Below are 71,676 nucleotides of genomic sequence, written 5' to 3'. Positions count from 1 at the left end.
AAATATATATATAATATAAATTAAATTAAATGTAAATTAAAATTTAATTTTAATTAAATTTAAACTAATAAAATATAAATTTATTTTATTTTTAATTAAATTTAATTAAAAATATATAAATTATTTATTTTTTAATTTTTTGCGGGTAACAGGTACCCGCGGGGCGGGTAGTATACTACCCGTACCCGACCCGTTAAGAAGCGGGTATTAAAATACCCACTACCCGTTACCCGCGGGTAGTAAATATCCGCGGATAGTTACTACCCGCCGCGAATTTTACCCGCGGGTACCCGTGCCCGCGGGTAAAATTGCCATCCCTAGTTCGGTTAGCTGTATAGTTTAGTTAGTATAGTGTGTTGTCTTCGTACGACCACTTTTCCTTTTGTCAGATATGACCATTCGGTATTTCTGCTTTGTAAACCGTTCGGTCAAGTTTGCTCATTGTACATCTCGAATTTTTGTAACTCGCTTTTGTAAGGCCGTTCGGCCATGAGCGTACGCTCGACTCTAGTATAAGACTGATCTAGATTGTTATTAATGTGATTATTCTAATATATAGTTTATTACTGTATTTTTGAGATGTTACATTTTTCTACTACCTCTGTTATAAAATTACGGTAATTTAATGTTCTTCTTCACAAATTAAAAATAAAAATAAATATATCACTTATTAAAACATTTTTAATAAAATAACCACATTCTCTGGAAAAAACAAAAACAGAACTATTAAGGTGGCCTTTGGTTTAAAGCATGTGGTCCTTGCAAAAGACTCAAATTCTAACTTATCGCAAACATCTGTCTTTGAACCGGATTCAGACATTTAAACCTTAGTCGTGCTTATTCAAATTTGATCGAAATAAGTCCTTGTTTGGGGGGCTACCATTCTTTTGTCCATATATATGCGCATTTATACTCTTTGAGCTGAAACATCATTTCCTTCTTAAGTTCAGGCATTTATACTCACGTGGGTGCCTCTGTCTCCTTAAGTTCATTTATAATGTCTTGCTTCTTTTTCTCCAGAACACAAGAAGCTCTATAAACAATGTTTTATATTCCACTACTGTCAAAGTAGTTTCTTTACTAAACCATTTGTTTGATTTAATTATATTTTATTATATAGAACCAAATTATAATTTCAAAGTTTTAAGTCATGATATTTTGACATCTATTACAATATCGTATTAATAATTTAAAATAATGATACTTTTGTTCTTACCTAGATATAGCGAAGAGTCTTTGAGGAGAGTCCCTGATAGGTTGGACTACCGTTATTAAGTAATATGGACCGAGCTTTAAAGGAGATCAGCGAAGCGGAGATCCACTTGCAGAATGTTGAGAGGGAGAATTCTTTCAAGGATTAGTAAAATGTGTTTTTATGATGTATTGGATTAATGTTCTTTATTAGGTGTTTTGAACTGAATTGATGTTCTTTGTTAGATGTTTAAATTGTTAGATTAGATTAAAGTCATGTATGATATATGTTACATAAAATATCAAAACTGCACAGAATTGATATGTGTTTTTGTATTAATCGATTAAGAATAGTTAGTAATAAGTTAAAGCGAGTCAGGGTGTTTTCTATTTTAATTGGTTAAAGAATTAACTAATCAATTAAAATATTGAGTTAAGCCTAATTGATTATGAAATTAATATAATTGATTAAGTGCATAAGTTTTGCATCTTGTGTAATATATGTGTTCTAACTTGCTGTCAGACACGAAGAACATTTTATTTTCTGACAAAAGTGAAGCAAAAAGACATCAAGAGTTGTCTTGAAAATATCTTGGAGCAATCAATCATAGTTTTGATAAAGTTCAAGGTCTCCATGGTCTTAAGTAGGGATGGCAAAAAAATTTGTATATGTAGATATCCACGACGGATAGTTGGTACCCGCAGATATTTACTATCCGCGGGTTACGAGTAGCGAGTTTTTTAATACCCGTTTATAAACGGGTCGGGTGTGGGTATTATACTATTCGTACCCGCGGATATCCGCTATCCACAAAAAATAAAAATAAAAATTTAATTTACATTTTATTAAGTTAAATTTAATTAAAATTAACATTAATTTATATTTTATAAGGTTAAATGTAATTAAAATTAAATTTTAATTTATATTTAATTTAATATATATTCTATTTTATATATTTTTTGTAATTTTATTTAAGTTTTATTATAAATATTTGGAGGTATCCGCGGATATCCACGGATATTTGCGGGTTTAAAAATATCCGCGGGTATTTTTTAAGCGGATATCCGTGTGGATAGCGGGTCGGATAGCGAATGAATTTTTTTTGTTGGGTCGGGTTGCGGGTAGGCACTATCCGTGCCCGACCCAACCCGTTGTCATCCCTAGTCTCAAGCAAGGAAGAGTAATCAATCAAGAGAGTATTTGTGTTTTTATCTATGAGATCTGCACATATTAGTGCACCCAAATTTTGTAATTTCTATATAAACTTTGTGATTGTCTTTGCTAAGTAGGCAAGGTTGTAAAAGAATGTATGTTTAGCCTATCTGGATTTGTATTTTTGTGTGTTAGAGTGTGTGAAAGGATACATTGAAAGATTTATTGTATTCTTGAACATTATTAAATAGTGAAATTTCTTCAACTCAGGTTGTTAGAGAATGATTAGATGTAGACGCGGTTGAGAGTCAAATCAATATAAAATTGTTGTATTCTTTTGTTTGGTTTATGCATTTTCCAATGTTGGTTAGAAAATTCTTTGAAAACAGATTCCAAGAACTTAATGTTTTTAAAGATTTTCAAAAACTATTTCAATCCATCTCATCCAGCTCTTGGGATTGAGATATAGAGACTTCAATTTTAACACAGAAAACTCTTTAATACTTAAGTTAACAGAGAGTATGAATTGCATGACTGTATAGAGTATTTAGTATTGAATGATAGTGTTTACTTCCTATTATAGAGTACATATATTTAAGATTTAATAGACTCTTGAGTTATGTTAATAACTGATATAAGATAATAACAATATAATAAAAAAAATAATTGCATCTGTGATAACTTTTTGGCAAGTATACCAAATCGTTACAAGTAATACAGTGATAAGTAAAATATCGTTCTCCTCAGGGAATTTGTGTTACGTTATTCAATTAAAATTTATTTATCAAAATCAATTGAACAACAAAATATAAGTGAATTAATAGTATCAAACTAGATGACAAATTTAAATTGAAATTAAAATTTAAAGAAAGTTTCATTGGAATTGACTTCATGACCACATTACAGTAACTATTCTGAGCAATATAACTTGCGTTCAAACATCAACATCACAGTATCTTGGTTTAATTCCTTAAAACAAGTTCTAAAGAATTATGTTCAATTATTAATTCCTTAAGTAATTAAACATAAACTTTGCATTAAGAACGATGTTATTGATGACCAGGAGAATTGAAACTATTCCTAGCATCTTTCCTTCTGGTTGCTTTTCTTGCGTTAATACTCAAATTTACTTCCCAGTACAATTTGAATATAAAAACAAGTATATTTTACTTCCGTAAAATAAAATAAAAAGTAAACAAGAAAAGCATACGAACATAATTTATATTGAACAGGAAATATTACATCAAATGTCAGCCATTACAGTCAATTCCAACGAATGAAAGTTTAGCCTATCCTAGACATCACAAACATACTCATTTCTACAATTCCTTGCATGATGTGCAGTCTTGATGTCTTCAGAGAGGTCTCCTGATGGTCTCCTTGTTCTCCAGAGCAGTTCTCCAAGTTTTTCTTTCCAGTCCCCTCCCCTTCTCTCCTTCAAATCACGTCTTTTAAGAGACAGTTGAATTCTCATAACTGCTCCATTCGCTCCGCGCACAGAAGCAGATTCGCTGTGCGAATTAAAATTAATTCAGCACTCAACTGCACAAATTCGCTAAGCGCACAACCTCTGGTGCGCTGTGCGAATTTTGCAATTTTCATTCTTCTCTGATGTTATTCGCTCAGCGAACCAATGGTGGTGCGCTGTGCGAATGTATTCTCCTGGCTCTGCGAATTTTGCTTCTGCTATGCGAGAATTGACTGGTAGATTCTCTTTTGTACAACTTTTCCTGAACAATAATTTACAACACAATCTTCTTCCTATTACGACTTTTCACTGAGTAATAACATGAATAATTACAAAATTGAGATCCTTTATAAGTGTTAAAACATCTGTTTTTCACACATATCAATCTGAATATATTAATGAACATGGATTGAGCCAATGCAATCTAGGCTTCATGTCTAAGAGTTGAATCTCTTTATTTAAAATGATTTTGGGTCTTGAGTAACCTTGGACCAAGTACGAGTCCTTCAAACCTAAACTCTCTAATGTCGGTGGATTAAGATGGTGATTGATGTGATTGTTTTGATTTGATGTTGATCGAGTTGAGATCGAAACCAATACTATTGGATTTTGGTACAAAGTTAGTTAGTTGTAAGGTCAAGCTTAAGTCAAAACTTATCTGCCCGTTGTGAGTTCAATAAATGAAATTATTGATTAATGTGTATGTCTTCTCTTCCATCTTATTAATCTCCTATAGTTGTAATTGAAAAATTGTCTAGTGAATCTTTGTCCCTATATCCTTAAAAGTGATGGAGTCTTCTCTGTCTTTGTTGATGATGGTTCCTACCGTCCCAACACAGCCTTCCTTGCAAAAGCAAAAGGTTGTGCCAGAGGGAACATTCCATCCAAAGTAGAAAAAGATCTTGAGGCAAGATTAATTTCCCAATATTTCTTACCCAAGTAAAGATAGGGTATATATGAAATCAACATTTGGAGAAGCCGACTTCAACTTTGTATAGGAGTGTTCTTTTCAAGAATTGTGTGTTGTGTACTATGTGTGTATCGAACAACATTGACCGACTTATATGAACCGACCACCCTTTGCTGACCATTCTAGGTCGACCACCCTTGGCCGAATATTATGGGCCGACCACCTTTGACCGACCATCCTTTGACTAATCATCCTTTGACAACCACTCTAGGTCAACCACCTTTGGCCGAGCATCCTTTGGTCGAACTCTAAGCAGATCATTTGTGGCTGAGCACCCTCTCGCGACCACCTTGACCAAACGGCATGGTCGACACATTACAAAATAAAGGTTAGATTAACATGAATGATAATCACGAATCAACCTACTATGATTGCTAATTAAGGTATAATTAGGCTGTGATTATACCGATAGAAAGGTAAAAGCCTATAACAACTAATATAAATAAAAGTCTAAGGTATAACTTTCATATACATGCACAACACATGCATCATGCAACTAATGCTTTTCTGCTTAGTCATCTATTGACTTTAGCATTAGAGTACCTTTTGTAGATACCATCCGAGTAGTTTGGATGCATGGGAGGCTCCTCAAACCAAATAGCATTTACATTTGTAAGCGACTAGTTGAAGACCAACCAATTGACGTGAAGATCGCTTAGAGTTTGGCTAGTTGACGTGAAGACTTGCCAAGCCCTCCTTAAAACATGTTGTATCCTCTGACTGATTTTGAGTGTGATGTGTTGTGGGCTTTGAATATAGTCTCCAGTCAACTTCATCCTAATAGTCAGGCTTTTTAAAAATCTTTCAAAGTCTTATGTCATCAACTCGATATCACCTTCATGAATAACATTTTTATATATTTCTACCAATTGAAGCATGGTCCCAAGGTTGTATATGATTCCTAGAACAGAGCTCAGTATGGTTCCCTTTTGACCATGTACACCTAGTCTCTCGAGTACTTTAAAACTAGGTTCTTTGATTTGAAACACATCCAAAGTTGTTGACTAAGTCTTGTTGTTTAAAAGTGATTGTTCTCCTAAGTTTCTGTTGCACTGGCGTTACTCTTATAAATTCAAATCCATAGGTGAAAATCAATTGATTGTCGACGAGAAAACCAAGTATGTCCAGTGTTTTAATCGCCTACCTCGAGTTGATCATGTTTCCACCAAATTGACTAGAAGCAACTCTCTATGGCACGTGAGAATGAGGGGACACCATGCTTAAACTGGCGGGAGCGGGTTTCCCATCCCTTTTTATGTTGAGTTGTTAAATGTAACCATTCATGATATTAGTTTGGATGTTGTTGAGATAATGATGGTGCACTACCTGACCATCCTTCATTATTGGCGAGGATATGTGACTTCTCATACCCAAGCAGTTCTGGAAGTAGAGTAGTTGAAAGAGTTCCTCTTGAAGCTTGTCTAAGTTGCTTAAGTGTTGAAGGTGGAGAAGACTCGTCTGCAAAAGCTAAATCATGGTCTTGAAGTGCAAGCTAGATTAAAAATCTTGAAGTTAAGTTAGAGTTGTTGAAATTTCAAGTGGAGGATAGGGTTGCAATTAAGACAAGAGTGTTAGTTGTTGAACCAATGACAAATGCACTGGTTGCAACGTAGCAAGTGATAAATATTGTTATCTCTCAAGGAAATTGTACAACACTCGACAACTTTTGCATTCTAACTCAATTAGATCACAAAGTTCACAAAAATTAAAGAAACTCTTTTTTGTATTTTCATAAAACAGTTGGCGTGCAATGAAATATAACACAAAGTATTTGTAAATTTGTTAAGATTAGAGTTCAATCACTTCATTCTCATGCATTAATAATCATTTCAATTCCCTACTCAAACCTTATCCATAGTGACTTTGAGTTTATGATAACTTATGAAGTTTCAATTCCTTGAATCTTCAAACAAGCAACCAAACATTAAATTCAAGAGCATAAGATTAGTAATCAATTAAGTTTTATTTCCATATACAAGCATCCATTAGGCATTCAATTTCAAGTTTAGATTCTAAATCTCAACATCTCAAGAAATACAAATCAAACAAATATATGTCATAAAATTAGGATTCTACAAATTAAGAAAATAAAGAAGAAATGGAAAAAAATGCAAGCTTTCTCCCAAATTTTTGACAATTGCTTCATCGTCCCCAAAGTTGACAAGATGGAACACACTATACACTTTCCAAATACTACATTATTTTTTTTAATAAAATAAATATTGAATTGGAAAAAAAAATTAAGAGCACATTAAATAAACTTATAAATATTAAAAAAACTATTAAACCAAATTATTTTTAAAGATGCGCAATACCCGTCCAAGGTGAAAGCATATTCACCACTGATCTCAAATACTTAAGAAACACGCAATAATATAATAAAAACGAGTGAATCTTCCTACACCTCCCTCACCTCATCCTGCACCCCCAAATTTACCTATTTACCCTTCATTTAATAAAAAGTCAAAACGGTAATTAATAAATTAAATTTTTTTAACCCCCAACCATTTTTCTAACTCCCAACCACAAGCACAAAAATATTCCTTCTTTATAAACCCTGAGGTCCCTTAGGTGCACTGTTCTTGGTTTTGCACTGTGCCAGCAAGTAATTTTTGGTTTACTACATTGTAATTGGATTGAATTGTAAGATTTGGAGATACATCGTCACGGCAGGAGGAAGAGGAACAACGCCGGCGAAGGTACGCAACCGCACTTCGAGGTGCGGAAAGACTCAGCCGCACTTCGAAGTGCGTTTTTTATTATGGGGCCGCACTTTGAAGTGCGGTTTGTGATATCTTTTTTTTTTTATTTTGCATGCTTTTGTTTAATTTTTTCTTGTTTTGTTTGTTTGATGCAATTTTTTTATTTAATGTTTTTTTAATTATATTAGTACAATGCTGGGGTGGTGGTCATAGTGCTGGGTTTTGGGAGATTTATATGCTGTGAGCGAGAGAGGAAGAAAACAGTGTGAGGTTTGGGTAGTGGAATCTGGTAACCGCACTTGGAGGTGCGGAAAGCAGTGGCCGCACTTCGAAGTGCGTTTTTCATTTTGTAGCCGCACTTTGAAGTGCGGTTAATGATATGTAATTTTAATTTTTTTTTATGCATGGTTTTTTTTTTGTTTAATTTTTTTTTCTTTATTTTATTTCATGCATGTTTTTTTATTTAATGATTTTGTAGTTAAATTCCTGCAATCCTTTTTTTTACATGTTTTTTTATCTCTTTTTTTTATGTTTTTTTTATTATGTTATTATTTTTAATTTAAATTAATTGTTTTATGTTATGATTATTTATTTTAAATTTTTTTTTCATGGATTATGGTTAGTCATTACGGAGTGATTAGGGAGTGTATTTAGGTTATATGAATTTTTAATAATATTTAGGTTATATGAATTTTTTATTAGGGAGTGTTTTTGAATTTTTTATTTGTAATTTAATAAATCTTTAAATTTTAATATTTATTGTAGGTCATATTTAATTATATGAGATGGATAACTATCCATATTTGGATTCTGAAATAAATTCTGATTTTATATCGGAGTTTTCTTATTCTTTAAAAGAAGTGGGTGAGGGTGATTATTCAGATCAATTTTTCACTGATAAAATATTCCCAACACTCGCCGATTTAATTCAATGGGTTCGAAAGATTGCATTTGATCTTGGATTTGTTGTCGTCACTATAAGATCTGACACAACAACTGGTGAAGCTGGTAGAAAGACATTTATTTTGTTAGGCTGTGAAAGAAGCGGGAAGTATAGGAAGTATAAGGCAGATGTTCAACCTAGTTTCTCTGGCACAAGAAAATGTGAGTGTCCATTTAGGTTGAGGGGTAAACCTAAAGGAGATGGTTGGGTGTTGAAGGTTATGTGCGGCTATCACAACCATGAATTAGCAGAGACTTTGGTCGGTCATCCTTTCGCGGGTAGGTTAAATGCGGCTGAACAATCAATTCTTGTGGACATGACTAATAGTCAAGTAAAGCCGTCAAATATTCTTTTGACTCTGAAAGAACATAATGAAGATAACGTGACAACGATAAAGCAAATATATAATGCGAGGTACACGTACAAACGATCTTTGAGAGGGTCTAGAACGGAAATGCAGCAGTTGATGATGTTGTTAGATAGAGACAAATACATCCAGAGAAGTAGATGTTTGGACGATTCTGACGTGGTAAGTGACTTGTTTTGGACACATCCCGATTCAGTGCACTTAGTCAATTCTTATAATATTGTTTTCTTAATGGATACGACGTACAAGACGAACAAATATCGACTTCCGTTGCTCGAGATTGTGGGAGTCACATCAACTTGTTTGACATTCACAGCCGCCTTTGCATTACTTTCAAGTGAACGCCAAAGTAATTTCACTTGGGCATTGGAAAGGTTCAAAGGATTATTATTGACATCAGAGGGCGGTCCACGCGTTATTATCACTGACAAAGACCTTGCTTTGATAAATGCAATTAATAATGTCTTTCCAGAGACTTATCAGATGTTATGTACATTCCACATTGCGAAAAATGTTAGAGCCAAATGCAAGATGTTAGTGGATAAGGTTGAGTCAGTGGATGTGTTGATGGAAGTGTGGCAGAATGTCATGGATTGTGACGACCAGTCTATGTTTAGTGCTTATGTTCATCGTCTTGAGTATGCCTCTTCTGCATGGCCTCTATTTTTTTATTATGTCAACCGCACTTGGATAATTCCGTACAAGACATACTTTGTCAAGGCGTGGACGAACAAAGTTATGCATCTAGGCAACACTACAACAAACAGGTAATTTTTATTTTCATCGGCTTTTGTACTTATGTATTTCACATTTGTGTGTAATGTATTAATGTGATATGTGACAGGGTTGAGTCTGCGCACTGGAACCTGAAGAGATTATTGGGATCTAGTATGGGAGACCTATGCTCGTGTTGGGATGCCATGCATAACGTCATAGTCCTACAACATAACAAGATCAAGGCGTCCTTTGAAAAAAGTTTGAACGTAATAAGTGATGCTTACAAAGGTTTAATATATAGAAGACTTGTTGGGCGTGTTTCACGATACGCTTTAGGACTTATTGCTGATGAAATTGAGCGAGTCAATAAAATAGGTATGGACAGTGGTCGTTGTGGATGCATTTTGAGCTCAACATACGGCCTACCATGTGCTTGTGTATTAGCACGATATCAACCTGGAATAATTCCACTTGGTGAAATTCATGTTATGTGGACCCGTTTAAGCATTTCAGGTATTGTTTCTAATGAATCGCTTCTAGAGTTTAGCATTGACCGTGAAGTTCAATTGGTACAAGAAAGATTCAACAAGGTTGACATCGGTGAAAAGGTCAACATAAAGCAGAAGATGATCGAAATTGCTTGCCCAGAGATGACGTCTATGGTTGCTCCTACGCATAAAGTGAAAACAAAGGGTGCACAAAAGTCTAAAGATGCACGGCATGAGAGGTCTACGAAACATGACCCATCATATTTTGAGCACGTCGACACTTTACATTCGATGACAGAGTCTTCATCACGAAAAACCAAAGTGAAATCGAAGGCCAAAGAAGAAACGCGAAGGACAATACCAATGTTAAATCAATTTCATCCGATTTGTCATCCATTCATTGTAGATGTTGTTGATGTTGTTGCTGATGGTCATTGTGGTTATCGATGTATTGCTGCTATGTTGGGCCTAGGTGAAGAGGCATGGCCCATTATCCGACATGACCTCTACCAAGAATTAACTCAATGGCGTGATGAATACGCACAATTAGTAGGAAGCTACGATCGATTGGAAGAACTACGACAATCATTGATTGTTCATGATCGATCACAGGTATTGCTTATTTACCTTATAAACATGTAATATATTTATATTTTTGTAATTCTTTTCATAAATATTTCTTAATGACCTACATGTATTAAGGTTAATGCTAAGAAGTGGATGACCATTCCTGACATTGGTTATGCAATTGCAAATCGATACAATGTCATCTTAGTATGTTTGTCATATGTTCAGAGTTTTACCATATTTCCACTACGAACTTCACCGCCTACAGATGTCACACAACATCGGATGTTAAGCATTGGATTTGTTAATGGATGTCATTTCGTACAGGTAAACCTCCATATCACAAGTGAAGCATTACCCATTGGATGTTATGATTTACTTACGAATATTAATTTTTCAGGTTCAATTACAACAGGATTGTCCCTTACCCATGGTGGACATAATTTCGTCAAACTATTGTTACCCACAAGCACGAGCATGGTCTACATTTTATACACACAGGATGCAATCATTTGTGAATTTAATGACAGTTAATACGACTTATGTAGATCTTACAGAAGACTGAAATTAAGTTTGTTATGTAGACTTCTTTTGCAGTTCTAAAGACTTTTGTTATGTAGACTTGTCGTTATATAATTTCATTAAACAAACACGATTCATAGAAGATGTTAAATATATTAAAATTAGTCAAACTATTAAATAACCGGTACATAAATAACCATTAAAAAAACAATCATATATAACAATGTTCTTTCAAGAAAATGATGCACGTCCACGCACATGACGACCACCTCTTCTAGTACTAGACTCATACTCTTCAACAGACCTACGAGCTACCTGTAGTGTCTCAGTAGTACGTTGATAAGCTACAGTGCCCTCTGTGACATCTCGACAGGTTAACATGCCCTGCAACATCCTGATCACACGCCTCATACCCCCCTAAAATGAAGATAACCAAAAAAAATTATTTAAGTAAACAAGAACCAACGATAATGAAAAAAAATCAAAATCAATTAGTTTCAAGACATACCAACAATCCTAGCTCAGCTGACCGTCTACGACGAACTGAAGGCACCAACCTCTCATCTGGAATGTCTCGCCTCATGCGCGGTGCAAGACTAGGTCGTTCATCGTCGTTGCCTGGAGTGATGTACGGGTGCGACACCCGCCTAAACCACGTTATGTATCCATCAACACACGCATGTGGCTGATCAGCTTCAATGACACTAGTAATGGCATGCTCTGCATACCGCAACCAATTTAGATCAATCGTAGGAATGTCTGGCATCAGAAGACTATCAGGTGACTGTGGTATGTTCTGTTGAAAACCAAATTGACGCAACACGCGTTCAGGTAGATGTCGATGAATCATGTCACCTAATCGGATCCATCCCGAGTACATAATTATGGCAATCAATGGACATGTACGTCTGTGCGAAAGGTATGGATTCCAGATAACTACATCATAAGTGAGGGCATCTAGAAATGTTCGGCCCTCTGTCAAACTCCAACCCACCCTCGGGGGTATGTATCGTGAAGCATGTGGATCAAGTTCTATGTACCTCTCAGACACTTGCCTCCTTCCCATTGTAGGAAAGTGCTCATATATCCAACTCTACAAAAAAACATTACTTCAATCGTGGGTTTCATTGTCAAACAATATTAAAATAAACTTAGAAGATGGTAATGTACCTGTAGAAGAGTGGAATACCCAGCTATTTGTCTGATCTCATAGAAGCTAGCATCTCCTAGCTGCTCATATGTATGTGCAAGTGCTGCTGCTCCCCAAGCATATCTCGAACAAGCATTCAAGTCTCGCAAGAGAAGGAGATACGATACCAAATTAGAGTCGCACTCTTATTCGTAAAAATTGTGCATCCAAGCAGATGCAACAAGTACGCCCGAGCAGCACACTCCCAACGCTCCTGCTGGATGCACTCCTGGTAGACCTCGCGTAGCCAGCTGAGCCTAACTTTTGGACCACGTGACTGTTTCATCTCAGCTGAAGCTTTATCGTGGTCCACACCAAGCAGCTCCATGATATGAGATCGAGCCTCATCATACTCTAACTCCTCAACCTCACAAAATTGTCCCATGATGGGTAAGTGGAGCAAATTCATAACGTCATCTAATGTGACAGTCATCTCACCTATCGGTAGGTGGAAAGTATTAGTCTCTATGTGCCACCTCTCCGAAAGGGCAACGATCAATCCATGATCGGCATACTCGTATGAGAGGTTTACTAAACAACCCAACCCCGACATGGAGATATAAGGCTCAATGGCCTCATGATACATTCCAAAATGCTTCAATTTTTTGCCATGGGTGACAACCTTTATCCCCCTTCGATCCTGAATACAAACATAATTATATAAAAAAAATGTAACATTTATTAAACAATTAAAATTTAGATTGATGACTAACACGGCCTTGCCATATGGCAAATGCAACATGCTGGGTATAGTGAGTAAGTAAGGAGGTGTCATGTGGACCTCCTGGGAATCCATCATCTTCAGCTTCGTCTTCATCTTCATCTTCACCTTCACCTTCATGTTCTTCTTGACTACAGTCATGCTGCTGCTGAATATCCTCCTCTTCAACGTAATCATCGTGACTATGTCCATGCTGTAATAACTCTTCCTGCTCCTCATTATCATGCTCATGAATAACGTCCACGCGATATTCTTCTACTCATCTTCTACGAGCAGATGCCGTAGGTCGTCTTCTTTCATCTGATGGCTCACTATGAGAGGATGAAGCCTCACCATGATATCCACCTCTAGTTTTAACCATATCTATTAACCAATTATATTATTAACATATTATATACAAAAAAATAATTAATAATGTAATAAAAATATTCAAACAAATAAAAAATAATATAAAAATCTAAAAAAATTACATATATAATAATTAAATTATTACAAAAAATTCCAAATTAATAATTATTATTTATTTCAATAAACAATTTAATTATTATTTTAATTTAAAAAAAATTAAAAAAATTAAAAAAATTAAATAAAATTAAATATACGAAAATAAGAGAGTCACCACATAAATACTTTATATTTCTATATTATTTTGATACCTAGTATAAAAAAAATCTTTTTAACTAGTATAAAAAGCCCATTTTACATTAGTATCTACTGGTTCACATTAGTATCTACTACATTAGTATCTACTACATTAGTATCTACTGTGTATAGTGTCAGTAACCATTTTAAGTTAGTATCTACTAGTATAAAAAAATCATTTTACATTAGTATCTACTGGGTATAGTGTAAATAAAAAACACTTCAATAAGAAAACATTTCAAAAAAAATATAAACAATTCAAAAAAAATATCATAACCAATATATATCGCAACAAGACGAACAGATCAAAAGATTTTTTCAACCACAGATTCAATTCAAATTCAAATGAAGAAACAGTCAAATTCAAATGAAGAAACAGTGTCAAACTGGAGATCACATATATTATCTATATTTAATTAAAAAAACTAAGTCTGAAAACGCCATTTTTTAAATCCGCTCTCTGTTTTCTCCTTGCCGCGGATCGAAGTCCGGTTCTGTGCTCCGGTTATACGTTTGCCGCAGATCGAACTGCGGTTTCTGCTGACCGCAGTTCGAACTGCGGTTTCTGCTGACCGCAGTTCGAACTGCGTTAATCCTTGCCGCACTTCCAACTGCGGCTCTGATCCTTTCCGCACTTCCAACTGCGGCGTGCACCTCTAGCGACCTCCGATCCGATCACGACCCACGAACCCAATCACGACCCACGAACCCAACCAAGCACATAACAGGAAACAAATATATTACATGATGGAAGCTACTAACCTGGACGCCAGCGAGGAACGCGAGCAAAGCAGCGTCGGATGCCAGAGACAGAGGACGGAGAGAAAAAGAGGGAGTAAGGAGGGGGTGTAGGTCTAGGGTTTTACTGAGATGCGGCAGGGGAAGAAGAAGATGAGTTAAAGTGTTAGGGTTTCAAATTTTATTAACCTTTTTAAACAATTTTTTTCTCTCTCCTCGTTGACTGTGAAAGGACATACTTGGAATTATAATTTTTTTTGGAAGTGCAGGATGAGGGTAGTAAGGTGCAGGGAGAATGACTCTAATAAAAACACGGTAAAAGCGTAAAATGAAGTAAGCCAGGCACGACATTTTAAGGGATAAAATAAAATAGAAAAATAATATTAGAAGAGAAAAAATAAAAATAAAGAAGGGTACCGCGCCTACAACACTGTATTATAAACCTCATAATTTTGTAAGTCTTAGGTGTCAGTTGTCATTTTCTAGCAACGATGACTAAACGGTGCTTCATATGGCTGGCAGACAGAAAGATTTAATTTTCCTACTTTTTCTCTCTCTTTTTCTTTTTGAAAAAACAAAAAAAAAAACAAAAGAGGACAAAAAGTGTCGTATTTGATTTATTGTGTACCTCCGAAAAGAATTTCGACGAGTCCCAAGGATTCTGTGATTTTTAAAGGATACCTATTGTATGTGTCCACCATTGATGAGAAATACAAAACGCAAGAATGAATGGTGTTGGATGGAGCCAAATTGCACATTGTCGTTGTTTCTACTATCCATATTTTACGTATTTTATATTTTCTAATATTTAAATATTTTACTGATATGTTAAGTATGTAATCATATAAGAAAGATAACCCTGTTAAAGTAAAACCATGGATTACTAAAAATAAGAGAATACGATATGACTGATTAATCGAGCAAATTTTTAATAGTAAATCAAATCTAACAACTATTATTATATGAAGTATTTGTGATGTATATGTCTGGAAGTCAAGATTTGAATAAAATCACTTTATTTAAATATATGGTATAAAACAAAAAAGGTTGTAAAATTTGACGAATTCGCTTTAAGACAGATACAGCGTAGTTTATAAATTTTAGCCCAACTGAGTAACAAGTGGACTTATGAATGGACCCATCCATGGGCCCACGATAGCCCGTTTTAGATACGCCATGACGTTGAAGATGTGTAAGTTATTAAATTTTCAATAAATTTTACTTTTATAATTAAACTCCCTCGTCATCCTAATTTTGATTATTTTTATAGGTTAAGCAAGATCTCACAATGAACTAGTCAAAAGAATCCTGTATTATTTTTTGTTGAAATTTTCAGATATTTGAAATATTTGTTACTTCTTTTGTTTTTTTACTTAACACTCCTACCAAGAAAAGTCCTTAAAAAATAAGTGTTTTTTTATTCTTGCATGTTTGCATACGTATGCAGACAAATGTGAATGTTTGTATTCTTTTGTTGTTGTTTATTTTAATTATAGACTTAACTCTTTAGAAAATTCTGCATTAACTTGAGAAGATATTAATTTTAACATTGAAAAAAAAATGTAAATGATATGAACGAAATGAAACAATATTAGTGATTTTATTGAACTATTCAAGGTATGACGAAATAAAATACAATCAAATAAAATATATTTATGTTATTAGTTATTCTACGTGCTTCTTTTATATTATCTGTTTTTTAGTATGTAGGAGAAAATCATTAATAAATGTATATTTATAATTTTATCAAATTCTAAGAAAATTAAATAGATATTCTATTTAATCACCTATTAATTTTATTTCACTTTTTCCAACCTCGTTTACTGTATATTTAAATATTGAAAATTAATTTCAATTTTCCTTATAAGATAAATTTAATACTTTGTGCATTTATCACTATATATTAAGAAGAATAAATGTTAATTAAAATAAATGAAATCTTAAAAGTAGTATAGATAACAAAAGTTGTATTGATACGTTAAATACCTCATTTAAATTTAAAATAAAGTTAAATGATATGATATCATGTATGTGGGTATAAAGTTTAAATTAAAATTTTACCGTATTTATAAATGATCGGACGAACACTTTTAACTTCTTGATACCTTAGTTTTTTAAGTCACTCTTATTTTTCTTTTATTCGATATTAAATGAAGTAATTAGTATAATCAATTATTTTACCAGAACCTCCTATTTATATTATTTTTAATGAAATTTTACTTAATATCAATTTAATTATTATTCAATTATGTTTTAATATAATTATTTAATTGTTTTGTGTTAAAATGTTTTTGCAAATTAATGCATCAGATTGATCAATATAAGGATCTACCTCAGCGATCAACTTATTAATGGATTCACAATCATTAAATATTATATATATATATATATATATATATATATATATATATATATATATATATATATATATATATATATCGATTAATTGAATCTATGTCGTTATTGATCGTTAAAGTTCTCTTATATTACGTTGTAAAACTATTAAAATCAAATATAATAATTTTCTTATAATAATAATCTATCCTAACTTTAGCTATTATTTAAACATATTTTTTGTATACTGACTATCATATAAACAATATAAATTGAGAAAAGAAAACTCAACCAAAACTTCACGTAAATTTGAAAAAAAAAATTGAAACTTTAAAAATGGAACATCTTAAAAAAGTAAAATCCTGTCTAAACATAAACTGGACCTTAATTTAATCACTTTACATAGTTGTAAAAAAAAATTGACTGGACCGAAAAGTGATATAAGATTTAATTATAAAAAACACATCATACTAACCGAAACCCAAACCAATTATAATGAATGAATCTTTTTCATTAAATGTCAAATAGTCCATCATATATCTGTACTAATGATGACTAATCCTCATTAATTTAGTGGTGGGGGATCTTATTGACAAATCAATGGCTTCTGTGGCGGACCCCAAGGAAGAACTACCGCAATTAAATGAATATTTAGTCCTTAATCAAGCTACAACTACAAATTGTGTACATAACGTAGAGCTTACCGGTTTGAAAAGATATGGTTAGAAACTTTAACACAGTTGATGTAACATTAAGGATATATTTGGCGAAACTCAAAAGTTTTACGTTGTCAAGAAATTGAGTTAAGAATAATTTATACACAATTACGTCGAGTTTTCAAATAGATAACATTATTATGCAATGATTAATTCTAATCGTTATTATAGGATGAGAACTGATCGATTCGATATGATTGTGTGTTTAGTCAAATGGACCAAACAGTCAAGGTATGAAAAAAGATTTCGCAGCCGATTAGTCACAATAGCAGTTGAACAGAATTAAAACGTAATCAATACGGTAACTGTTATTGATGAGTGGTTAAAGTTGACATTAATGACTATAATAAAGTAAATTAATTTGTCAGATTTTTTCAAACTTTCTAAATAAATGTTTAATTGTAAGGTTAACGACATTTTTTCACAATTAAATTACTTTACACCTAAAAAGAAAAATTATGACTGTCTTATGTAGGTCAACTCTTTTAAACTGATTGGTACCTATAGCATAGTGGAAGTAAACGTTTGTCTAGACAGAAGTTCACAGGAGAAACACTAACCATGTTTTCTTAACAAAGCTCGTATAAAAACATAATATATGTATTAAATTCGAAAATAATTGGTGAATGAGTGCTAAATTTAGAAGCGACAAGGTCATGGAGCATCGTTTTATAGGATAGTGGCGGCGCGTAAGTTGCAATATTGTAACAATGGCGTAAATATAAATAAAGTTAACTAATTTCATTTTTAAACCTCACTTATTGTAGATAAATTACGTCAGCTAGTAAGTGACATATATGTAGATATAAAAGTCATAACAAAATACCATTCTTTTAAGTGTTTTAGTTTCGTTTTCCAATTCGAAATGTCAGACAAAAAATATATGTCTACGTAAGAACAAATGCAGAATTAAGATTTTCTAAAAATATTAATTATATTTTAACTAATTCAAACCCAATAAACAAATAATAAAACAAAAAAAAACATATTGATTATATTTAGCCATTTCTAACAAGTTTAACCTCCACTAAAATACCCCGTATTATAAAAAAAATTAAAAACGTTAAAAATTACTATATATTTGTTTATTATTGTGATATCCACAATATATCATCACAACATAATGTAGTCAGGTTTTGAAACAAAACTTTTGAAATATATTGACATTTGATTGTTATAAACTTTAATAAATTCTAAACTGCACTTCATGTAGAGACAGAGACAGAAACAACAAAATAATAACTAAAAATATTAAAAATATTTAGTGAAAACTCAATAGAAGAAGCTATGAGTAACACTGATAAAAATTATAACAAGAACTATTATTGAGCTTACCTCAAACGGACAAATTACTGTCTAAAGACAGTAATCGGTTTGTTTAATTAGTGGTTCTCGTTTTTCTTCAAGAACTCTATAAATAGAGTTATCCTCTTTTCATTTCAGTTGTAACAAAGACATAAGACATATACTATTACAGAGAATAAAGAAAGCGTGTATTTTTCTTACCTCCGACAAAGCCTCTGTTCTGAGCATATTTTTCCTTTCGCCAAACGTCCATGACTACATCGTTCTGGAAGGTGCCATTCCACTTCTCTCTCTAGCGCCTGGCAGAGCCCTAAGCTCTTTCTCTCTCTGTTGTCTGGGACGAAGATTGCTTCTCCGTTAGCAATCTTACCCAAGAGATATTTCATCTCTCTTACGGGCCTCCAATTCAATTGGGTCGTCCAATCCTCATATATGTATTGGCCCATATTTTAATATGGTATCAGAGCAGGTTTTAAACCTGCTCTGCTTCCGTTGCCTCTGTTTTCAAGTCTAGCAACAATTCTTGGACTGTTTCTTGATTCTTCCTTGAATTGTTTCCTACTGATATGGAGCACATGGATCAATCTGCTAATCCTACCAGCCCTTTCTACCTGCATCCTGAGGAGAATCCAAGACTTACTCTCATCTCTCAAGTTCTAAATGACAATAATTACTCTTCTTGGAGCAGAAGCATGAGGAGGGCTCTTCTTTCCAAGAACAAAATCAAGTTTATTGATGGGTCAATCAAGAAACCTCAAAGAAGTGAGGTTTTATTCGATGCTTGGGAGAGATGTAATATGATGGTTCTTTCCTTGATGATAAAAACTCTTTCTCCAGAGATTGCAGAAAGTGTAATATATGTTGAAGAAGCAAAAGAACTATGGGAAGAATTGAAAGAAAGATTCTCTAAAGGTGACTATTTTAAAATTTCTGATTTACTCCAAGATATCCATTCGATTAAATAGGGAGAGAGAGGCGTTAGCCAATTCTTCACAGATTTAAAAATTCTTTGGGAAGAATTAGAATCCCTTAGACCTATACCCACTTATACCTGTGATATTTCTTGCAGCTGTGAACTTTCAAAGATTTCTCTGAAGTACAGAGAAATAGAACACGTGATATGCTTCTTAAAAGGGCTGAATGACACATATAATACTGTAAGAACCCAAATTCTTTTGATGGATCTTCTCCCCAACATCAATAGAATTTTCTCCCTCATCATGCAGCAAGAAAGACAGGAGAGACAAGATTTGGGCATTGTCAGCCAGAGTCAAACTGCTGAAACCAAGGTTCTAGCCAGTACTGCTGATAGAAACAATAACGGAGATCTGATCAGAACTGGAAAAGCCAAGGGCGTGGAAATGGACCACGTGGTCAAGGAAGGGGGAGAGGAAGGAACCTTAACTATGGAAAACAATGCTCCTATTGTAATAAAATGAATCATACCGTAGATGAGTGTTATTCCAAACACGGTTACCCCCCTTGGTATAAGAAAATTAACAGAAATCTGGACAGGAAAGGAGACTGGAATTCTGCTAATGCTTGCCAAAGCAATTCAGGTCCAGAGGGTGTTCAATCTGCTCACCAGGTCAGCACCAATGCTGCCTTCAACTCTTTTACCCTTGAGCAGATGCAAAAACTCCTCAAAATGATAGAGAAGGTTGATGAACCCACTCACAAGATCAACCAGGTGCAGAGAGATAGCATAGAGGTCAAACAAGGTATTTCTTCTTGGATTCTTGACACCGGGGCCACAGACCATGTGACCCACGATAAAAGAAACTTTGGTTATTTTCTAACCAAATAACACTATTATCACTGCTGAACATGCAGGGATTGTCCAATTTTCTAAAGTTTTGATTATTTTTAATGTTCTGTATATTCCTGACTTTTGTTTCAATATGATTTCTGTCCAAAGTCTTATCAAAGACTTAAACTACAGTCTAACTTTTTCTTTTGAGATTTGTCAGATAAGGGAGAATTCTACATTGAAGATGATTGGGTATGCTAAACCCTACCAAGGTCTCTATTATCTACAAGCCTTTCCTAATCCGGACCAAAATTTCATTTCAAAGTCTGTTTTCTCTTATGAACATGTTGATGTAAATTTGTGGCACTATAGGTTAGGCCATCCTGGACATAAAACTATAAAACAGATATGTGAAAAGTTTCCTTATGTGCAAATGGGTCCTGATATTGTTTGTGATGCTTGCCACTATGCTAAACAACATAAACTACCTTTTCCTAGAAGTAATTCTTTGACTACTGAATGTTTCGAAATGGTTCATTGTGACATATGGGGCCCTCTTTCAACTTCTTTTGTTCACGGCCATAAGTATTTTCTTACTATAATTGATGACTATAGTAGGCATACTTGGGTCTCTTTAAGGAACAATAAAGGTCAGACAAGGGATTTATTGCAGAATTTTATTGTCAAGATTAAAAATCAATTTGATAAAGTGATTAAAACTATTAGGTCGGACAATGGACCTGAATTTAATTGTGTTAATTTGTATGATTTGTATGACATTGATCACCAAAAGAGTTGTGTTGAGACCCCTGAACAGAACTCTGTTGTGGAAAGAAAACACCAACATATTCTTAATGTGACCCGTAGTCTCCTTTTTCAATCTAATATGCCTAATGCCTATTGGTCCTATGTTGTTAGTCACGTTGTTTACCTGATAAATAGGTTGTCTTCCCCCATTCTTAATAACAAGACTCCTTATGATCTCATTTATAATGTTCCCCCTACCTATTTGAATCTCAAAGTTTTTGGGTGCCTATGCTTTGCTTCTACCCTTGAAAACAGCAGAAATAAGCTTGACCCAAGAGCTAGAAAGGGAGTTTTCCTTGGTTACAAAGGTGGTGTCAAAGGCTACGTTGTTCTTGATATGAACACTAAGGAACTTTTTATAAGCATAAATGTTGTCTTTTATGAAGACATTTTTCCCTACAAAGACCAACGTGACAACAGGGAAGTTACTGACAGAGGAGAAGGTAGAACCACATCTCTTAATGACCTCCTAGGAAGTCACAACCCTATTGATGATGAAAGACCTACGGAGATGGATGCCAATGAGCAAAGAGAGATGCAACAGACTGTCGCTGACAACAATAACAGTGACAGTACTGCTAATGGTGAAGAAAATCATAGCTGCAGGAGATCTAACAGGGTTAGAAGGACTCCAGAATATCTGAATGACTATGTGCATCAAGTTAATCAATCCTTATCTGTGAAAAATAATTTTAAAACCCCTTATCCCATTTCTGATTTATTGTCCTGTGACTCTTTGACAGAAAAACACTTAAAGTATACTATGACCATTACTGCAAATGATGAGCCTCGGTCTTATAATGAAGCCAAAGGCATGTGCGAGTGGGAAGAAGCTATGCAGAGGGAAATCAAGGCCTTGCAAGACAATAACACCCGGTACTTAACACAGCTGCCTCCAGGAAAGAAACCTATTGGTTGTAGATGGGTATACAAAACCAAATACAATGTTGATGGCACTATAGAAAGATACAAGGCCCGCCTGGTGGCAAAAGGATACACACAACAAGAAGGGATAGACTATTTAGACACTTTCTCCCCTGTTGCCAAACTCACTACTGTTAGACTACTTATTGTCCTTGCAGCCTCTAATAATTGGTTTCTACATCAACTTGACGTGGACAATGCTTTTCTACGTGGGGACTTAAATGAAGAAGTTTACATGGAACCACCACCTGGTCTTAATACCCATAAAGAGGGTCAGGTTTGTAGGCTTACTAAGTCACTATATGGACTAAAACAAGCTAGTAGGCAATGGTTTGAAAAATTGTCCTCCTTTCTCATTTCTGTCAACTATATCCAGTCTAAATCTGACCACTCTCTCTTTATAAAAGGGACTTCTACAGATTTTACTGCCTTACTTGTCTATGTAGATGACATCATATTGGCTGGAAACTCCATGACTGAAATCAACAACGTAAAGACTTTATTGCATAACAAATTTCAAATAAAGAACCTAGGAGAACTCAAATACTTCATAGGCTTGGAGGTGGCCAGATCTAAGAAAGGTATTCATCTATGTCAAAGGAAATATGCGCTGGACATCCTTAAGGAAACAGGAATGCTGGGATGCAAACCATCTTCTACCCCATTTTTAAGTGATACAAGCTCATTGTATAGAACAGACAGCTACTTAGATGACCCTGGCTCCTATCGAAGATTGATAAGGAAGTTACTCTATCTCACCAATACCAGACCTGATTTGTGTTTTTCCATTAATCTATTGAGTCAGTTTATGAAATCTCCCACTAACCATCATTATCGGGCTGTGCAACATGTTCTTAGGTACACAAAATCTAAGCCTTCGGAGGGATTGTTCTTTGGAGATGATTCTCCAGTTCATCTAAAAGCTTTTAGTGACTCAGATTGGGCAACGTGTCCAAATACTAGAAGGTCCACTATAGGGTTTTGTGTATTCCTTGGATCATCCCTCATTTCGTGGAAATCCAAGAAGCAAAGCACTGTTTCCAGATCTTCCACCAAGGCGGAATATCGTGCCCTAGCAGCCACTCTATGTGAGATACAGTGGATTCACTATCTCCAACAAGATCTTCAAGTACAGGAAGCTGGAACTCCTGCTCTATATTGTGACAACAAATCAGCGCGACACATAGCTCATAACCAGAGCTTTCACGAAAGGACCAAGCACATAGAGCTTGATTGTCATGTTGTTCGTGAAAAAATACAGGCAAATCTCCTACGACTTCTCCCTGTCCGGTCAGATGAACAGTTGGCCGACATCTTCACCAAATTTCCCCATCGTGTGCGGTTCAAATCCATAGTTCCCAAGCTTGGATTAGTGAGTATACACCATCCAGCTTGAGGGGAGGCTATTGAGCTTACCTCAAACGGACAAATTACTGTCTAAAGACAGTAATCGGTTTGTTTAATTAGTGGTTCCCGTTTTTCCCTAAGAACTCTATAAATAGAGTTCTCCCCCTTTTGATTTCAGTTGTAACAAAGACATAAGACATATACTATTACAGAGAATAAAGAAAGCGTGTATTTTTCTTACCTCCGACAAAGCCTCTGTGCTGAGCGTATTTTTCCTTTCGCCAAACGTCCATGGCTGCATCGTTTTGGAAGGTGCCATTCCACTTCTCTCTCTAGCACCTGGCAGAGCCCTAAGCTCTTTCTCTCTCTGTTGTTTGAGACGAAGATTGCTTCTCCGTTAGCAATCTTACCCAAGAGATATTTCATCTCTCTTACGGGCCTCCAATTCGATTAGGTTGTCCAATCCTCAGATATGCATTGGCCCATATTTTAATAACTATAAACAAAATATTGAAATGTGAAAAAATTCTTACAATGCAAAAAGTAAAATTCATGGATGGGTTAGTCAATAAAATTTTACTATGGTCAAATATGAATTCAAGAAAGAAATTAAAAATATAAACATGTGCATCCAATTAGGCAATATATTAAGTAATAATGTTCTTAAATTTTAAAAAAAAAAGTAAAAATAAAATAGTTATAGGATTAATTTCATTAATCATCTCAAATTCATTAATTCAATTATTAAAGTTAAGAATTATATTTACAAATCTATTGTCAAAATTTATGTGCGATTCTAAAGAAAGATAAACACTAATAAAAAGAAATACATAAACTTTAGAAGTGTTTAAAGTACGTTGAAGAAGATAAATATGAAAATGAGATAAATTTGTTTGTGACAAATAAGGAAGACAAATTAGCTATAATAATAGTTAAATCTATATTTAATATTTGATGTTTGTTTATTAACGTCATTTTTTAACTTTTACATAGTTTTTTAAGGTGTTGCAAAGGTTTGAAAGAAAAGTCAACCATTAAATAATTTTTTTCCAGTATATATAAAAGAAAAAGTTGTTTTGTATAGTAATACAAAGTTTTCATATATTTTTTAATAGATAATTAAGTACACATTTGAGTTGAGTTTTAACAGTTCTCCCATGCGTTTATTGAGAAAAATTAACATTAATGTACAAATAATTTTAAAGAAATCACTAACTATTTTATACTTAAATAAAAATTAAAGAGTAAAAGATTATGTTTAATGTTAATATTAAATGCATGCCAATATTATTTTTTTAATAATATCAGATATATATTTAATTATATAAATTAAAGTTGTGGCATTAAGACTATTTTTTTATATATTGTACGACAAGTTGGAATATATTAATATTTGATATATTAAACTAATCGTTTACTTCTTCTTCTTTTTTTGTCAAACTTAAATTTTTCACCTTTTTTATTATTTTATTTTGATTAAATATGTTTTTTATCACAGTAATATAATAATTTTTAATTTCATTTATACTAAAAATTTTCAATTTGATTCTACCTTTTTTTAAAAAAAAAAATAAGTGAATGTAATTTTTTTCATCAAAATTACTCCAATATCATGTGATATTCATTATTTATGCTAAGTATTACTTTTATTAACAAGTGAATTTTGATAAAATGTTATTCATTGTTCATATCACATAATGTTACCCTTAATTTAAAAATTATACTGTATTTATTTATTTTAGAAAAAAATTTAAATGAAAAGTACTAAAGGTAATAAGATAAAATTAAAAAACTCATATGATTAGAAAAAATCTATTTAATCATTTATTTTTATATGTTGGCACCGAACCCAACATGATTTTTCATGAAGTTGAAAAGGAGTGTACCCATAAGCATTCTGTAATTGGATCTGCGTGAGTAAGTTTTTCTTTTTCTTTATTTTTTAATCACGCTTTGATGTTGATGTATCATCGTCGTCATTTTTTACGAGGTATGCTTTCAATAATAGGCTTCATATCATCCACTCAATTTCACAGTAGAAGCTTATTTCTTCCAATATGTATAAAGTAATTCATTATTAAATGAAAACAACAAATAAATAATAGAAATATGATGCAAAATTTTATAATTAGTTAAATTATTACTTAAAAAATACCACTCTTTAAGGTCTCATGTACATATTGTTAAGGACATCTCCCAAATTTTTTATTATTTTGTTAGCAAAAAAAGAAATACTTTCTTAGCACAATTCTTTTTTAATGACTGGAGATTTCTAAAATGATACATATGCTAAATAGTTACTATAAATACATAATTTAATAAATCAGAATACTTGGATGAATGATGGATTCTTTCATAAAGAGGGAAATGACTATGATGACAAGGTAATTAATTTAGTTTTCATTTATAAATAATTCAGTAAATAGTTTAATATTTTATTTTTATGTATTTATTTTAATTTTTTTAATATTTATAATTTATTTATCTTTAATGAGGTGTACTTTTTTATTAAAAGTTTAGTATGATGTTCTGTCTTTTATATTTCTTTTTTAATAAATTTGTATGTGAATACAAATAATTATTGTGTTTTAAGGTGCCAATATTGATATGTCAAAATTCACATTATTCATTATTTTTTAAATAAAAATTATCTATAAGTTCAACAATCTAACTTTATATATATAGAAAAAAGTTTAAAATTTGTTTTCAACAACTAAACATAAAAACAAATTACAAGGTGAAATAATATAATTTGTAAAAGACATAATTTGAATAAAAAATTGATTTTACCAAATAAACTTGTTTGTTATAAGTTTATTTAATTTGTTATAATATTTAGGGTGTTAAGGTGACAATCCATCTCATACATATTGACTTATTATAGATTAAATTAAAATAAGTCTATTAGATTATTTTTTATTTAGTCATAAATTTTGTAAATTGTCTCAATCCATTATAATAGATTAACTCACTTAATAATGTTTTATTATTTTCATTATTTTATATTTAAAAATTGACCCCACTCGTATTTTTATAAAAGTACATTGTTCACCTATTTTATTAAATATGATTATAAAGATATTATTTAAAAATTAAAATATTAATATACATAACTTAATAAATAAATAAATTAAGCATCTCAATTATTCAAATATTAGTGAATAATTTTTTAGTATTTAAAAATATTAAATTGACAACTCTATAATTAAAAATAGTAAATAATTATAATAAAATATGACTGATTAAAAATAGTAAATAATTATAATAAAATATGACTGAAATCTTTATTTGGTTTTCATATTCGCTCTAATGATGCAATTTGTTTTTTTAATTAAATCTTAGTTTTTGTTAAAAAAATTTAATTAGATATTTTTTATATCAATATTATCATTATATTTTTATACGTCGTGTGTCAATTTGTAACATTTTAATTCTTTTTAATTTTTGATTTTTTTGGATTTTTTGTTATATGGTCATTGTCGTGCCATATGATAATATCTATGCTATATGATTCTAAAATCATGCATGACGAAAGAACATGTATGTTAAGTTGAGCTACCAACATTCATGAGAGATCATTCAAAGTTCGAGCTAACACAAAAGTTTAACATTTGACCTTAGGTCTATATGAACTACATATAAGCGTTAACATAAGTTAAAACTTTAGTCAAGATTCATTTTATAGTTTAAATTTTATTATTAGATATTATTGTAAAGGAAAATTTTGACATGTTGATATTATCTTTATAATATTTATATTTTGTTATTATTCTTTATAATTAAAATATTTTTTTATCTTTTTTAGAGAATAAACTATAAATAATTTGTGTACTATATGAAATATATCGATCTTAGTTAATGGTCATTCATGAAAAATTATCAGGTATTAATAGGTCATATTATCTTGCGCTTTATAAATATACGGTATTAATTATTGATTATTGGGTTTGATTCCGTACAAATATACTCATAACTAATCAATGAACTTGATTGTCACAAACTCTGTAAATAATACAACTGATGTCAGGTACAATCATCTTTTTCTATCATAATAAAATAATGACCTCTCTTTACGAAACATATCTGACTTGAGCGTCAGAGTGTCTTCTGCAGGTCAACAACTCATCAAAGTGAATTACATTCTCGGAGAGTATTGAAGATCAAAAGAGAGCAGAGCAAGGAAGGACGATCAACCCTCAGACCAATTCAACCGAAACATTTTGGCGCCCACCGTGGGGCCGAGCGGCATCCCCATGAAGCCACGAAGAACTAGACGCGCGCTCGGTCTCGACATCGCTATTTCGGATTAACACTCCGTAATAATTCCTAAAGGCATGTATTTATTTTTGAGAACTTTCAGGAAAGTTCGGTCCTACGTTCATCCTTGATAGGAAGGTTCAGAGTTGCGTTCTACCGACTCTTAATTCTAAATTATAAATTATAAAATAATATTTACAGGATGGTTCAGAAATGCGTTCAACCTTGTCAGGTTCTGCCGACTCTTAATCTTAAATTATAAATTATAAAATATTATGCACAGGATGGTTCAGAAATGCGTTCAACCTTGTCAGGTTCTATCGACTATTAATTTTAAATTATAAAATATTATACACAAATGGTTCAGAGTTGCGTTCAACCTTGTCAGGTTCTAGTGACTCTTAGTTTTAAATTATAAATTATAAAATATTATGTGCAGGAAGGTTCAGACCTCCACTGGGTCAGGTTCTACCAACTCTTAATTATAAATTATTATAAAATATCATGTGCAGAAAGGTTCAGACCTACCTTCAACTGTGTTAGGTTATAATGGCCGCTCGGGGGAAGTCAGAAAAATGGCCTCAGAAATCCCGCTCAACGCATGAAGTCAGAAAAATGACTCATGCCTCAAGACCGCTCGGGGGAAGTCAGAAAAATGACTTTAGAAATCCCCGCTCAACGCAGGAAGTCAGGAAAATGACTCCTGCCTCAATACCGCTCGGGGGAAGTCAGAAAAATGACTTCAGAAATCCCCGCTCAACGCAGGAAGTCAGAAAAATGACTCCTACCTCAAGCTGCTCGGGGGAACTAAGAAAAATGACTTCAGAAATCTCCGCTCAACGCAGGAAGTCAGAAAAATGACTCATGCCTCAAGACCGCTCGGGGGAAAGTCAGAAAAATGGCTTCAGAAATCCCCGCTCAACACAGGAAGTCAGAAAAATGACTCTTGCCTCAAGACCGCTTAAGGGAAGTCAAAAAAATGACTTCAGAAATCCCCGTTCAACGCAGGAAGTCAGAAAAATGACTTTTGCCTCAAGCCACTCGGGGGAAGTTAGAAAAATGACTCCTACCTCAATTCAAGGCAGAAAGTCAAAAAAATGACTCTTGCCTAAAGACCGCTCGGGGTGAAGTCAGAAAAATGGCTTCAGAAATCCCCGCTCAACGCAAGAAGTCAGAAAAATGACTCCTGCCTCAAGACCGCTCGGGGGGAAGTCAGAAAAATGACTTCAGAAATCCCCGCTTAATGTAGGAAGTCAGAAAAATGACTCCTGCCTCAACTCAACGCAGGAAGTCAGAAAAATGACTCCTGCCTCAAGACCGCTCGGGGGGAAGTCAGAAAAATGGCGTCAGAAATCTCGCTCAACGTAGGAAGTCAGAAAAATGACTCTTGCCTCAAGCCGCTCGTGCGAAGTTAGAAAAATGACTTCAGAAATCCTCGCTCAACGCATGAAGTCAGAAAAATGACTCCTGCATCAAGACCGCTCGGGGGAAAGTCAGAAACATGACTTCAGAAATTCCCGCTCAACGCAGGAAGTCAGGAAAATGACTTCTGCCTCAAGACCGCTCGGGGGAAGTCAGAAAAATGAGTTCAGAAATCCCCGCTCAACACAGGAAGTTAGAAAAATAACTCCTACCTCAAGCTGCTCGAGGGAAGTCCGAGAAAGGGCTTCAGAAATCCCCGCTCAACGCAGGAAGTTCGAAAAAGAACTCTTATCAGTCAACTACTGAACAGGTTCAGCTTTGTCAGGTTCCAATGCCTTTTCATTATAAAAATAAATTATAAAATATTGAAGTGTTTACTTTATTTTATTTAAAAGCATATTTTTTGGAGTGAAAATCTTTTGCACAGGAAAAAGTGTCAAAGAGAACTCTTAGCATTTTCTATTCAGTCTATGGAACAGATACAAAGAGAACTCCTAGAGTTCGCCGCACGGTACAGAGAGCAACGAAGACTTAAAGCATCAAAGATAGACTCCCTACATACAACGTGAGCAACCTCTTTTAAAGCTCATAATAATTTCTGCGCACCTCTTTCGAATAAAAGAGCTTGCTTGGACTTGAGGGGCTTATGTACTATATGAAATATACTGATCGAAGTTAATGGTCCTTCATGGACAATTATCAGGTATTAATAGGTCAGATTACATTACGCTTTACAAATATACGATATTAATTATTGATTATTGGGTTTGATTCCCTAAAAATATACTGATAACTAATCAATGGACTTGACTGAGACAAACTCTATAAATAATAGGTGATGTCAGGTACAATCATCTTTTTCTATCATAATAAAATAGTGACCTTTCTTTATACTTGAGCGTGAGAGTGTCTTCTGCAGGTCAACAACTCATCAAAGTGTATTGCATTCTCGGAGAAGATTAAAGATCAAAAGAGAACAGAACAAGAAAGGGCGACCGACTCTCAGACTAATTCAACCGAAATACCGAAACAATTTGATTATAAATATAATATTAACTCTTATAGTTAAAGGAGAAACTACTTTGATTTTAGTACTATTTACTTAAGTAAAAAAAGTTCCGTATCTTTTGATAAAAAAAAGTTTAAGACTATAGGAACAATTATTAATTAACATACACTTATTAACTTCCTATTTTAATTAACCAATATTGTGATGAAAAACAATTCTAAACTTTAATATACAAATATTTTGATGAAATGAGATTTCAATATTTACAAATTTTCTTTTTTAATTTACTGTATGGTTATATATAATAAAGCTGGAGTTAATATATACAAATTTATTATATTCAACAATGAGCGTATATTTAAATATAATTTTAAAATTTAAAATATAGAATATTATTATTTTTTTATGAATGCACGTAATATTACATAAAATACTCCAAAACTTGATATAATTACTCAATTTAGTTCTCTCCTAATTTCTCTTTTAATCTTTTTAATAATTTAATTTATTTGTAACATAGATTTCCTTTTTAATATAATTTTCTAAAATTGAAATAGCATCATATATTTTGTCTTAAAAAATGCGTGCAGTTAATAGTTACCACTCATTTTTTATTTTAATTTTTATTAACATTTATTGAAATAAAAGTATGCACCAGTGGTTGAAATTGATGCATGTGAAGAAAAAACTTGATCCCGAATTTTCCCTCAATTCAGGATTGGAATCGATGCCATTTTATTGTGTCAAATCTGAATTCATATATATATATATATGCATTTATTTTTGTTACCTTCCAGGATCTGCTTTTTCCATTACTTTTCTGAAATTCTATTGGACTCCTCATATTTTAAAAGAATAAGGAATATTATTATATTATACCTAGAGCTTTATCATGATGAAAGTGATATAGCATAACACACTATTTACATTAATTAACAATTTGTTAACACTCATAACTTTTCTTTCTCAGGAAAACCTATTGCTTGATCTTGAAGCTTAATCATTCTCAAATCAATTCGATCAGGGATCCTAAACTTTATACCAATGAAATGTTTTTATTTTTGAAAAAAGAAAATCCATCTATTTTCTAAATTCAACTATGCCTATGTTGAAAATTTAATTAGGGATAATATTTGGCATTAGTAAGAACAATGTGTTATGTCAAAAGATATGCAATAGTACATAATTTTGGGTTTAATTTTCATTCATTGCTGAAGAAGCTAGCTTGAGGAAGTGTCCATTAGAGTTTTGAAGGAATTATATTTATTATGTTTGTTTAATTTCTAATTTAACCAAGAAGATAGAGAAAGTTTTTTTCTTTCTCTTTTATGCCTGCACATTCTGAAATGGTTTTTGGTCCATATTTGAAGTTTGAAGTTTGGACTTATAATACAGGAGGAGTAGGTAGACGCTGCTTCCAACAGTTGCAAATGTAGTGGGGAATAGATGTTTGCTCGGATATGTTGTACATGACAAAATTTCTAAGAATTGTTCCTTCATATGATACTGGTTTTCTGATAACGGACAAGAATATGGTACAGTTTTCTTTTTTAAAAAATCTTATAAAATGATATGTTTTCTTTATAACATCCATTTTTTTTCCTATTCCCGAGGGCTTTTAGCTCATCACAATAACATAACACTCATGCAAATTGTCCCCAAAACCCACGTCATAATTTCCCAAATCATGATGTTTCTTCATTATTTCATAAAACAATCTCATTTGAACCTAAAAACAAGTGGCTATTTAAAATAAAATTCAGATCCTGGAGCGACGTTTTCCCTAGAAAAGTAAATTTATAGAGTAGTCATAGAAATATTTGTTAGGTATAATTACTGTTTGGCACATGAAGTACCAATCAAAATTGATATATGATACAAGTAAATGTCATTGGAAGTGGTCTTTTAATATATTTAATTTGTAACGAAAACGATTTTTTGACTAACTAAACATTTTCTCGAATCTAAAATCATCTTTTCATGAGATACCCACCACATGTAATCATTTTGTTCAAATTCAGTTAGTTTTGAGTGCAGCATCATTCATCAGACCACACAGCCGCTCCAACATTTTTTTATAATATCCCCCTACAAGAACGCAGGCACAAAATCTAAAATAAAAAATATATAATATATATAATTATTTCTGAGTCCCTGAAGAAGTTGGTTTTTACATTATTGGGAAGTGAGAGGGCAAGTTTTGTCGTTTTGTTGGGTTTCTAGCTTCTACCTTGGTCTATCACCCATCATCCTCACCTCTGCTTCCTCCACTTTAGTTACATAACAATAATAATAAAAACAACTGGTACTGAAATCCTGACCCCTACTTTTTTTTTTTTCTCTTCTCTCTTCTCATATAATAGGGTCCGATCCAATCCCTTCTCACAAACTGTTCCAACTGTCACCGTCCGATACTTCCACATCCACGCAATCTCTACCGTCCCTTCACTCACCCTTCTGCTATGTCTTCCCCTTACCCTCTTTCTTTCATCCTCTCCGATTGGCTGCTTCAGCGGTACGGTTCCGATGCGATTGGCTCGTTCTCAGTGCAAAATTCCTGAATCCTCTTATCTTCATCGTTCATCGCACTCTCGAATCTTCCTCTTCTGTTATTCTTCTTTTCCCACACATCTTTGGCGGCGCCGCTTTTCGCACGTGTAGCATAATCCCTGGGCACTCTTTTTCGACCTGAACGGGACCGATCCAAGAATTTGAGATCTACTGAACCGGAGACTGCGGCCGTCATGGAGGATCGGGATGCCCGCCGGATGGCGACTGCTACTAAGCTATCGGATGTGGTTCTTGACTGTGTGATGCCGTACATCCATGACCCCAAGGACAGGGATGCGGTGTCGCAGGTGTGTCACCGGTGGTACGAGCTCGACTCGCTCACACGGAAGCACGTCACGATTGCGCTCTGCTATACGACCACGCCTGACCGGCTCCGGAGGCGGTTCCCGCACCTAGAGTCGCTGGAGCTGAAAGGGAAGCCCCGGGCAGCTATGTTCAACCTCATACCGGAGGATTGGGGAGGTTTCGTTACACCGTGGGTTAAAGAGATCTCTCAGTACTTCGATTGCTTGAAGTCACTTCACTTTCGCCGCATGATTGTAACAGATTCCGATCTTGAGGTTCTTGCTTGCTCGCGTGGTCACGTACTTCAGGCGCTCAAGCTCGATAAGTGCTCCGGATTCTCCACGGATGGCCTTTATTATATTGGTCGCTTTTGCAGGTGATTTTTCTTTTCTTTTCTTCTTTACTGTGTTTTTGCTGCTTGTCACCTAAATATTGGGCAAATCATTCTGTTTGTTGCTGGTTCTTTTTATTGTTTTCATTACCTTGTTTTATGTTATTGTTACGAGTAGACTGCTTCCGAAAACCAGTTCATGCTTCTGATTCATGGAGCAGTTTCACGCTTGAGAGTCTGTGTTTTTCATTTAATGTTGGCTGATTTTGGATGGTGCCATTCAAAAAAAGAAATAATTATTTGAACTTGAGTAAATACTTTTACTAGACACTACCACTTATAACGTTTAGCTCTGTTTACTCTATTTACCAAGTTTGGTGAATTCACGGAAACTATAAAAATGAATGCATATTGGTAATTTGATGTATTTTTGGGACTACTACATGAAAGTGTAATTCTATCATAAGTTTCTATATATAGAATGGTTGTTGATTAAAATCATACCAACCTATTTACAACCTGTGTCATTCAAACATAAATTTCTACCTATAGTAAATTTATTGATTTTATTATATATGTAACAATCATATTGGTGATTGTTTTTAATTGGTTGATACATTCCTAGTTTGTTGTCTATATTTCAGACTGTAAATAGAAATTAAACTCTATTATCAGTTCGATTTAGTATATTTGAAGAAACCCTATATTCAGCTTATGAACAAAGAACAAGAATGATAACATAATTAATTTGTGCATCAAAATGGACAATGTTTTTTTAATTGGTAACGTCAGTCAGGTGTTTTAATAATTGAGATAATATTTCTGTTTTGGCTTTATAAACTCTTAATGCTTTATAATGGCATTTTGTAATGGCACGCGTGGTGTCTTAATTGGTTTTTCAAATCCTGAAACTTATTCTGCAGTTCATATATTGTTTTGGAAGAAGATTTTTTTTTTCCTATCCTTTTTCCATAAGATGCTATGTGCCATTTTACTGTATTATTTGTTAGTGGTGAGGAGATGTGAGAGTTACTCCGTCTTTTATGAACTTGAAATGAATTGGCTCATTAAATGCTGTTGGAGTTTCCAACAAGTTCTTATAACCTTATTAATTGATAATTGATGAGTTAGTGTAAAGAAGATGAAGTTCCTTTAAAAAAAAAAGAAAAAAGAACAAGAAGAATATGGAATTCCTTTAACTTTTGATTAAAACCAGGCATCGATACCTTATAACCTTTGAAGAAGATAATTGCCGAAGTGCTTTGAATCCTTAACTATAATATTGTGAAATAGAATTAAACTTGTATTCTTCCTTTCTTTTAGTCTGGACATAACACGCATAAGGTTGATGACACATAATTCAACTTCCAATCCCTATTAAATGAAAAGTGTTTTTCACATCTAATTATAATACTATAATTATGCTTTTAACCTGTTTATTCTGATTTTACTAGCAAGAACTTGCCTCATTTTCCATGTGTTTAATTCCAAGTCTATATTCTGTTGCAGTCATTAATTACATTATCTCGGTTGTGTTTTATTTTTTATTGTAGTTAGATATAATTGTTTTTGTAACTTGTTTATTCTGATTTTACTACCTAGAACTTGCCTCATTCCAAGATGCGTTCAATTCCAAGCCTATACTCTTTTGCACTCATTAATTACACTATAAGTTACAATATTCTCCTATCAATACTTATTTTATATATAGAATAAGATTCTGTTAGATGTCAAGAATATAAAAATAGAAATATTTTGTTGAGAAAGAAATGAAATTGATGATTTTATTGGTTCTAATATAAAGAATATTTTCACTACCAGTATAAATTTTTTCACGCTTTTTATCTCTATAATTTTTTTAGAAAGTGTTAAATAAATCAATGCATTCAGTCTATTGAAAATGTAGTTTTGAAAATCACAAATCTCGAGAGTAATAGTTAAAGAATTATTGACATAGATTTTTTATTGGGAACTATTGTATTAATAACAAATTTTTAAACTTTTTAATAAAATAATTCACTTTTTAATTCTTTAAGTATTTCTTTTAGACTGATGACTAACATAAAAAAATGCTAATACCTTTTTCATGTAAAGTAATATAAAAAAGAAATGTTATCGGAGGATTTAAAAAACTTCAGTCTTTCATTTGACTTCGGTTTTATCCAATTTCCTAGTCATCCAAACTAAAGGTATTCATTTAGGAGAAATGGTAACTTGTGGCTAGGCATTGATTTTCCAAGTATGGAACGTATGCCTGTCATTATAAATTTGTGTGGCTCTGACAGTGAAATTTCCTTTTGGCAGGAATTTGAGAATCTTGCTTTTAGAGGAAAGCTCACTTGTTGAGAATGATGGTGACTGGTTCCATCAGCTTGCTTTGAATAATACAGTTCTTGAGACCCTAAATTTTTACTTGACTGATATTGCCAATGTCAGAATCCAGGACCTTGAACTTATAGCCAGAAACTGCCCCAACTTAAACTCAGTGAAAATTACTGATTGTGAAGTATTAGATTTGGTGAACTTCTTTCGACATGCATCTGCTCTAGAAGAATTTTGTGGAGGTTCCTACAACGAAGAATCAGAGAAGTACGCTGCTATATCATTGCCAGCAAAATTAAGTCGTTTGGGTTTGACATATATTACAAAGAATGAAATGCCCATAGTGTTCCCTTATGCAGCCTTACTGAAAAAATTGGATCTTTTGTATGCAATGCTGGATACAGAGGACCATTGTACGTTAATCCAGAGGTGCCCCAACTTGGAAGTACTTGAGGTAAGTTTCCAACATTCTGTCATTATATTTGCGACGATTGTTTTAGGTGTCTTAATTTCTTTTGATCTAGCCTTCCACCTTTAGCCATGTACCTCTTGATTAGTGCTTGATTTAAGTATACTCCACAAGCCCAAACGCTTTACATAGATTAAAGCACACATGACATTGTAAAAATAATAAAATCAATGAAATAGATACGTAGTTTAAAGTGCACATGAAATTGTAAAATTAATAAAATCAATACAATGGAAGTGGATATTACTTAGAGACAATAGTTTATATTGAATTAATCAACATTTGAAATATTGATAATCAATTAATAACTGTTCCTTATGGGCAGTCAAGGAACGTGATTGGAGACAGAGGATTAGAAGTGCTTGCTCGCTGTTGTAGGAAGCTTAAAAGGCTTCGGATTGAAAGAGGTGACGATGATCAAGGAATGGAGGATGAAGAAGGTGTTGTTTCACAAAGAGGACTGATTGCTTTGTCACATGGCTGTCCAGATCTGGAATATTTGGCCGTTTATGTATCCGACATTTCAAATGCATCTCTAGAACACATTGGTACTCACTTGAAAAACCTTTGTGATTTTCGCCTTGTCTTGCTTGACCGTGAAGAGAAAATAACTGATTTGCCACTTGACAACGGAGTGAGAGCTTTACTGAGGGGTTGTGATAAGCTCAGAAGATTTGCTCTGTATCTGAGACCTGGGGGCTTGACCGATGTGGGACTGGGTTACATAGGACAATACAGCCCAAACGTGAGATGGATGCTTCTAGGGTATGTAGGAGAGACTGACGAAGGGCTGTTGGAATTCTCTAAGGGCTGCCCCAGTCTTCAGAAGCTTGAAATGAGGGGATGCTCCTTTTTTAGTGAGTATGCACTAGCTGTTGCTGCAACTCAACTAACTTCTCTGAGATACCTATGGGTTCAAGGGTATGGAGCATCTCCTTCTGGGCGTGATCTTTTGGCAATGGCTCGGCCCTATTGGAACATTGAGTTGATTCCTTCTAGACGCGTCGTTGTGAACAATCAACAGGAAGAACCTGTAGTTGTTGAGCATCCGGCTCATATTCTTGCATATTACTCCCTTGCTGGCCCAAGAACAGATTTTCCAGATACTGTTATACCTTTGGATACTGCAACATATGTTGACACTTAAAGCTGTAAATACCATTTTTTTTTCTTAATCTTTCCCAAGTTTTATTTTTTTGGTTTTCTTCCCTTCAAATCTTTGTTTGTACTTTGTAAGTGGTTGACAATGTTTTAGTTTAGAGGGTTTCAATTTTCTCTGTAATTCCTAGACGATAGGCTTGTAATAAGCTCGTGTTCTTGGCTTCCTATAAACTCTTGCAGAAGGTAGTTCCCTTTCCACTGAAGATGCTCAATTTTGTGAATATAAAGCATGGGGTTGTTTCTATTTCTTACTGTCTCTATCTTCGTATTTCTCCTCGTTGTTCCATTTTGTAATCTTGCGTAAGTTTTCTATCGTCCTGTCAAGTGAGGGATTCAATTTTCGTTGGGGTTCCCAAAAAAATTGTACATCTCCCTTTCCACTGAATTCTCTGTATTTTTTTATTTTAGCTGCGCTGCCCACTATCATTTTTTCACCATGAAGAATTCAGTTCTTTTTAGTGATGAACTTTGCTTATAAAAAAGCTATGGGCTTCGCACATATATCCCATGAGTTAAGATCAGATATTGAGTGACATAGTAGGTTCAATTCTCCTCCTTTCTTTTCTAGCATCTGAGTGTGTGGTGAGCTTATTAATATTTGATCACAGTAATCTACACATGTCTGTTCTCAAAATTTTAAAAATTGTCTTTTCTTAAAATAACAATATCTTTTTCTGCCCCCAACTTGCAATCAGGTGCTGTCACTTTAGTGACCACTACACCATCAATACTGTCCAATCACCGTTGTATGGAAAAAGGACCGGTTGTGGGTTGAAAAATAAAAAACCTGCGGTTCAAAATGCCGAAATTATTAAGTTTCTTTCATGAAAATACAGATGATTTGAATAAATATAATTGAGACAGTAAAAAGAAATAAATAAAAAATGTACATTGTATCTTATTTCAACTTACATTACTTTTTCGATCTTTACAAGACTTTAATCTCATATATACAATGACAAATAGACACAACTCCCAACAATAGTCTTACGATGCAAAAGAGGTGCTACGGTCAAATGCAAAAGCAAAATCGAAATAAAAACTTCATCATAAAAATCATAAAAGCCCATCTACATTTGATGAAGACCTATCACTGTAAGGGTTTTCTTCCTGCACTCCATTCTTTTCTTCCTCTACCCTCAACTTTAGCTTTCCTTCCCATTTTTCTCTTACAACAAATTCACCTATTATGGTAATTCTCATAATCGATTATATACATACACCTATTTTTCTTCGACAAAGAATTATGCCCTTCAATTTTATTATTATTTTTTTCGGTAATTAACACATAATAAGTTTAATCTTACATTTGCTTAAAATCAAAATATTTATGTGTCACCAAAACTCACTTATTATTTTATTTATTTATTATTGTATTAGCATACAATAGGACGTTTTGGTTATTAGCTATATAACTCAATTAATTTTAATTTTTTTCTTTCATATCTATCAAATAAGATAATAAACTTTTGACTTGTGTTTTACTCACTTCCGTTTACTCAAATAACTTCATCTTTTACTCACTTCCCCTTCATTTATTTCTCTTTCCATGCTCACACCAGTCCAAAAGATAGTGTATTTAGATTTGATGACTAGTTATTTGTAAAAAATTGAAAAGTAATACAAATATAAAATCAAGATCAAAATTAGGAAAAACAAAGTGGAAAATGAATTCTAAAATTTTCACTACAAGGTACAAAAGTTTACAAAGAAAATAAATATAACAATATTAACCTTTCTCTTTCCCTAATAGATTGGATATAAACAATAATAAAATACTTATTAAGGTAATTGATTGCTTAAACTTATCTAATAAATTACATTAATAATTATTTTAATGTTATTTGTTTTAGATTATGAATAAAAATAATGTTTTTAAAAACTAATAGTGGAAACACTTTTTTTATATGATAGTAAAAAGTAATACAATTATTATTATTATTATTATCATTATAAAATTAAATATAAATAATTTTTATAATTTTATTATAAATAACTTTCATTTATTTTGTATGAAGTTTTATAATTAAAAAAATCTTAATTTTTAAAAAATGGTTAAATAAAAATAAGGATTAAATTTTGAAAAACAGTTATTTAAAGAGTAAAATTAATAAAATGTTTATTTTAATTTTTAAAAACTTTTAGTCAAAGAATAAAATTAGACAATAAGTTTGTTGATAAAGAAAAGGAAACTCTTCTTGATACATAAATATAGATCTCAATAAAATCATTTAATGTTTACGGTTGGGTCAATAATAGAGCATTTGATATCTTAAATTCTCCATCGAGGATATTTAGTAATTTTTTTAGATTTTTATTGAGAACTTATATTTCTACCACATTTAATAATTTTATATTGTTTTGGAATTGAGGTAAAGTGTAATTTAAATATTTACTTCTCCTTTCATATTTTGAGACATCTTTTAAAGAGAAAATCATAATAAATTAGACTCTAAAACAAATAATATTTCAAATATATGATAATTAACCCGAACAATGTTACTCGACGTAATAATATAAATTCTTAAAAATATAATGTGAGAGTTTATATTTAATTCAACGTGAAAAGTTGGTTGAAAAGTTGAAAGTACATAGAAAAAAAAGTTGAGAAGATAGGACGTACTAAAGAAGTTTATAACTACTTTCGTTGGCATTGCTCTAAACAATAAGAACCGAAGATGCAATAGATAAAGTAATTTACTTTCAAGAAGTTTCTTCTTATAAAAGGAAGATGTTTTTTTTAACATGTTGAATTAATTAAATTGCCAACCTATGGATTCATGGCATACGAGATGTTTTTTTGGTCGACAACAATGGAAATAAAATAGTGTTACCATTTTATACCGACAAATATGATAAAAGTCCTAAAAAGTAAGATTAAAAAAAGGAAATAAAATTTAAACTAATTAGCCAAAATATTTCATATAGTTTTTTTTTTAATTTTTCTTAATTTAAATATAAATTAATTATAACCAATAATTTTTTTTTCAAATAAAGTCATATTGGATATTAAGATAAATTTTAATTTGAGTTATATTCACATTTCAAAGTTATTGGGAATCATTTGTTAAAAAAAAAAAGGAGAGACAAAAAAGTTCAACATCTGAATTAAAAAATATTAATTGATAATATTAAAAGCCTTGATTATATAATATTGATGGTTACATATACCACCATCCTTAACTTTTTAAATAGAAGATTAGTAGTTTAAAAAATAATACAAATATAATATTTAACACTTTTCTTTTTAATAAAACCATTTTGATTAGACGAAATAATCTAACTAGTAATCACTGCAAATCTATCTTCTAGAATTTTTGTAATGATTTTGAAACAAAATATAGAAAATGCTATAGGATGAAAATTAGTTATATGTTCTGTTCCATTAAGTATAGGAATAAGAGAAACAATATCCAAATTTATACTAGAAATGATCTAACTCAACTAAAATGATTGTTAGAGAACTTTATAAACATCAACAGCAACAATATTTTTGAAAGAGTTATAAAAGCATCTATTAAAGTCATATAAAACAAGAGCGCTATCGCTATTAAAAAAAATAGCATGTTTTACTTAATCAAAATAAGAGCATTTAATCAAAATTTATTCATAAGTGACTAGAGAAAAAAATATAAATATCAACAAAAAGAAATTACATAGAAATACTATAAATGTCAGACCTCGGAAAACCCACCTGTTTAATCTCTTTAAAATGCACCCCAAAACCTGCTCAGATGCATTAAAAACGCACTCAAACTCTGATGCACTAACGCCAGGTGTCAAGAATGGAAGATTCGAAAATCAATAGTGGAGGACAGGTGTCTACAGGAGAGCACACGTCCGTTTGGACGTGGGGCAGACAAAAAAAAATGATTTTCTGAAAATCCTGCCCACTCTCCTCTGCATGCACCTTTTCCTTCCAAACTCTGACTTTCCATTTCTCCTTCTTCTCTCTAGAAAACCCTTCCTTCTCTCTACTGTAACTTACCTTTCTCTACTCCGATCACCGTTCAGGCACCGTGGAAGCATTCCCGGCGTCTCAAGCTTCACTTTGAACCGAACAGATCTGAGTTCCGAAACTGGTAAGTTTCCTTATGACCTATCCGTCCGTTTTTCTGAATACATGCAAACCCAGCTTCGGTTGCATGCTGTTATCCTGTCTGAGTCTCTGTTGGTTTATTGGATGCTTGAAATTAGTTTAAAGAGGAGTGGAACGTAAGGGTAGAAGGAAACTCAGTCAGACGAAGAGTGTTTTAGTACGTTCGTTCACTTTAAGAGGTAAGGGAAGCTTATTCAATTTAATTCGTATGTTTGTATTGTGTTGTATGGACGTTCTGTGAGTTGTATGAAGCATGAATTTGTGATATTTGATTTTTGGTATATGGTTATGATTATGAGCTGATGTATGAGAATTATGAAATGTGCTATGATATGAGTATTTGAAAATATGAAATTTTATGCTGAGAAATGAGTTTAATGTAAATGAAACTTTGAATATAAATTCCCTATGATAATGAATGTTCGTCATTGAACGGTCCTTGACCGTTCGGTGATTTCTAAGTAAACTTCTTTGAAATTGAATTCTTTCATTTGGGAAGAATTCTAGTTGAGGACGAACGCCCTTTTATAATAGTTCTACGTTTGAGCGTTCGGCCAAGCCTAGATGGCCCGAGTGTTATGTGAGGAATTGAGAAACTTGTAAACATATATCTGGACACTTAGTCATTCTTAAACCCTCTCTTCACCATCTCGTGTTATATTTAATTAATATTAATATTTCTATCATGAGTTCAAATCAGTGATGGGTTTCGACCCAAAGCGTTCGTTATGAGTGGCGCTCGGTCTTATACCGAACGCTCGTACTCGTCTTTAATTATTAAACTTGTGGAAATAACGTTCGTCCAAATTCAGTAAATCCTTTTACCGTGTTCGGTCATTGACTGACAGTCGGTTTCTGTAATTGAATTATTCTAAGTATGGTTCTTTAATCGTCTTGAGGGGCCTATATCCATTGGATCCGGCCTAGAGCCTCTGTACTTAAACTATTCTTTGAGTATTGATCTGAACTTACGAGAGTCAGTTCATTCAACTGACTCAAGTGGTAAATGACGTTCGTCATATACGGTGTTATAGTAGTCGGTTTTATTCTATTCTGGAACGAGAGAATTCTCGGACTCGTTCCTTACGTTCGTCCTCGTTATGACGAGGGCTGAACGTTCGGTATTTTATGCCCTTGGAACTGAAGATGAAAATGATAATAAAGTGAAAGATTATAAAAGATGAATTTGAGAAAAGTGATAATGAAAGATGGAATTGAGAATGATTATGTATGAAATAAGAAGATGATGTGAATGAAATGTGTTGGAATTATGAACGAGCGTTCCAGGGAGGAACGACTCTCGTATGAATATTGGATTTTTGTAAAGTATGACTGTGGGCATGCTAATGCTGGCAGTTCATCCTGATGTTCCGTGAGTACTCGTCCTCACGTAGAGGAGGGTAGGTCATGTGTGGGAACGGCAGGAGGTCCTATTCCTTAGGGGTACTTTGGATAGGGCTAACCTCGGGTGGCAGCTGTTGAGTGTATCCCAGTTACTACATCACCCGGGTGCAAGAACGCCTGTAGCTACACAGACTCATATAGTCCGGACAGTCAGTCTAGTATCAGGGTTTGATTGAATCTTATATTGAAATGTATTTGTTATATTTGAATGTGAGAAATGCATGTTATTACTTGAATTAAATCAAATAAGCTTACCCTGTGTTTTCATCGTGTTGTCCTGTATCTGTACGTCCGTCTTGTCTTTACAATGATCATCCGTGTGGATGTGAGCAGATGGAGACGCGCTACTGGAAGAGACGCTAGAAGAAGAAAATTTGGAGGAAGAGAATCACGTTGACGCGGAAGTAAAGGCCGAGCGGTAGTACGTTCGGTTCGCTGTATAGTTTAGCTAGTATAGTGTGTTGTCTTCGAACGATCACTTTCCCTTTTGCTTGTTATAACCGTTCGGTATTTTTGCTTTGTAAACCGTTCGGTCAGTTATGCTTATATTGTACATCTCTAATGTTTGTACCTCGTTTTGTAAGGCGTTCGGCCATGAACGTACGCTCGACTTTAATGTAAGACTGAACCGATATGTTAATTAATGTGATTATTCTATTGTATGGTTTATTACTGTATTTATGGGATGTTACAATAAACATCAATAATAATAATAAAATATAAATAAATATAAAAAAACAAAATAAAATCTTCACTCATATTTTTTATTATATTGTCATTAAAAACATAATCAAAACATTTCACAACTAATGAAAACCTATCCAAATTAAACATCCTCGTGCGTGTTCCGTCTAGTTTATTTTAGGAAGCTTATTGCTTTTTTCCCAGCTTCCCAAGGCCAAGACCACTTTCAATTAAAAATAAATACTTTTAAAAAAAAATTCGTAATTGATTTTTGCCAAGTTCCTAAGGCTAAGACCACTATACTGATGATTCGTAATTGATTTTTGTCTTTATCTTTGATTCATGTTAAATTTGGAATTTCCATTTTTAATAATAAAATACGATCTCTTAAGAGAGAAAATATATTTTAATTTTCTTTCCAACGGGACAAAACTCCAATTAAGCATTATAGTTCAATAAGATTGTATTTATAAAGTTTTGTGGATTATGACGCATGCATGATGCGATTTGGTAGACTGTATAAAATATTTCATTGTACAAAGATTTCCAAGTTTAAAATAAATTTAAATTATTTTGGGTCCTTAAACATACATTATTATTATTTAAGACTTTTGTGGGTGGGACTTATCTTCTTCAAAGTATATTTATTCGGTGTTGGATGTCAAACACTTTACTAACTATTATAATCATATAATAATATACACAACTTGACACATATTGATAAACAGATTTTGATTCTCAAACAGTTATTAATTAGTATAACCGTGTGAATCTTATCCTTATATTTTATTTTATTACATTATAGTTAATATTGATAATTAAATTTATTAATTTTTAAACTATAGATACTCATATGTGTCAATACATCTTCCACGAAATTACATATGTCCCTTTGAATCATTATCTTCTCACTTTCTATTTTAATTAGCTTATATTATCCTTTCAACTAATTGATTATAATATATATATATTTTTAATTCTTATACACCTTATCAAATTGATTGCTATATTTTTATCTCAATTTTTATCAAACAGTTTCGTTTTGTTATATATACGATGATTATATAAAAATTGAAAAATAATGATAAAATATGCTGGAGTAAAAGCTTAAGTAGGAAAATATACAAAAAAGGTAGAAGTTCAATGACAAAATGATTCAAAAATATAATAATAAAATTCACATAATAATAATTAAGTAATAAATTTAGAATTCACTCTTTTAATTACTGCACGCTTTTTATTGATATTATCTTCACTTCATCACTTTCAGTTTTATTCTTTATGTAGTGTCTCACTCATTTAAAAATCAACTGTAGCTACATTTAAAATGACCATATAATAAAATCAACTCGTTGGTACAGATTAAGGTAAATTAGAATTTAATCCTTCTTGTTTAAAAAACTAATCCTTATTCTTCAGACTGTATTTTTAAGAATATCCTTCTATTCAAACTGTTACTAAAGGCATTAAAAATCTTTCTTAGACTACCTTTTACCTCATAAAATTTTCATTTATGCCACTTTTTATTTCTCTTTGTATTCAATTTCTGAAATTTGTTAACATTTTCTCAAAAGCATGTTGTCACAATTTTATTATATGATACACTTAGTAATCTCATTTATTTTGAGGACAACTGTAAAAAAAAAACTTCAAAACAAGCAATTCGGATGTAATAATTAACCTTAATCATATTATAACAAATTTAAGACAAGAACATACAAACATAAATTATGCGAACATATTAAAATTAATTTAGTAAAACATTCGTGATTTTTCGCTGGTAGATATTCAATATATAATTTAATTTTGTATGTGAAGTGAGAAAGAAAAAATTAAAGAGTATATATTTATAAAGTAAATATCATAACACGTTGACTTTTATTACCATGGTAATTGACTCACAGTGTAAAATATTTATAGATTACAAATACATATAAATAAACACTTAAAAAATAGAAAAAAGAATAAACATAATATGTTTAGGTTCGTATTTTTCTAATATGTGCTATTTCTTTGTCCAGACGTGTTATTTTCTACAAATCTTAGTTTTCAAAAAGGATGAAGTTGAAAAAAAGAGGCAAAAGTATGTAAATGAAATAAATGTAAAGTGGGTATGTACAAAAATAGATCAAGTATAGTGAATTCAATGAATTTAACTATTATAGGAGTAATAATTTTATTATTTTGCTAAATATTGTATTATATATGAAAAACAAAAAAAAATTGTTGAAAATAATTAAACTAAATTGCTCTTATTTGCTAGTTGGTTTATAGGATCTTACAGTTATTTTAATTTATATTTCTAGGAATCAATTCCGTAAAAATGACTACCTCAAAAATATGTTTTATTTCTTGTTTTTTGCACATATGCCATGTTCTTTCCTTTTATAGGTAGTGACATACACTTGGAAGAAATGACGTAGAATCTATCGGTATAACTTTAAGTTATTATTAAAAAAAAGTTAAGAATATTTTGGAATTAAAAACTCCTAGTACCACTAATATTTGAAGAAGAAGAAAAAAAGAAGAAACATTTATAATCTAAAGTCTGGAATAGAGATATATATGCTTATTCTCATGAAGACAGATGAATATAGTCCTTCCAGAAGTTGAAGAGCCCAATCTGCAATTATAGTCCAAGGTCGGTTGCTTTATTCCTGGTAATAGTTTCGCTTAATATTTTTTTTGTAATTTTGTAAAGTTAAATTATTGTAAAGAAATAAAAAGAGGAAGAAAAGTAGATTTAAGGGTTATAGTTATAGTGTGAGGAAAAATGTGTTGATAGTGTATGGGGGGAGTAGAATATGCTATGGGGTTCTCAAGCAAAACAAAGAATCAAAACAAAGCATGATGCTTGGAGAGACTAGCAAAAGAAGGAACAACGCAAACGCAAAAGTGATGCCACCAGCGAAAAAGAGATTGGCGAGCACAGAAATATCAGAGAAAAGGAAGAAGCTGATTGGCCCAGAATCAAAATAAATAAAAGCTCACTGTGATAGTGTGAACCGCATTGGTGCATGCTTACGTGAATCTGCCTATTTATATTCTCACCCAATCAAGCATGCGATTCTGCCAAAGTGGAATGCAAACTCGGATTCGACTGCTAAAGTGATGCTAATCAAACATGGTCAACTTGGCCTTATTGCTCACACAAACCAAGTGCGCAAAAGAATTACCACATCAGCAAACCTAAATCTATTATCTTATGATTTTGAGTTGAAGATGGTATTAATATTTTATCTGGATTAAATTCTGGTCTTACCAGTATTATTTCTTTCATGGGATTTGATGCTGGAAAGATCCATCGTGCAGTTACATAATATTTTTACTATTTCATTTTCAAAGGCACTAGAGGTTACAATATCTTATTTTTTGTGCTATACTCTTTGACTAGTGTCACTATGCCGTTCAATTTATAGCTTGTTGGATAAGGATGAAAGGTTCTGATATTTGAACCCATGTTAATTAATCAGCGTGTGATAATAGGATTCAATTATTTGTGATGTTCGTCATGTTGCTTTTGAGACATAGCATGCCTGAATGGTACATCATATGATTGGGTCTCCAAAGAAATAGACACGATCACTGTGACTAAAAAGATAAAGAGGAAAACTTCAGAAGATTGCAGTTTTTCTTTTAGGATGTTCAATAACCATGAACTAAGTAGGTAGCGAGCTTCAGGTCATCTACATTAATCCTACAGAACAATGATCTAATGCAGTGGAATTTTTCTCATCAGGGTTGTCTGTGACTACAGTGCATGAATACCGAAAATAGCTTCATTATTGAAGTCTCTGGGAGCCATGCCGAAACCTGGAACTTTTACCTTGGCATAAGCCTCGTGTAAAGCACAGTCATAGAGATCCTGGCCTTGCATTTTCAGGGCCATGATATCAGATGAAGACGACACAAACAAGTTGTCTCTGTTTGGGTTGAAAACCATGAGTGATCCATCATTGCAGTGGCTGGTCCAGTCCAACTGCACTTTTGACATACTATTCAGCTTCTGCTGCGGTGTAATCATGAACGGAGACTTTATCTTATCCGATGCAGCAGTTTCTGTAAGATTAACAGTGGTTATATCATGGATGCTGGGTCTCCTTTTATCTTTTCCTCCAGAAACCTTTTGCCTTATGTAGTACTTCTGTGCATGGCTAGCAACTTGGGTGGGAGTCTTTGTCACCACGAAATTCCGAGAAATATTTCTCCAGTCCCCTTTACCATACTTGAGAAGTCCCATCAGAAAACGTCTGCAATTCAAAAACGACAGAGATTGAAATACCTCAAAAAGTAGCATCACAGCAGAAGATTTCAATCAATAACAAGTGTATACAAGAAACAAGTAGACCAACTCAAGATTATGATGTTTAAATTGGGGAAACTCACCTGTGTTCCTCTTCAGTCCAGGGAACCCCTTTCTTTCTCTCTTGATCAGAACCTCTGACAGCTGCAGGTCTTCTTCTGCTTCCATCATAGTTGTGGTTGTGAACAAGCTCAAAGGTGAAAGAAGAGGCAAGATAACCAGGAATTGGAACACGCCCTGCTTCAATTTCGCTCACATCTTCTTCCAGTTCCCTATATTGCTTGATCACATCCAACACAGTCTTCCCAGGGATCATGGCTGCCACCTTGAACCATCTATCTGGGGTGTCCTTGTCATATATAGCAAGGGCACTTTCAAACTTCTTGTTATCCTCCCTACTCCATTCTGTGCTTTGGCTCTCTTCCACGAACCAATTTGAATCTGGCATAAAACAAGGAGGGTACAGGGTTTCCAATTCCATACCTCAAACCACAAGCATACAAAAAGCTTTAGTTCAATTAAGTCCCTAAAGAGATGGAAAAGGAGAGGAACTCGAAAGGGGTGCTCGTAAAACACAGGAGAGAAACACAAACAAGAAGAAATTATAGAGCTTTGAATCACTAGGCGCACAGATTTCAGAATCTTTTGCGCGTATGATCAAGATAAAGTTGAGAATCTACAAAAGCCATACCTTTTAGATTCGTACAAAATCTTGGAAAAATCATGCTGTACCAGAATTTTGGTGTGAGAGTCTGACGAATTCTGAAACTAAAACAACATAGATGTTGCTGTCTTGTGGATGAAACCAGGAATAAGGTAGAACCTCTCACCCCCACCAAAGAAAATGAGGTTTTTCTAAGGTGATCCTACAAAGGTGAGGTCCACGGTAAGAGAGAAAAGTTTGAGAACCTAAGAGGAAGAGGGTGCATAAAGCTACGATCCAATAAAGAAAAGAGAGACTATTTACGATCAACAATGGAAAAGTTGGAAACAGGTTCTCTTTGTCGTTTCTTGGTGACCAAGCAAACTTTAAAACCTAATGCATGTATCAAACACATACATGTACATATATACAGTGGAAACTGATGCTACTTAGAGAGTAGGAATCAGGGTATCCAACGAGATAAGGAATAAGATTTGGATTTCTTAGCGGTTGTGTAGTGATTTTAAAGCAGAGAATGGAAAGAATTTTAAGGGTTTTTGTTAACATTGGGATTAAGTGTCACACGTGCTACTTCTTATTTTCATTCTAATTACATACTCAAAAGGGTTTACATATAATTAAGTGTAAAAATAATAAAATAGACAAACTTTTTTTAGCGGAAAGGTACAATTCCCTCTAGATAAAAATAATATTTTCTATTTTGACATTTAATATTTTTGTCATATTGTTAATAAACTACTTTTGACTTTAAATTATGTACGATTTTCAGATATATGTTAAAACATTCATATAAAGTATAAAATTTAAGAATCAAACCATTTTGTTCGTGTAAGCATGTCAAATTAATTTATAATTTAATTTATCAAATAAGAACAAAATCTATAGAAGCATAAGACTATAACTTTTTCAATCTACTCTGAAAATATAGATGATGAGAATTCTACTATGACATACATAGCCATTGCTTGCTTATGATCAAAAGAACAATTATATAATAAGATATGCTGGGTAATTTCAAAGTTGCGCTTGTAGCTCAGTGGATAGAGCGTCTGTTTCCTAAGCAGAAGGTCGTAGGTTCGACCCCTACCTGGCGCGATGTTTTATCTTTTGTTGTCTTTTTATGCTATCAAAGCAGAAGCTGCCAACATAACTACCAAAATATCAACGATGGCAAGCCTAGCACTGTTGAAGAAAAAGATGGTGCTGCTGAACATAAGAAAAAATTAATATGAAAATTCTAGAAAAGCCATTTGAACAATTTGAAGTTTCATCAAAGCACATTCATCACATTTTATGAACCCCAAACTGACAATAGAAAAACAAAAAGCTCTGAATTATCTACAGCAAGTATTTTATTGATCTCTGCTACAAATCCAACTTCAGAAACAGCCATAAAGAACTTGATGTGTTCCCCTTGGGTGGTAACATCACCTCTCCAGTGTAATAATGTACACTCTTGTTGTCTCTCAGATTCCAAATTTCGTTCCTTTTACGTGATAAACTTTAGCACTTTGGAAGGTCGTTGGGAGGTGGAAACGGGGACTCGTTGGGACCGTTGCCATTGTCTACTATGAATGCCATCTTAAGTCCCCATGTGGTGTGTACTTCTAAGTGGCAATGCAGGAACCAAACACCTTCACAGTTCACACATTATAAACATCAATTTAGTCAACATGAACTACATGTTGATCATAAAGTTTAATTTTCACGTACGGTAATTGTAATAGATTTTACAAATATCAGCAAACTCACTGTAGATAAATTATGCATAATAATTGCATGGGAAAATTTTGAAGCACAAACAAACTCACATAGAAAGTGATTAGTAACTATACCTGGGTTATTTGCCCTGAATCTGATTGCTGCCCATCCACCATTGGGTACCCCAATGGTGTTTCTCTCAACTGGGTCAACAAGATTAAAGGCTAACGGATCCTTCTCTGGATCAAAGTTCCCTAGTCCCTGCCCTACAACAAAGAAATTGTAGCCATGCAAATGAAAGGGGTGATTTTCTGGAGCTATCATTGCAGTGCCCTGGAGAATAATTTCAATAGTTGAATTGAAATTCAATCTGTACAGTCTTGTGCCATTGTTGGTCTGAATATTAACCGGTTGAGTACCAGTATAATTGAAAACAATAGGAGGGTATGCAGGGAAATCATCTGTGAAAACACCCCTGACGTTGTAGTAATGTGCTTCAAGAAGTGATGTTGTCGGCAACAAAAAGGTGATGTTGTTAATAGCAGAGACAAGCCTGCTCCCGGTGAGACACGTGTCGCATGGATTAAGGCCAACGGTTATGGCAAAGAAAAGGGAGTGGTCGACGGTTAATGGAACTCTTGCAGGGTATTCTTTGGTGTTAAGGCTTCTAAGGGAATCGATGAAGTGAGTTGTTAAAGGAGTTGCATTCAGTGCAGGAATGGTGGTCAGAGTTGTTGTGGGATAAGGTGGTGTGGTTTTGTAGCGAAGTGTAGCAATGGAAGTAACGTTGTCGAAGCCTATGGGGGCATCCATGAATGGAGTAACTGCTATTAAGTACTTGCCAACACCTTGGTCGGCGGATAATAGGACATTGGTGGTTTGGCCAGGGCTCATGAATATTGTGTCTGTCTCAAAAGGTTTAACGTAGGATGCATCTGCTTCAACCACTGTCAGCTTGTGCCCCGCAATTTTGAAGAAGAGTTCATCGTTCAAGGCAGCGTTTATGATGCGCAGAAGATAGGTCTTGCCACTTTCGACATGTAGAGTGTAACCTGCACAGTTTGATTAAGCTCTGTATTTCACCATCTGTCAAAACATCTACAAACTGTTTCTTTCTCTTTTGTATTTTTACTTTAGCTATAACATGATTGATGCTATAGCTAATTTTAGTTTTTCTTAATTTCAATATTACGAAGACTTTTACATCAATTCTCACACTATTTTAGTCATTTACTTAATAGTAGAGAATATCATTGTTGTTAATATTAAATTCTTGAAAAATAAGTAGTTAGTCTATAATATCAGTACCCCTAGAATTGCAACCGGGAAGTGGTCCTGTATGACCATTGATGGTATGAGCATCTGATATGTTGGGTGGCAGACCAGAACTTTCAGCCTCATTCAGCACTGCTTCAACGTCTGATTTCCACCATTCACCTGTAAATCATACAAAACAATATAAAGTACAAGTGATCAAGATTAATTTTACTTTCTACATTTTATCCTATCAGGAAACTTACCAAGAATGATTATCTTTTCTTTATCTGGTTTGGGAAATGGATAAGAAATGCCTCGTTTAGGTAATATAACAATGGCACCATACACTGTGGCTCTTAGCCAAGTGATGTGTGCATGCCAGAGAAGTGTGCCTCTTTGACCTGTGATGGTGAAGTTGTAGACAAAGCTCTGCCCTGGCTGAATCGGACATTGAGTGACATATGCTGGCCCATCAGACCATCCACTTCGAAGCTGTTTGATTCCATGCCTGTGATGGTTCAAAATTTATGATGCAGTAAATTTTTCTATTGCCAAATTTCTAAAGTTTCATGGTGTTTATTTAGGTGTAAAAATTCTCACCAGTGGATTGTAATATTGTACTTAACATGGTTAGTGACCCTTACAAGTACAGTATCATCTTCCCTTGCATAGAGAGTTGGCCCTGGACATTGTCCATTGACTGCGACAAATGATTTCGTGGAGCAAAGCTGTGTGGTATTCTTCAAGATCACCTGTCACATTGGCCAACATTAACTGGTCAAATGGCTAGCTAATCATGATTAATGATATTATTTTTATCGTAAGAGTAGAACTTTCAGTAATTTTCACTTGCGTTTGACACTGTCACACAGGAAGTACTTACACTAAACTTGTAATGACGCACCAAGGATTGAACAAATGGTGAGAATGAAAGAGCCACCAGAAATATTGGCAGAAGGCGTGACTCCATTCACTTGAGAAGTTAATGTTTTTGTGTGTTTCTTCAATTCTTCCTTGGCCCTTGTTAGTCTCCTTTCTTTTGAATACTAACACATGACCAAGCAACCTTATAATGGAACAAAATCTATGATGCTATGTCGTTTTACAAGTGGTAGGTGACTATAAAATAATGCTGGTCATGTATTTTAAGCGTTACAAAGTTTTCTTGCATGCTACACAATGTCGCCCTTAGTTGTCCACTTCGATGTAAGACATTTATGCAATTTTCAGCCGACAGAAACCCTTCTCAGTTGAAAAATACTTCTCAGCTGCAAAAACACTTTTCTTTTTCTTATTATCAAAAGCATGTTTTATAAATTTTCTTACCCATCTTTTTCCCCTGTTGAAGGTCTAATCCTCTCTTCCAGAAGATACACCAAGCACTGTTGAATTGCAGCAGCGGGTAATGATTCATTAATTCACATTTAGAGAGAGACTTGAACATGTCATCAACATGAAATTTTTATGGTTGGGCTATGATTTTCAGCTCATCCACTTCACCCTTGATTGGATGTTTCAAAGGTTAAGGAGAGCACAGAAAATTACACGCACTATCCTGTGCTATCAGAACCAACTAAATGATTCAAACGGCGCATCTTTTTCAATGTGGTTTTTATGATTCTTTGTCAAAAGATGCTGCTTTTGTACTTCATTAAAATCAATTCCGCTGCCAAGATGTTCAAATCTCATTTTTTTCGTTGTTAAATAATGCTCAATCCTTCTCAATTGAAGATTTTGATTCATCAGCACTGCTGAAAAGGCTATCTTCATACCTCACATATATGGTAATCAATTCACGGTTAAGGGCTTTTAACTGTTTTCTTGTATAGATTTGAAACGCGAACTAAGAAGTTTGGTTGAAAGAGATGCCACCTCCTTTCTAACTATTAAAAGAAACACATTACACAGCCACTTGCATTGGGATATGTATGCTGCAAGATTAAATGCAGCCAGCCACAGAAGAAAAAGGTACCAACCAACGCAATAAGCATCCTACCCAATAGTTTGATTGCCTTCATTCAGTAAGCAAAGTAAAAGGAGGGACCCAGGAGTTAAAAATAGGGGAATAACAAGGTAAAAGACAAATTATTGTATGTTCAACCAATTTACAAAAAAGAGTTACATGAAGTTAGTTTATCCAGAACCACACATGGTTTAGGATTAAACCATAACTTTTTTGTAAAAGACAAAATTTTTATACCCCCATTAATTGCAAGACTATTTAGTTCTTTGCTGGTGTTTTTGATAAAGGGTCAAGAATTACTCCTTCACACTTTTTCACAAGTCTCTTTATGTCACCTTCAATCTTTGTTACTGTTTTTATCAAACTCTTTTGTTTAATGTCAGGTCGAACACTCAAAAGCACTCCGACAATCAAGTCAGTTTAAAGAATCTTATTGATAATCACAGTATAATATTAATTTCATAATAAATGTCATCATCTACCTTCTTACCTTAACTATGTATTTATAGATTTTGAGATGAACTTTTAATTAAAATTGATCTAATTACGATCCACGAGACTTTGTTAATCATATTGGATTTATGTACAAGTCCATAAACATATTTTACTATGTTGGATTTATGTTGATAGTTTTAATGTGTGGTATCGATCGGTCATCTATGGAAATTGTGACTGATCGGTCTATGCTCCTTCGGGTTAAGGAAGTGTTCATTCTCTTGTGAGAGTCGACCGCTTAATGAGGAGGAGTGAGTTGATAGGATGATTATACGGTGCATATGGTATTATCATTTGCACTTTGATTTTTTTCTAAGTCATAGAACTTCTGAACTAAAAGGATATGAAAGGGCACAGTGTTTCATGTGTTGAAGTTAAGGAAGTTCTTTCACAGAATAAGGTGAGTGAATTCCTTTACAAGTAAACAGTTGGCCACACCCCAAGTTGAAACCCAAAGAAAATGACACAAAGCCCTTTCACATAACTTATAAAGAAATGGTTGAAACAATCACACTAGAAACATGTTAATGACTGTATCATATGACTTTCAGCAACAAAATTATCCAAACCAGTCCAACAACAAAGTAATTGAACCCCTGCAAGATTGTAATATATTTTGAAAAACTAATTTGTGAAGAAAGTACAAGAAGGAGTGTGTAATTGACTCTACTTCAATGAAATATGACAACTTAGTAAATAAGAAATTACTTAGTCTTGCAGTACACCTGATTATGATTTCGTTAGAATTAAAAAGTTTAGTTAATTGAATTAATAATATTAAATTTGACACTCTTTAATTCCATTACATAAACATAGCTAAGCGATGATCAACCTCTTCCTGATCCATGACCTTTCTCTGTCTTGTTGAAGAAACATGAAACCTGAAAGGCTGAAAGCAGTGCATGTTTCCACCATTGGCATCCATTCAGGTAGTCTTTTTAGTTTGAGAGACCAAGCTCCAAACTCAATGGACGAACAAACTATGCCACCAACTGAACCATGCCATTTACCATTTCCCACTTCAATAGCCTGCAGATATGAATGAACATTAAAATAATCTTTAACTATAATGAAAGAATGTGGCAACCTTGTACTGAATCAATACGCACTTAACTTGAAAGATGGAAATTAAATATATAATATTTCAAAAGTGTATATAAATTGCAAAGGGAAGACATATACACATCATACCATGTTTATCTATATGGTCTTATCCTGCTTTGGGGTTTGAATTAATTGGAAAGATCATTACTTATATGAAGGGTCATCATAGCATGCTACCAACAACTCTTGAGCTCCTTATTAAATCCTCAGCCACTAAAATGTAAGTGCATGTAGCTTACACATACAGCACGAAAGTTAGCTTTCTAGTACAAAAAAATTCTAATTGTTGTAAAATATGAAGGCAGCATCTATCTCACCAAGCAATCGAGATATCCAAGACAAATTGTCGTGTTCTTTTGAGAAAGAGAACAAAAACAGTATTGGTGATTTCATTTTGAACTGGTAATCCTAGGTCAGACTTAGATGTTTCCGCCCAAATTATTAACATTATCATTATTACTCTTTTGATATTGTAAGCATACCTTACGTAACATAATATCATTCTCTCCCTGTATCGTGTGTATTTCGTTTTTGCTTTGTAGTACTTTATATTCTATTCTAGTTTCTAAAATCATGACATAAGTGTTTATAAATTGTCATAAGGAGTTGTTATCAATTATGTTGAGAATCCTAGATATGTTTTAAGAATGACACAATTGAGTTATTGGTGATTAAGATTGTTTCTTCTCAAGAAAGAGTGTAATATGAAAAGGTACTGGGGAGATTATTAAAAGTTTAAGTGCGGCTTTAACTTCCAAATTTGATAAAGTTGAACACTTTATATTAAGAAAATTTCATAAATTTATTCTATTAAGCTTTTAAGATAAAAGTGGAGTTATTCTTTGATGAGAATTTCACTTAGATTTTATTGGTGTTCTATCCCAAAAATCCAACAAATTATATATAATAAAATACTTTTTATTAATAGAGGTTGTATATTATGATATCCAAGCGGTTAAGAGAATTGACCGGTTAACATCATATATTGGACTGTAATTGGACCAGAAATTGAGTGAATTATATTAGGGTGTTGCTCCCTCCACCACCATAGCCTTCTCCCTCCACCTCCCCTTTACTATTTTGCCCCTCAGTAAAATTTTATTTTTAGAATTATTGTTTTTTAATTTTACTCATTTATAACATATTTCACTGATAACCTACGTAGTTCCTTGTATGAGTAAAATATTTTTCTGCAAAGCTCAGTGATCGTGAAAAAAATTGTCAAGCAATCTTCCTCTTGCTTTCGGTGCAGTACGTGGTGCAGTGCGTTTGTGGTGTAATGTGCTTGTCGTGGTTCCTCTCCAGGTACGTAGTCATAATCCTTCCAATAATCCTAAACCCTAAACCCTTCCAATAATCCTTCCAATAATCTTTCCAATAATCCTTTAACCCTAAAACGTAAAATGAAAACGAAGCCTAAACGGATGACATCCTTCAACGGATGTCAACATCCGTTTAAGGCGAAACGGACATTCGTTTCGCCTTAAACGGATGTTGACATCCGTTGAAGGATGTCATCCGTTTAAGCTTTGTTTTAATTTTATGTTTCTGTTATTATTTTATTAGATATTTTAATATTTTGATTTATTATTTTTGAATATCTTTTTAATGTATTTTAATAATGTATATTTATATTAGTTTATATTTAAATATTAAAATATTAAAATAATAAAATAATAAAAATAAAAAATTTTAACTTTAAGGATATAATTGGAATTAAAGATAATTGGGGAGGTGGAGGGAGAAGGCTGTGGAGGTGGAGGGAGCAACACCCCTTATATTAAAGTCTCGTGACAGGACCAATAAATAATTGGGCCAGTAATCTATCAAATAATAGCAGAATGATCAAATATGAGTAAAAAATATTGATAAGGTGTTTATTCACAACTAACCGAATCTAATCTAAAGGTAAGTCTGTTTTTATTTTATTAGACCTGAAATCAATTTAGGTTCCAATGAGATGACTTATAAATATAGGATCAGAGCTAACTTCTATTCATTTTTCATTATATCCAAATACTTAACACTGATAATAATTAACTAAATATTCTATTGTGAGCAAAAGCTCTTTAAACACACGCCTAACTTGAGTGTCGGAGTGTACTTCCAATCAGAGATAGCAACAACCTAGCATTGGAGGCCACCGAACGATTCTGAGGACAAGCGAAGGGAGCACTCGGTCCCAATATCGGAAAGTAACAAAGTCACATCAGAAAGGTTAATCGTCCTGCATATCCCTACCGAAACAGAGGTTAAATTGAATTAGATAAATAATAGAAGGGTTAAATATGTTTTTAGTCCCTAAACTATTCGTTGTTTCTGGTTTTCGTCCCTCTTTCAAAGTAAGGTACAATTTGGTCCTCATTCTTTTCGAAACGTTCGTTTTAGTCCTCGAAATTTTGGTTTTAGTCCTTATTTGTTGCTAAATGAGGACCAAATTTTTAAACTGGGTTTAGTTTTCGAGGACTAAAACGAACGTTTCGAAAAGAATGAGGACCAAATTGTACTTTACTTTGAAAGAGGGACGAAAACCAGAAACGATCAATAGTTTAGGGACTAAAAACATATTTAACCCATAATAGAATTATAAAAATAATAAAACTTATTATTATTTTTTTATGATGAGGTGAAAGTGTTGTTATTGCTTAATAATTGAATAAAGTGAATAGGAAATGGTGTCATCCATTAAAGAAGATTTAACTTAAGTTTTATATTGGTATCTCTTTATTAAATCTCAAAAGACCTATCAAATTGTATAGAATAAAATAGTTTTTTTATTAATAATGAGTTTAAATTAAAGTACACAAATAATAGAATAGAATAAAATAGTTTTTTATTAGTAATGAGTTTAAATTAAAGTACACAAATAATAGAACTACAATGATGATAAAATTTTATTATTATTGTTATTTGTACGCTAAGATAAAATTGTTGTTGTTGTTGGATAATCGAATAAGATGGATTTTTATTTTTTTAGATCTATTCTCTTCAAGATGTGAATGTATTGATTTTTAAACAAATAATCATAAACTTCATAGAAAATTTAAGTGCAATATAAAAGCTAAAGACTATTATCATAATTTTGTAGCCAAATTAATGACATTATTAGGTCAATATTGTTGATATTTACTTCAACAAAGAGAATCCAGATATAGATATAGACTACACTTAAAATATTTTATCATATATTTAATATATTTGTAACATAATTCAGATATTTTATAACAACTTAATCATCTTTTGTTTTTATCTCTTATATTATATTCTTATAATAAATTATCTTAAGAATACTTTTCATATTACTATTTATAATATATATATTCTTATTGATTTAAGCATTATAGTTTTTACAAGTGAATTTCTCCTCTGATCTCTAAAATCTCCACAATTGGTACCTCGAAAATTCTCTACAAATTCCAGTAAGAACATTATACATTTTACTAATTTTATTAATGACAACTCAGTGGATTAACACATAAAATTGTATATTGGGATAATTATTCGTACTTTTGTTTTAGTGAATAGCCAGGCTAAATTAATTTGGGCCTTACCAGTAAGTCCACTTCAGACCTATAATTTAGCCTTCCAGATTATTTTTTTTTTTAACCTTTCAACATTTCAAAGGACTCTCAGCTTTATTTCTTTATTTATTAAGACTGATTAGGAATAAATGTATAAAATAATAAAACTAAGAATTGCGGCAAATACTTTGCATATGAGCTGTACAAGTATATACTTATTTTATATAATTAAAATTTACAACAAAGTCATAGTTTTAAACAAACTATATCATAACTTAAATTTATAAAATAATTTTTAATTGTGTAGGCTATGCTAGTATTTTAATTTGTACAATTTCCATGAGAAATATTTAACTTATAAAATGTATACTTTTTAAATATATAATTTATATTACTAAATCAACAATTTCAAAACATGTGATAAATAATACATATTAAATTTATTTTTTAAAAACATTAAAGTTAAATTTAAAAATGATAAGTTGAAAATAAAAGGTTAAGTATCTTTTTTGCACATGATTAAAGAAAATATTTCTAAAATCATTCTCATCCAAAGTAATTCTTAGAAACAAACTATTATTTATTATTTGAGACACGTATAAAGGATTAAAACCTTACTTAAGGATAGAAAAATATATTCCAAGTATATTTTAACAGCATTAGTGAATAATTTGATTTGTTAATTGCTGTAGTGTTTGAGTGTATTTTCCTAAGAAGACGAAGGAGAGAGCCTGAGTGTGACTGCGTAAGGGGTTTGCGCTTTTCTTCCTCCAAAGCCTTTCATGGAGTTCGCGGCACTCTCTGGCGCTGCCCAGCTTGGGAGCTTCAACCCTCTTAGAACTAACCTTCAAAGTCCAACACATCACAACCCTCTTCCATTTTGCTATGCTTCTTTCCCTTCTTCCTTTCGCAGAGTTTGCTCCTGCAAAGCCATCCTCAGCACCCACAAACCCACCTCCACCCACAAAATGTTTGGACCCCATTCAGATGATTTGGAACTCTCTGCTTTGACGGCGTTGTCCCCATTGGATGGTCGTTATTGGGGCAAAGTCAAAGAATTGTCTCCTTATTTGAGTGAATCTGCCTTAATCTATTTTCGGGTTCTTGTTGAGGTACTCACTTGTTCATTCCCCTCTTTCTTGAGACCCTTTTGATTAAAGAACCCTTTTGTGTTTTTTGTTTTGAACTTTTTATTCAGGGTATTATTGTTTTCTGATGTTGGATGTGTTGATTCAATTTTTTATTTTATTTTTATTGTTTCCTGTTAGATAAAATGGTTGCTGCAGCTGTCTATGATTCCTGAAATTGTTGAGGTTCCCAGTTTCAGTGAGAGTGCTAAGACTTTCCTACAAAGTCTGATTGATGACTTTAGTCTTGAGGATGCCTTGGAGGTTAAAAACATTGAGAGGGTCACAAATCATGATGTCAAAGCGGTGGAGTACTTCTTGAAACAGAAATGTCAATCCAATGCTGAAGTGGCTAAGGTTGAGGTTCACTTCGTGTGTTTCTTTGTGCTAGGCTATGCACTGCGTTAGTTCTGATGAATTGTAATTCTAAAACCCTTTTGCAGGTGCTTGAGTTTTTCCACTTTGGATGTACATCTGAGGATATAAATAATCTTGCACATGCCTTGATGCTGAAGGAAACAATGAATTCTGTAATGTTTCCTGTCATGGATAAAATAATCAAAGCTTTGTGTGACATGGCTAAAGATAATGCACATGTTCCAATGCTTTCTAGGACTCATGGGCAGGTATGTTCATTTGTGCACTTGGGCTATTTCAAATAATAATGTTAGTTTTTTGTTAGCATAAGAATTCATACCTACGACCTATTCCTCTCACCCTCCCTTCTACTTATACCCCAAACCATCTTTATATCCATTTCACATACTTGACTTTGAAATGGCAAACAATTGCTTTTTAGCTTTGAGCTCCTGCTGCATGAAAGGTTGTGGGTACTGGATTGTTCCTTTTTAAACAATTTGCAATTCATTAATGTTTATAGTTCTTTCACTTTATCAGTTGTTAGTTCTTCATTGTTAAGCTGTCATGATTGAACTTTGCAATTTTTCTGTCTACTCACCAGCCAGCTTCACCAACTACTTTGGGCAAGGAACTGGCTATCTTTGCTGTAAGATTAAGCAGAGAAAGGAAGGATCTGTCTCATATTGAGATATTGGGGAAATTTGCTGGTGCAGTTGGAAATTACAACGCACATGTTGTTGCATATCCCGATGTTAACTGGCCTCTGGTTGCAGAACAGTTTGTACATTCTCTTGGATTAAGTTTTAATCCTTACGTTGCTCAGGTATGTTTTTAACTTATTTTAAATTTTTTACCTGTTAAAGTTTGCCACATTTATGCAATTTAAAAAAAAAAAAAAAAAACTCCATCTTGTGGCTGTCAGTAGCCATATAAAATTTTTAGACGTCTTCTATCTCTATTGTTATGTCCCCGTATACATTGTTTTGAAAAATTTCGTGGATTGTTAATGACGCTCAATTTTGTTTTGGTCTCTATTGTTATAGTAATATCGTGAGTACTCATAATCAAAGCTGAGTTGAACTATTATTTAATGATCATCTGATCCCTTGAAATGATAACTTAATGTATGGTGCTGATAATATTACTCTACTTTGTTAACAGATTGAAACCCATGACTACATGGCAAAGCTTTTTCATTCGCTCATCCAGTTCAATAATATATTAATTGACTTTGATAGAGATGTTTGGGGCTATATATCTTTGAGCTACTTTAAGCAGGTGAGCGTTCTCATGTAGTAGCTAAAATTAGGGTAGTGTTATAGTTCAGAGCAAAAATTATTATTTTTTTTTATTTTTTTTTATACAGATCACTAAGGCTGGTGAAATTGGGTCATCAACCATGCCTCACAAAGTTAATCCTATTGATTTTGAGAACAGTGAAGGCAATCTAGGTGTAGCTAATGGAGTTCTGTCTCATTTAAGCATGAAGTTGCCGATTTCACGTTGGCAGGCAAGATCTACTGTAGTTTTTTTTTTTTTTTTTTCTGGAATTGTTATTATTCTAAACTATGATGTCAAGAGGGTTTTACTAATATATCTTCTGGAATTGTTTTGTTACAATTTTCTGTATCTATCAACACAGCTGAGATGTTGTAATTTATAGTCCAATTTGACTATCTACTGTAAGAGCAATTTGGCTATGTTCGAAAGTCATATAGGCTCTAATTGTTAAATGAAAATGAATTGAAGGAGAACTATTGAACTTATCTTCCCCTACGTTATTAATCAGTCTCATTTAATGCAATAATTCTATTCATCTGTTTCCATCATTTCAAAATAGAGGCTTCAGGAACTGACATAACATAATTCTGTTTTATGAGACTTGTTAAGTTGCTTTATCTATTGAACATTACAATTTTGTATATTTCGAAGTTACTTTTCATTGTTTCAAAATCTTACTATTCAGAATTTAAAAATTAGCTTGGCAGTTCACAATTTAAAGGTTTTATAACCTTGTTTTAATCAGTTGATCTTTGAGCATAATTTAGTGACAGTTACAGTCTAATTGTGATAGCTCTTGGAAATAGTTTATTTTTCTATAGTCATTTTTTTCCTTTTTCTGCAGAGGGACTTGACTGATTCAACTGTCATCAGGAACATGCCTGTAGGCATCGGTCATTCTCTTCTTGCCTACAAAAGCACACTTCAAGGAATTGGGAAGCTTCAGGTATTTAGCACAACATAGAATTTACGTTGATTTTCTCCTACTATTGCATAATTATCATTTTTCTATTGGAAATACAGCATTATTAGATGATATGTTTTAGTAATCTCAACTGTTAGTTTCACCCTATAGTATGTTGTCATCTATAAGAAGGATGAACATGTAAAGTTCCTGTCACTGACTATTTTCATAACTATGTAGCAAGTTTCTCAGACTTTCTATTAAATCTAGAGAAAAGATAGCAGGTTTTGGTATTTTCATTGAGGTTTATTGTAACATTTTAATTGACAATTTAGGTTAATGAAGCTCGCTTGAGTGAAGACTTGAACCAGTGCTGGGAGGTGCTTGCTGAACCAATACAGACTGTAAGTATATGCTTCTGGCTTTATATTACTATTTAGTTTAATCTTTTTTACTTTATATTGAATTCTATTCATTATTTACTTGATATAGTTCAAGTAGAACAAAAGAAGTAAGTTATTCTTTTAACTTCATTCTCTAAAGATAATACAGTTTTCTAGTTAATGTGCTTTGGGAGAAGAAAGGCGTGCTCAATCTATATCTAAAACAATTAAATGTTGCCAAAACCTGTCAAAGAAATATAATCCTTCACATGTTTTTGCAAAAAAAAAAAAATTAAATTAAAGATATACAAAATCTTGTAGAAGATCAATGTGCCAGTTTTCGCTCTGTCTTAGACTTGCTGTTATCTGCCAGTAACTCTGAACAGAAAACAGAGAAAAGGAAAGAGAGAATGTATTTCCTGTGAGCACTTTTTCTTCCCCGTAGCCACTACATTCTTCAAGCATGTTTTGCTCTGCAGCAGCCCCTGTCTTTGGAGTCTTGTTTGCTCTACAACAGCTTCTGCACCCTTCAAATATGATTTGTTCTCCAAGAGCTGTTGCATCCTGAGCTCTATCGCAACCATTCTATCAAAGCTGCCCTTCTCTTGCAATCTCCATGCTTTCTGACTCATGGCTAACTGCCACCATCTGCTATTAGCTCCTCAACATTCACCTGCACACACCTGCATTAAATTAATGCGTGAAACTGTCATTATTGACTTTTCCAGCTTCACCAATCAAGTGACTAACATGTTCACTGAGTCTCTCAAGGAGTTTCATGTTGATGACATTGATAACAAATTTGACTCATGATACATATCTTCCAACTTGAAGAGGAGAGTGTTAAAGATATGATTTGATTACATCAAATAAGAAAATATCTTAACAAATTATCACTATCAATTATTGTTTTTTTTTATTATTGAATATAAATAAATAAAAGTACAAGACACAATTACAAGCAATTCTTTCCATATCCTCTCACTTGATACTTTCATTCTACATCCACCTTTCTAGCTGTTGTTTGATCCCTTCTATTCCTTCGGCCTTCCCTCATTTTAGAGGTCGACCCTCCACTCGACCCTTTCTTTATTTTTCACCCTATTCTACTGTAGAAAAATTTGTTGAGTTTGTGCAGTCCGTGCTTCAACTTTGAAATACTGACTAGTAGGAATGATGCTGCAATCCACGAGATATGGTTTCGTGTTTTTTTCATCTCCAGCCGCTGCAACATTGGTTTTAAATGAATTGTCCACAATTGTGTGCTCTATCCTCTTGATTTTGCTTGTTATCATTCCCTTAAAAAAATTTACTACTATAATCATTTTGCAAATTTTATTCAGGTCATGCGAAGATATGGTGTTCCTGAGCCTTATGAGAAGCTAAAAGAGCTAACCAGAGGAAAAGCCGTTAACAAAGACAGCATAAGAGTCTTCATTGAAGGCTTAGATATTCCAGAAGAAGCAAAGACGAATCTGTTGAAGTTAACACCGGATACTTATGTTGGAGCAGCAGTTGAATTGGCCAGAACAGTAGAAAATGTGGTGAACATTGTGAATGGATCGAATATTTAGTAAACAAGTGATCGAAGCAGTTTTCTCGATATGTCAATTAGTTAATGAGACTCTTGGGAAGACAATTTTGCATCCTCGCCATCCATTCACCATGTGGTTATTATTAGTGATATATGAACACTCTAAAATAAGATGTTCCATTTGAAAAAAAGAGAGAAAGGACATGAACCTCCTTGATTACAAAAACATTCTGATATACAATGATATCAAGGATTTTGTAACATTTGGAACTTGTACTGTAGGAGTTTGAAGTGCCAGACCTGAATAATAATAATAACATAGGTCTGGTGAAAAGCATAAAGGATGCGCCAAATTTGAACCATACTTATTCAGCTCCTTGCACCATTTTCTGCTGTGTATGGAGTCCATAATGGCAATTTTTGAAATCTCGTGTGTAAATATCTAAAGTATTTTACTTGCATTTTCTCAGGAACTAAATACAGCCTAGGTAGTTTCAAAGAATTTAATCGGAATTTTTGTCAGTGCAAAGGAATTTAATCCTGCAATGTTTTATACGTTTAGGTTATACAGTTTTGTAAAATTTAAATATTCAACATTATTATAACTCATTAATACAGATTCGTTGTGCTTAATTCCTATTCTTAAAAGCATGTTATTTTAGAGATAAAAGAGAATAGTAGTTGATAATTTTAACTGAAAGGTAAGCATTGTCTATCTGTCTTCTAGATTTCAATCTGATTTGATTGCCCCATGCTATTATACATTATATAGTTTATCTATTTATTATTAATTTTACTATTACTCTTGTTATGTTTAATTATTAAGTGGGGCCTTGGGAATCTAGAATCTTGCTAGCCACTACCAATTTTAACCTCACACCATTCTGACTCATGTGCCAAGTGGGGCTATGTGTTTCGCCATTTTTAAGAGGTGAATGTACGCAAGGACACGCATTCAACAGTATATCACACGTTCTCACAACCTCGTATAGTAAATTAATCCTCTGAATACTTTGTTTTTTGCCTAAAATTTGGTTAGCGTTTTAATACATTTCTCGTAATGTTAAATATCCCAATATTCTCCTCACACTTTCTTTTACTTTAGTTGTGCTTAAATTGGTGAATACGTTTTCGTCACGCTATTCCAGGATAATGATTTCAGTAGGGTATACCCACGTTCTGGAAAATGACAGTATGAAAACAATTTGAAGTAGTGTTACAATTTGATTGGTAATTGACTGTGTTTGGTTATACACCTTGATTGTTAATACCACCAAAAACAAAGGATAAAGAAAAGAAGACTGATAGGATTACGCTGAAATCCCTATTTTCTGAAGTCCAAGCTATCTCGTTTTTCAAACATGTTTAAAAAATGAATAAACCAAACAGTGTGGCCACATAACTATCCTGTAGAATCATTGATCTATATCTATCGTTTCAGTCAATTGTTTCCTTCCATAATTCATTTTGCTTATAATAATGTCTTTCTTCGATGCTGTTTTCTCTCACTGTCTTCCCCAATCACCAATTTAACAATACACATTCAGATGACGAAATCTGAAAAGATTTGATTTTTGAAGTTAACTGGGATGCAACAAACTGAAACACCGTTCTTTGGGTCAGTTTCTACTCTCTCTTTCATATTTGTTTTTGAGCCAAATAGTGTTATTTGTTGTGTTCTGTGTGATCGGAAGCAAGGTTGGTTAGGAACTTGTGGACACCACAGATCGTGTGCCCCCTGAATGTTTAAATTATCTAACATCGCTTGCATATTTTATATTCTTTAATTTGAAGGGTTGTTTATATTCTGATATAGGATCAGGTGATTCGGTGGTGGGAAATTCTCATGGAAAAAGAAAAGGGAATTGTTGAACAGTTATTTGGGGTCATGAGTTATAGCTTATTCCCCATTTCCTCATCCCTTTCTGTTGAAATGTTTCCTTGTCAAAAAACTTGGGAAGGTCTAGAAACAAAGCAAAAAGAAAAGATGTTCACTGCATTTGCTTGTAAGTTTTGGTTATATCAAAAGTGGAATCCAATCTCATTAATTTGCATCTTTGTCACTGTTGTTGGATCCGATACCATGAACGATAATAAAATCTCTCCAAAATTTCAGGATGCCCCTTTGATTTCTAGTTCTGGAAGCAAGCAATTGGTGCTGCTTTAACTGGATTTTAGAATAGAAATTAGCAGCAGCTTGAAGTTATGTCTGCTTATGGCCATCAAATGGAGCAGATGTATTCTGCTCACAGTCTCTCTGGTGGTTCTGGTATGTAATGGAACCTTGTCATTTCAACTTATTATTATAGCATAATTTTGATTATTATTGGTCCTGTTTCTTTCGTGGTTACAGAGTTGAGGAGGAGCAGTTTTGTGCTGGAATCAGGATTCTACATCACATCCTTTGTTGCAACCATTCTTGTTGCTGCATTAGCCGCTGCCGGGCTTTTATTGATTACTTTATTGGTTTCACTGGCAATGATGCTGCAATCTTGTCAAAGTAGCCATGCTGGAATTATTGAGCTTCGGAATATAAATGACGAGTACAACTATTGCAAGGTCTATTCTCTGCATGCCAAGCTCAATAACTTGGAAGGACACCATTTTCCTAACCTTTGCAAGGACCTTGCCATAGGGTATATCAAGGGAGGTCAATATGCTAGAGACTTGGATTCAACCAAATCTCTAATGGATGATTATTTCAACTCTGTTAGACCATCAGATGATGATCTTGATGTGGTATTGATAGACATAGATGGAATCGTTTCCCCAAATCTTCATTCTTCTACTTTATTGCAAAGGTAATCTTATCATCCACCTTATCCCCCCTGTGTATGAGGCCATAATTTCTTTGAAAGAGGAATCTTACATCTATGGTTCAGTTTTTGGGTATTTGTAAAAGAGATTCTTCTTTCTTTGAAGAAATACTTTTGCAGGGAAATTCTTGAAGTGACATAATCTCAATCTTGATGAACTTTGTCTTTTATTGTGTTACTTAACCCACCTTTATGTTCCTCAATTGTTGATGGTATAGAAATTGAATCATGGCCAGCTGGAATCATGGTGTTCAAAATTTGTATGCATTTTTTTTTTCACTCCAACTTACATCTGTTATTCAACCCCCAGTTGTTGTTTTTTATGTATTTTTAAGTTGTCCATCTAACTTGATGCAGCTCTGCACATGTTTTTAGCAGTAACCTGACATGGTTTTTTCTTTTGATGTGGTTTTCATGATAACAGCAGCATTGACAATTGTATCGTAGAGGCAAAGAATTTAAAGTACATGTTTGTTTTAAGATTATACACGAAGCTTCAAGCTGGTGGATGGTCCATAATTTTGTTATCAAGAGAGCATGTAAAACACCAAAATGTCACCATCAATCATCTTATCTCTGCTGGATTTAGAGGCTGGTCTTCTTTGATGATGAGGTATTCTGATTATTATTTTCCTTTGAGTTATCATGGATAATGATTAAAGGAGGATCTCAGATTCTGTCTCTTTTGGACCTTATGGTAGAAATCTAAAAAGCTCACTTTGAAAAAATCTAACCTTCTCTTACTTTAATCTCTTGTGAATTCCCAGATTATTTCAGTGCTTAGTTAGCACAGGCATCTTACCACTCTTATCAACAATATGTGGATGTTCCAGTTTCTAATTTCTCTTCCAAATCTCCTTGATTAATTCTATAACCATGTTTAAAATATTCGGTCTTATAAACAATCTCTTTCCCTACAAAACAATAGCTAATTCCTCTTTAGCTATAGCATACTAAAGAACTTCCATCTTATGCAACCAATGTATGATCTATGTTTTTGCAGAGATGATGCAGATTCTTCCAAAGGGAATGAGTTTTTTTCTAGACAAAGGAATGTGATACAGACGAAGGGATTCCGCATAAAAAGTGTCATCAGCAGTGAAATGGATGCTTTGACTGTTGATGATAGAGGAATCAGAGTTTTTTTGCTACCAGACCCTATATTTGACAAGTTTGAACAGCAAACAAGAACATAGAAGCTGGATATTAGTTTCATATCCTACACTATACCATTATTGATTTCTTTTTTTGATTCTCTGCATCTCCCATTTGTTCATAGTAAGGGTGTTGTAATCACATCTCATTTTCTGCCAAAGGATGATAGAGCGTAAAATTATGCTGTCAATTTCTTGTATTATATTATTACTGTTATTATTATACTTTTTTAAAGAACTACGTATATTTTCATATGGAAACTATCAAAAACGAAATAATTATTTCATTTTTGAAGTCCCTGTTTTCTTTCTTTTCCTTGGGTTAAAGAATTACGAAATAATTCTTTAATTTTTTGAAGTTCTTTTTTCTCTCTTTTTCTTAAAAAAAATGATAAGTAGGAAAGTGGGTCTCCTTTTTCTTTTGTTCGATACCTCCGTATTTCTGAAGATAGTTATAATTTTACAAATGAACATATTAATCTTTTTCGGAATAAAGAGTGACGAGGGAGTTATTGGTGATTGTTAAATGAAAAATGATATTTAACAATGAATTTCTTAAATAAAGTTCATGTATTTCTAGATAGGATAAATTCGTTCTATCATGTTTATAATCTCATTTAAAACTTAAAATATGTTATATAAATATTAGTTTTAATTATTAATTTAATCTCTATATTTAAACTTTTGAATTTTATTCTTATATTTTTTTTTGTTTTAATTAATTTTTTACTTTTGCAAAATGATTAACCCAATTTCTTTTGTTTAATTGATGTTAGCACGATTTCGAGATATCATGTAACAAAATATAATTTTGACAAATATTAAAATGAGTCATGTTTTATTTTAGAACTTTTCAAAATATGAGGCATCTTTTATTTTAGAACTTTTCTTACTGCCATGCCACACCAAATAGAAAATGATTTATTTTGTTTGGTAACAAATTCGTAATTTGAAACATGATATTTACAAACAACTTCATCGTCAAATTATCGAAAATAACCACATCGATTTTAAAAAAAAATGTAAATTTAAGTAAAAAAATATAAAGATCAGATGCCAAAATATATAAAAGAAATTTCTAACTAAATATTAATATTGACTATACTTAATTATATTTTAGTGTCTAAATTTTTGAACAAATTCCTATTTTCTTTTTCAAATTCAAAAAATTCATTTTAGTTTCACTTAAAAAAACTCATTTTTAGTCCTTAATTTAAGTTTTAGAGACCAATTTTTTTTTTTAATTTTGAGAAACAATCTGTTTTAAATTTAGTAACCAAGATAAAAAAAATACCATAAATTTTAAAGAGTAAATGGTATATTAAATTAAATATATTGGAAACAGAGGAAAGTAAAAACTAAAACATCTACTGGTCAAGAATCATGTATTCATGCTAGTTAATTAAAAATATAAAACACTATCTTAAGTTAGTTCTATTCTTAATTTTCGAACCAAACTTTTGAGAGAGAAAAAATAAATTAAAAAAAATAAACAGTTTTAACCCATCATATAGGATTGGACAAAAATAACTAATATGTACTGTACTATAGTTAACTATATTATATTATACTTAAAAAAATTGATCCATTTTTACTAAAAGTTCAGTACACTATTTTATGGTTTAGTTTTTAAAAATTGAACTTATAACAGTTTCGATTTAGTTAACTGTGAGAACTGTATCTCCTCTTTTCTCTTCTCTAGCTCTCGTTCAATTGCTCCATACGTTATTTAATAATAAAATATTAATAAAAGAAACCCCTCAAATAAAAAATTAATAATGAATTTTTTAAGACAAAATTTTTTTATCACAAATTTTTATATTTTTTCATCAATAAACATATATTACTTTTTAAATAATATTCTTTTAAGTAATAAAAGTAAAATATATTTTTTAAATTTAATTTTATTAAATAATTAAGTAATATAAATCATAAAAAAAAAGACTATATAAAAAAATAATACTTTAAATATATTATATTCTTTAACATATTATTAAATATGTAAAAATATGTAAAAAAACTTTTAATGATATTAAAATATGTGTAAGCGCACACACTAAAATAACTATTTATTTTAAAAATCAACTTACTTTAAAATAAATATCAATATTATTATTTTTAAATGATAGTATTTTACATACTAAAACTAAAATATATTTTTTAACGTTAAATTTTATTAAATGAATATATAATGAAATATCATAAAAAAAATAGTAATGTAGCAAAAATAATTAATATTATAGAAATATCAAATGACAAAAACATTAACAAACGTTTATTAAGAGTAATTTTTCTAGTATCATCTTTTATTATATTATAATAATTAATAAATATTAGTTTAATTTTTACATAATAAAATATAAATAATAAATAATTGATTAATAAAACAATTTTACGAGAGAACAAAATAAATATAAATAAAAAATTATTTTAAAATAAAATAAGTAGATAAAAATATAAAATAAATTATATACACATATAAAACAAAAAAATATAAATAAAAAATTAAAAAAATAAATATAAAAGTAAAATAATATTCATGACAAAATAAATATAAATAAAAAAATAAAAAATAAAATAAAATAAAATAAAATAAATAAATAAATAAATAATAAAATAATTTCCATACACATATAATAATAAAAGAAATATAAATAAAATACTATCAAATAATTAAAAAGTTAATTTGTAAGACACTTATGAATAAAATAAAATAAATATTAAAATAAATTTCAATTAAAAAGAGCATGTATTGTTATACTATTCAGTTTAAAAACTAGTACAATTCAGTTTAAAAACTAGTACAATTCAGTTTAAAAACTAGTACAATTAAGTTTAAAATTAGTATAATTCAGTGTAAAATTAGTATAGTTAGTAGTTCAGTTTAGTTTATATTGTAGTTTAGTACAATTTAGTATAGTTCAGTTCAGTCCAGTTTGATAAAACAAAAAACAGTTCAGTTTGCCTGAACTGTTTTACAGCTCAGTTCAATTTATACAAATTAGTTTTTAGTTCAGTTTATACAAATTAGTTTTTAGTTTAGTACAAATTTTAGTAGTATAGTGCAGTTCGGTTCTATTTGTCCACCCCTATATTTGTATTGATTAATTTCAATAATATATTTTTTTATTCAGTTGGATTTTGAGTGTCAATATACCATAAAGTGACTAAATTGGCATTAACTTTGGAATGATTGGGGAAGGGAAAGGGAAAGGAAGAAAGAGTTTTATGCCTTAAACCCTAAAATCAATGCATTGGATTTGTCGTATGTTCTCTTCTTGATATTCACATCTCAATCCTTATCCTTTCATTAAATATTTCTACAAACATCATGCACACTTTAATGTTAATTAGGTATGCATTCTCATCATGCATCAATCTCTCATTTTTTTTATAAATAATTTGGTTAATGTCTCAGTCACAAAATGTTTCGGTAGATATTTTGTGGAACCGAGACACTAACATTTCTGACGTATTCTTTTTACCTTCGAACGTCTGAATTATCGAAGTCGTTCACTTTCCTACAATTCAAGT

At 32.6% G+C, this 71,676-nt stretch overlaps 7 protein-coding genes, 1 non-coding gene and 2 pseudogenes across 10 annotated transcripts; 5 read left to right on the top strand and 5 right to left on the bottom strand.

Moving 5' to 3' along the window:
* The first annotated feature begins 8,269 nt into the window (after positions 1 to 8,269).
* On the top strand, positions 8,270 to 9,565 carry LOC148204538 (protein FAR-RED ELONGATED HYPOCOTYL 3-like). The gene has a single exon (XM_088112689.1). The coding sequence runs from the start codon at positions 8,270 to 8,272 to the stop codon at positions 9,563 to 9,565; it is 1,296 nt and encodes a 431-aa protein (XP_087968815.1).
* Positions 9,566 to 10,073: 508 nt separating this feature from the next.
* Positions 10,074 to 13,329, bottom strand: LOC148204536 (uncharacterized). The gene is made up of 2 exons (XM_088110211.1): positions 12,529 to 13,329; positions 10,074 to 10,137 (listed from the first exon to the last, which is right to left on the bottom strand). Exons 1-2 carry the CDS (start codon positions 13,227 to 13,229, stop codon positions 10,074 to 10,076), a joined length of 765 nt encoding a protein of 254 aa, XP_087966337.1. The 5' UTR covers positions 13,230 to 13,329.
* LOC148204537 (uncharacterized) lies at positions 11,320 to 12,154 on the bottom strand. The gene is made up of 2 exons (XM_088104200.1): positions 11,597 to 12,154; positions 11,320 to 11,505 (listed from the first exon to the last, which is right to left on the bottom strand). The coding sequence occupies exons 1-2, from the start codon at positions 12,152 to 12,154 to the stop codon at positions 11,320 to 11,322; spliced, it is 744 nt and encodes a 247-aa protein (XP_087960326.1).
* A 19,223-nt stretch (positions 13,330 to 32,552) lies between the features above and the next one.
* Positions 32,553 to 37,632, top strand: LOC124841967 (coronatine-insensitive protein 1-like). Its single transcript, XM_047318352.2, has 3 exons — positions 32,553 to 33,481; positions 35,741 to 36,212; positions 36,553 to 37,632. Exons 1-3 carry the CDS (start codon positions 32,994 to 32,996, stop codon positions 37,372 to 37,374), a joined length of 1,782 nt encoding a protein of 593 aa, XP_047174308.1. The 5' UTR covers positions 32,553 to 32,993; the 3' UTR covers positions 37,375 to 37,632.
* Positions 37,633 to 47,108: 9,476 nt separating this feature from the next.
* On the bottom strand, positions 47,109 to 48,988 carry LOC124841973 (transcription factor DIVARICATA-like). 2 transcript variants are annotated; one of them, XM_047318358.2, is made up of 3 exons: positions 48,570 to 48,988; positions 47,962 to 48,319; positions 47,109 to 47,825 (listed from the first exon to the last, which is right to left on the bottom strand). In XM_047318358.2, exons 1-3 carry the CDS (start codon positions 48,601 to 48,603, stop codon positions 47,327 to 47,329), a joined length of 891 nt encoding a protein of 296 aa, XP_047174314.1. In that variant the 5' UTR covers positions 48,604 to 48,988; the 3' UTR covers positions 47,109 to 47,326. The 2 variants fall into 2 exon arrangements, with proteins under 2 accessions (XP_047174314.1, XP_047174313.1); XM_047318357.2 differs by having other exon boundaries at positions 47,962 to 48,361; positions 48,570 to 48,987.
* A 576-nt stretch (positions 48,989 to 49,564) lies between these two features.
* Positions 49,565 to 49,637, top strand: TRNAR-CCU (transfer RNA arginine (anticodon CCU)). Its single transcript has one exon. It is a non-coding gene; the product is annotated as a tRNA-Arg (tRNA).
* Positions 49,638 to 49,765: 128 nt separating this feature from the next.
* LOC124841976 (laccase-4-like) lies at positions 49,766 to 52,526 on the bottom strand. Its single transcript, XM_047318363.2, has 6 exons — positions 52,384 to 52,526; positions 52,101 to 52,252; positions 51,764 to 52,008; positions 51,552 to 51,680; positions 50,378 to 51,295; positions 49,766 to 50,176 (listed from the first exon to the last, which is right to left on the bottom strand). The coding sequence occupies exons 1-6, from the start codon at positions 52,468 to 52,470 to the stop codon at positions 50,046 to 50,048; spliced, it is 1,662 nt and encodes a 553-aa protein (XP_047174319.1). The 5' UTR covers positions 52,471 to 52,526; the 3' UTR covers positions 49,766 to 50,045.
* Positions 52,527 to 54,713: 2,187 nt separating this feature from the next.
* Positions 54,714 to 55,226, bottom strand: LOC148204535 (uncharacterized; annotated as a pseudogene).
* Positions 55,227 to 59,264: 4,038 nt separating this feature from the next.
* Positions 59,265 to 64,611, top strand: LOC124841972 (uncharacterized). Its single transcript, XM_047318356.2, has 9 exons — positions 59,265 to 59,695; positions 59,852 to 60,067; positions 60,154 to 60,336; positions 60,672 to 60,893; positions 61,232 to 61,348; positions 61,437 to 61,580; positions 62,196 to 62,297; positions 62,591 to 62,659; positions 63,982 to 64,611. The coding sequence occupies exons 1-9, from the start codon at positions 59,366 to 59,368 to the stop codon at positions 64,210 to 64,212; spliced, it is 1,614 nt and encodes a 537-aa protein (XP_047174312.1). The 5' UTR covers positions 59,265 to 59,365; the 3' UTR covers positions 64,213 to 64,611.
* An 871-nt stretch (positions 64,612 to 65,482) lies between these two features.
* LOC124841974 (uncharacterized protein At2g39920-like) lies at positions 65,483 to 68,333 on the top strand (annotated as a pseudogene). The gene is made up of 6 exons (XR_015780458.1): positions 65,483 to 65,790; positions 65,989 to 66,178; positions 66,289 to 66,441; positions 66,526 to 66,973; positions 67,413 to 67,601; positions 67,992 to 68,333. The product of XR_015780458.1 is annotated as an uncharacterized protein At2g39920-like (transcript).
* The last annotated feature ends 3,343 nt before the right edge of the window (positions 68,334 to 71,676 follow it).

Source organism: Vigna umbellata, chromosome 1, assembly GCF_029865625.1.
Source record: "Vigna umbellata cultivar VRB3 chromosome 1, Vumbellata_1.0, whole genome shotgun sequence".
NCBI classification, from domain to species: domain Eukaryota; kingdom Viridiplantae; phylum Streptophyta; class Magnoliopsida; order Fabales; family Fabaceae; genus Vigna; species Vigna umbellata.
This window is presented reverse-complemented; position numbering and strand designations above follow the sequence as displayed.

Coding starts and splice junctions, on each gene's coding strand:
- LOC148204538 (XM_088112689.1), top strand. CDS start 8,270: ATGGATAACTATCCATATTTGGATTCTGAAATAAATTCTGATTTTATA.
- LOC148204537 (XM_088104200.1), bottom strand. CDS start 12,154: ATGGGAAGGAGGCAAGTGTCTGAGAGGTACATAGAACTTGATCCACAT. Junction 11,506..11,596: donor CAGCTGAGCTAGGATTGTTG/GTATGTCTTGAA, acceptor TCTTCATTTTAG/GGGGGTATGAGGCGTGTGAT.
- LOC148204536 (XM_088110211.1), bottom strand. CDS start 13,229: ATGAGCATGATAATGAGGAGCAGGAAGAGTTATTACAGCATGGACATA. Junction 10,138..12,528: donor GGTCCAAAAGTTAGGCTCAG/CTGGCTACGCGA, acceptor AATTTCGATCAT/CTTCTGCTTTATGTTGACCT.
- LOC124841967 (XM_047318352.2), top strand. CDS start 32,994: ATGGAGGATCGGGATGCCCGCCGGATGGCGACTGCTACTAAGCTATCG. Junction 33,482..35,740: donor TATATTGGTCGCTTTTGCAG/GTGATTTTTCTT, acceptor TCCTTTTGGCAG/GAATTTGAGAATCTTGCTTT. Junction 36,213..36,552: donor CCAACTTGGAAGTACTTGAG/GTAAGTTTCCAA, acceptor CCTTATGGGCAG/TCAAGGAACGTGATTGGAGA.
- LOC124841973 (XM_047318357.2), bottom strand. CDS start 48,603: ATGATTTTTCCAAGATTTTGTACGAATCTAAAAG. Junction 48,362..48,569: donor ATTTTGTACGAATCTAAAAG/GTATGGCTTTTG, acceptor TTGTGGTTTGAG/GTATGGAATTGGAAACCCTG. Junction 47,826..47,961: donor TGGACTGAAGAGGAACACAG/GTGAGTTTCCCC, acceptor TTTGAATTGCAG/ACGTTTTCTGATGGGACTTC.
- LOC124841976 (XM_047318363.2), bottom strand. CDS start 52,470: ATGGAGTCACGCCTTCTGCCAATATTTCTGGTGGCTCTTTCATTCTCA. Junction 51,296..51,551: donor TCCCGGTTGCAATTCTAGGG/GTACTGATATTA, acceptor CAAACTGTGCAG/GTTACACTCTACATGTCGAA. Junction 50,177..50,377: donor ATTCAGGGCAAATAACCCAG/GTATAGTTACTA, acceptor TGAACTGTGAAG/GTGTTTGGTTCCTGCATTGC.
- LOC124841972 (XM_047318356.2), top strand. CDS start 59,366: ATGGAGTTCGCGGCACTCTCTGGCGCTGCCCAGCTTGGGAGCTTCAAC. Junction 60,894..61,231: donor TTAATCCTTACGTTGCTCAG/GTATGTTTTTAA, acceptor CTTTGTTAACAG/ATTGAAACCCATGACTACAT. Junction 61,349..61,436: donor CTTTGAGCTACTTTAAGCAG/GTGAGCGTTCTC, acceptor TTTTTTATACAG/ATCACTAAGGCTGGTGAAAT.